Source organism: Mesoplodon bidens (genome assembly GCF_964165515.1).
Source record: "Mesoplodon bidens genome assembly, chromosome: 3".
NCBI classification, from domain to species: domain Eukaryota; kingdom Metazoa; phylum Chordata; class Mammalia; order Artiodactyla; family Ziphiidae; genus Mesoplodon; species Mesoplodon bidens.
The window spans coordinates 32,128,739-32,196,621 of NC_138178.1; the positions used below are offsets into that span (position 1 = coordinate 32,128,739).

General features: G+C 45.6%; 2 protein-coding genes and 1 pseudogene across 5 annotated transcripts; 1 reads left to right on the forward strand and 2 right to left on the reverse strand.

Moving 5' to 3' along the window:
* The first annotated feature begins 7,277 nt into the window (after positions 1-7,277).
* MORF4L1 (mortality factor 4 like 1) lies at positions 7,278-30,306 on the forward strand. 2 transcript variants are annotated; one of them, XM_081227324.1, is made up of 13 exons: positions 7,278-7,515; positions 12,138-12,184; positions 13,895-13,962; positions 17,174-17,290; positions 18,822-18,908; positions 19,726-19,806; positions 22,980-23,005; positions 23,487-23,575; positions 24,845-24,946; positions 26,122-26,210; positions 27,975-28,147; positions 28,424-28,508; positions 29,899-30,306. In XM_081227324.1, exons 1-13 carry the CDS (start codon positions 7,476-7,478, stop codon positions 29,981-29,983), a joined length of 1,089 nt encoding a protein of 362 aa, XP_081083450.1. In that variant the 5' UTR covers positions 7,278-7,475; the 3' UTR covers positions 29,984-30,306. The 2 variants fall into 2 exon arrangements, with proteins under 2 accessions (XP_081083450.1, XP_081083451.1); XM_081227325.1 differs by lacking the exon at positions 17,174-17,290.
* A 430-nt stretch (positions 30,307-30,736) lies between these two features.
* Positions 30,737-40,410, reverse strand: LOC308614003 (small ribosomal subunit protein uS10-like; annotated as a pseudogene). Its single transcript has 2 exons — positions 40,336-40,410; positions 30,737-37,623 (listed from the first exon to the last, which is right to left on the reverse strand). The product of its transcript is annotated as a small ribosomal subunit protein uS10-like (transcript).
* CTSH (cathepsin H) lies at positions 40,050-60,130 on the reverse strand. Of its 2 annotated transcripts, none has more exons than XM_081227006.1 (12): positions 59,990-60,130; positions 56,405-56,436; positions 55,644-55,749; positions 53,782-53,852; positions 53,098-53,202; positions 50,448-50,534; positions 49,632-49,687; positions 47,751-47,832; positions 46,352-46,420; positions 43,702-43,808; positions 41,816-41,941; positions 40,050-41,021 (listed from the first exon to the last, which is right to left on the reverse strand). In XM_081227006.1, the coding sequence occupies exons 1-12, from the start codon at positions 60,078-60,080 to the stop codon at positions 40,946-40,948; spliced, it is 1,008 nt and encodes a 335-aa protein (XP_081083132.1). In that variant the 5' UTR covers positions 60,081-60,130; the 3' UTR covers positions 40,050-40,945. The 2 variants fall into 2 exon arrangements, with proteins under 2 accessions (XP_081083132.1, XP_081083133.1); XM_081227007.1 differs by having other exon boundaries at positions 59,953-60,022.
* Between the last annotated feature and the right edge of the window lie 7,753 nt (positions 60,131-67,883).

The window sequence follows — 67,883 nt, forward strand, 5'->3', positions numbered from 1 at the left end:
AACTCTGTAATTCTTAGTGATGGCAAGTATGGCTTTCATATGAAAAACAAGCCAATGCAGAGCCCACACCCCCCAACCCCCTCCTCAGTCAGGCCCTCATGCTCTGGACCAATCACCCAAGGCCAGAGACAGCTCACTGCAGCCCCTTCACACTGGAGCCTGCTGCAGTGATTCACACCAGCCAACCCTAAACCCACCTACCCTGCCTTGCTCACTCCTTCTTGCAGAAACCACAGTAAACCCTATGCCCATGTGGCCCTCTCACTCCCTCTGCCTTCCGGCCAGAAGGTGCTTCTTTGGGTGGCCCTGTGTGCCATGCCTCCCGCCTCTAGGGAACTGGGGGTAAAACGTTCTTGCTTCATGACAGTCATTTCTGTGTGTGTGTCTTACCAGACCCGGTTAAAACAAATCCCAGGCACATATTAAAACAAGACATAAGAAATATGAATATATGCATATTAAATAAAAAGTAGAAACTTTATAAAGCAGAAATTACCACAAGATGCTAAGATAAACACACTGACATGGACATTCACAGAGGAATACCTGCTATTTATGGCAACCGCCTCCAAACCCTTGAGGCCACCACAACAAAGGTTTGCTTTTTGCTCAGCCCACGACTCTGCTGTAGGTCAGCGAGCTCGTGTCACACCTTCTCACTTCAGGATTCAGGCTGACAGAGCAGCTGCTCCTAAAAGTACCCATCAATGCAGCAGAGGCACAGAAAGCCCTGGAGCATCTCCCACTAAGGATCAAACGGTCTGGCTCAGAAGTGACACCTCATTTGTGTTCACAGCCCTGTGGCTGGAACTAGTCAAAGGGCCCATCCAACTACAAGGGCCAGGACGGGCAATGCACCCATATCCCCACTAGGGGGAGGCAGAGAGCCGAACACAGTCTATGAACTGCATAAATACAAAGGATGCAAAATTGACATACACGAAAAACAGCCTTCATGTATAAACAAAAATAAGTTAGAAGACATAATGGAAGAGAATATTCCATTTAAAATGGAAACTAAAGGAAAAAATATCGAGAAATAAACTTAAAAGAGATATGTAAAACACATATGTGGAAAAATTATAATATCCCTGAAAAGCACAAAAGTAGAACTGCACACACTATGTTCTTAGTTTGAAAGACTCAATATCATCATTTCTTCCTATGCTAATTTATAAATTTAATATGATCCCATAAGAAATAGAGGCGCTTTTTTTTTCCTTCTTGGAATCAGGCAAGATTAATGTTCATTTGGAAAACTAAGCAAGAATAACCAGTGAGAGGGGAGGGGCACTTGCGGGCACCAAACCCACTCCACTGCCTCAATAACTGGTACATGTAGGGATTTTTTTTTTTAATGTAGGTTCTAGGACTACCAGTCCTAAAGCTTTTGATTCTTTCTTTCTTCCTTCCCTTCTTCCTTTCTTTCTTTCCCTCTCTCTCTCTTTCTTTTCTTCTCTCACTGTGCTGCATGTGGTATCTTAGTTCCCTGACCAGGGATCGAACCCATGCCACCTGCAATGGAAGCATGGATTCTTAACCACTGGACCACCAGGGAAGTCCCAATAATCGGTACATGAACAATCAGAGAAAAACATGGAACGTAAGGAGAAGTCCTGGACAGATTTAAATACAAAATGTCCAAAGGTAAAGGTCAATCTGGGAAAATGTTTGCAACTCTTATCACATACAAGGCGTCATCTCTGAGCCAGGTCTGTTCCGGAGAAAATCTGAGGAAGGGGCGTGCTGGGGGGGGGGGATGAGGCGGCAGGACTGGGCGGGAGCAGCAGCCGACCCACCATGAAGGTGCAACAGGGCCTCGGCTGAACTGGCAGGTGGCATGGCAGTGGGGGTGGCCCTTCAGAGGTGTTCACACTGTGGTGAGGGGCCGGGCTGTTATACTCAGATATAAGAAGGCACGGGACAGGGGCGCCCCCAGGAGGGGGAGAGTCTTGGGTGAGGTGACATTCTCCGGCTGGGGTGATGCCTGCAGAGGCCTCAGCTGTGAGCCACCAGCAGCCGAGGCTCCCCATCTCAGCACCCAGAGCAGACACGACACCCTCTGTCTTCTCCTGTGTAGTGCATGTGTGTATGTGTATGTGTTCTGCCCAGAAACAATAAGGGAAAAAAAAAGATCACTCAAAAGACACACAGGCAAAGGACATGAATAGATAGTTCACAAAAAATGAATTATAAATGTCCATGAAACAAATGAAGAGACGCTTGATTTTATTCACAAAAGAAATGCAATTTACAAATATATTAGAAAAAAATCGGAGAAACCATTTCACACATATCAGAGGGGCAAAATGCAAAAGTTGGCAACAACCTGGTTATCTAGTTAGTGGGTAAACAGCCTTATTCAGCTGCTGGCTGGTAGAAGTATGGAATGATATAACCCCCAAGCAAGGCATTTTCCCAGAATTCACCAAAATTACAAGCCCTTATCCTATGACTCAGCCATCCCACTTCTGGGAATTTATTCTATAGAAATACCTATACACATAAATATGAGGTATGTACAATATGGTCATGCAGCATTGTTTATAACAGCAAATTAATGGAAACAAGCTAAGTGTCCATCTGTAGAAGAATAAGTAATCTACAGTCCACTCCCCTAACATAATGTTCTGCTGTCGTATGAAGGAATGATGGAGGCGCCACAGGAGGGTCTCCAGCATACACTAGGAGTGAAATAAGCAAGATGTGAAATATTCATAACGCCACCTTTTGAGTAAGGACAGAAAAATACATATATGAATGTTTGCTTGCATCTGCTTACACAAAAGCTGGAAAGGTAAATAAGAAACTAATACAAGTGGTGAGGGGTCAGGGAGGAGTCAGGTAGAGGGCACAGAAGGGGGTGCAATGTTTTCAGTGTCTTCCTCTTTTAAGTTTTGAATTGTTTGAACACATTAGTTATCTAAAACAAACAATAAATAAAATTTAAAGAGGATTTAAAGTAAATCACCCAGTATTTTAAGTGTTTTAGAGTGAGAACTTTTCCATAATGTTTCGTCCGCCATATTGCCGTAAGAAGATCACATTTACATTTGCAAGCAACAATATCAAATTTGCAGGCTATTAAATGAGGACAGAAATAGAAAGAACTAAACGAAATAAATAATCCTCTAAGCTAGCTGGTAATTTTTTTAAAATAGATATTCATACATTTCATTCACTCATTCATTCATTGTTTTGAACAGGTAATTCAAATCAGCTCAGAAACATGTAATAAAAGACAGAATGATGAATGAGGTCTTCTTTGAGTTAACAGTTTGAAAAATGTGCTATTTGGGATATACATATTTTTAAAAATGGGAGCTGAAAACCTCAAAAAGTTACTTTTAATGTAACAAATTACCAACATAACCTAAATTAACTACAAAAATACAAATATCTCATGAATATGAACAACAGGTTTTAAAAAGAAGTCAACTAGTCAGTAACTAAGGGGAAAAAACTAAGGAAAAAAAAAACTTGTTCTGATTTATCTCATGCTGGTACAGTGAGTGACAAAAAGACTACATAAACAGTTAATGAACTCTCTCTCACTAAACTTGTTTCCAAAAAATGTCTACAATGCCCTTGAAATTAGGCACTATTGATCTGCAACAACAGTGTGCCCTGAATTTCAAGTCAACATCTGCTCACAAAGGCCAGATTATCCTTTTTTTAATAGTAGCTATCATAACTATGATAGTTGCTGGTCAGAGAATATAACCAAAACCTGGTCCTACCTTTCTCAATAACTCAAGCGTCTTTCAAGTTTTGTCCTTTAAAAGCACCATGTTTTACTATACCACATCTGCCTCCTACACACAGATGGAGAAAGAGAAATATTGGTTAAAACTAAGTATGTAAAATTACTGTTACTCCACAAACTGTGAATGCAATTTAAAGCTTTGATATATTCAAGTCCCTAAGCCAGGACTCGTTTCTTGGAAAGAAGTATAAATCTGAATTTGGCACATCAGGATAACATCCTAAAGATACTACTTGGCTCATTTTTGCAGCTTTGTCTTTGGGTATTACAAACAGCAGCCTGAACGCTCCATCAGCCAAGGCTCCAGTGAGCTCACACCAGCCCACAGGAATTCTACCTCACCTCCTGCTCTTTCCTGCTGAAAAAGTACATTGGAAAATACCATATGTTTTATGTACTTCCTACAGAACATAAACAGAAAAGACTTGGTCACCATTATTTCAGTGACATTAGGCAACTTCTGTTTCTTAGTCCAAAACACAAACTAAAATTAAAATGTTCTGGCTTTTCCAGTCAAGCCTACCTTGCCTTTGCAAAAAGCCTACTTTTTTTTTTTTTTTTTTTTTTTTTTGCAGTACGCAGGCCTCTCACTGTTGTGGCCTCTCCCGTTGCGGAGCACAGGCTCTGGACGCGCAGGCTCAGCGGCCATGGCTCACAGGCCCAGCCACTGTGTAGCATGTGGTATCTTCCCGGACCGGGGCATGAACCCATGTCCGCTGCATCGGCAGGTGGACTCTCAACCCCTGCACCACCAGGGAAGCTCTGGTATGGTGTTTTTAAAATGCCCTTATCTTTTAGAGATAAGTACTCACTTGTTTAGAAATGAAATAGACATGATATTTGGAACTTGTGTGTATGTATTTTGGTGGGGGAGGAATAATTGGGTACCAAAGACACAAGATTGGTCATATGTTAGTAACTATGGAGGCTGAGAGTTGAGCATACACCATGATTCACTGTACAATTCACTTAGCTTTTGTATATAGTTTTAAATTTCCATAAACTTAAATACTGTTTGATTATGCAAAATCCCAAAGTATCTTAACCTCCTTAGCCCAGTGATCAAATTTAGCATCACTAATGAGACAACCAGACATCATGTGCCTCCTGATGTGATGCAGTGAGAAGTGCAGAGCATCACCTATAAAATATTCTTGTCAAAAACACTCAACTTAGATCTAACCAAATCTTTAGATGTAACTAAAGTTTATAGGAAATATAGGGAAAGAGAAGTGAGTTAAGTAACACCACAAGTAAACAATTAGACAAATGCAGAATGTCAAAGATTCAAAAGAATCAGGTTTTTCAAAAAGCAAATGTAGCAAATGAATACTAACACCACTAACAATAAAGGCTATGTGTGTGGGTGGCCTGTTCTGTGCCAAGGGCTCCCCTCCCACTCCTGTGGCAGTCCAGTGAAGCCAATGAACTGTTTTTCCAGAATGTTTTTAAATGTGTAAAATAAAAAACAACAACATAGGATTATAAAGGAAAACAATTATATTGAAATACAGTTATCAAAAAACCTTAAAATATACTATGGTAATGTACATGCTTCATTTTTAAATTTATTTATTTATTTATTTATTTATGGCTGCATTGGGTCTTCGTTGCTGCGCACGGGCTTTCTCTAGTTGTGGCGAGTGGGAGCTACTCTTCGTTGCAGTGCGTGGGCTTCTCATTGCGTTCGCTTCTCTTATTGTGGTGCACAGGCTCTAGGCGTGCGGGCTTCAGTAGTTGTGGCACGTGGGCTCAGTAGTTGTGGCTCGCAGGCTCTAGAGTGCAGGCTCAGTAGTTGTGGCGCACGGGCTTAGTTGCTCCGCGGCATGTGGGATCTTCCGAACGCATGCCCCCTGCATTGGCAGGCAGATTCTTAACCACTGCGCCACCAGGGAAGTCCCCATGCTTCATTTTTAATACATTAAATAAGATCTAGCAACAGGTCTAATAACTACAGTAATTTCAAAGTAATGACTGTAAATAATATCTCTAAGATATATGCAAGAACTAAAGTGATATGAAAACATCTTATTTTTAGTGTGACAAAACCACAGGTGCTGCTGATATTTTCAAGGTTTGCTATCTTCATTTATAATGAAAGGAAATGCTAAATTTCACTTTGAATTTGATGAAACTAAAGATGTAATTTTTCTTCTCATCCAAGTTCATGGACGCTTTGATTGTATCCATGGACTCCTACCTTAAGAACTGCCTGTCTAGATTTTAAAAGACTTAAGAAATTTAACAACCAAATGAAATACATTGTCATTTAATGGATCCTATTTTGAAAAAACAATCAACAAGCAAACAAACATAAAAATATTTTAGGAACAAGTGAGGAAATGAGAAATGGGAATTATATGATTTTAGGGAATTATTGTTAATTGTGTTGGGTGTGATAATGGCATTGTGGTATGTAGGAGAATGACTTTCTATTTCGGAAGTACATACCGAAGAAATCAGGCATAATAGGTCCTGATGTCTTCACATACACACACACACAATACATAGCATGCTCAGGGGAGGGTTTAGAAAAGGCATGGAGACAAGCACAAAGCCTGGAGGACTGTGGGGGACTGTTTGTGGAAAGACTTCAAATGCCAAGCTAAGGACTTTGGGATTGATCATCCTTAACGTTTGCTGAGCGTCGATTCACTGTTCAGCGCCGCACTAAGCCTTTCCATGCAAGTCTCACAGTAAACCGATGGGAAGGTGGTCTTATTCTCCCCATTTTGCAGGTGAGCAAACTACAGACTTTTTGAACAGGGGAACGACGCGAGGAAATTCGTTTAAACCGTGTGTGCACTCAGTAACAGTACAAAGGCATCAGGTGACCAAAAAGTGCACACATAGGGCAGGTGCAGAACCCCAGCGTGGGTATTACTTGGTATTATTCACGGTAGCCTCTTTGGGCGGCGGGCAGAAGTCCATCACCCCAAAAAGCCAGAGCTCGCCCCCCCTCCCCCCACCCCCGCCAGCCTGCCTAGTGTCTCCCCTCTCCGTCCTCTTTTCCGCAGGACCCAGGCTGGAGAAGGGGAGGAGCAGGACCCGACAGACGGTCGTCAGTCCCACCAGATAAACTGTCAGTGAGCTTGCTAAACAACGAAACTTCTAGACGCGGACTCCACTGCCTACCCGCCTTCTGGCCAGATTGCTGGCCGTGAAACCTTTCTAGGCGGAAACTACTCGAGATGCTACTGAAAGTAGGCTTCAGGAAGCAGCCTTTTCTCTCAGGCCATTTCAAAGCCCACATCATTGTGGCCCTGTACTGCCCGTGGGCCTCCGCAACTGGGCCTCTCCCATTCTTAAGGTGGGCACTGCCTTCCCTTGTCCACGCTCCAACAAACAAGCAAAATCAAATCCCGGCTTTAAAAACCCCAGGCGGTCCCGGGGTGGGGGATGGGAAGAGGCCGCCACCCCTCCCCCACACCGCGGCGCTTCAATCGCCCGGGAACTACCAATCCCGGCGTGCCCCGGGGCGGCGCGGCGCAGGGGCGCGTGCGCGGAGGGCAGCCGTTGGCTGGAGCGGCGGCTGCGCGGGTCGCGATGCTGTGAGGTCTGCGGCCGCTGGCAAATCGGGCCCAGGATGTAGAGTTGGCGGTGGCTGACGGCGCGTCTGACGCGCAGTTGGGTGGGGTAGAGAGTAGGGGGCGGTAGTCGGGGGTGGTGGGAGAAGGAGGAGGCGGCGGCGGCGGCGAATCACTTATAAATGGCGCCGAAGCAGGACCCGAAGCCTAAATTCCAGGAGGGTGAGTCTGAGCTCCTGGGGAAAAGGCATCTATCGGCGCAGGAGAGGGAGGCGGGCTCGGGGTGGTTGAGGTTTGGGGGCCGGGGGTGGCAAGGGCTGCGCCCGGAGGAGGCGGCGGACAGGGCTTTGTGCGGGGAAAGCGCATTGCGGCGGGTTATTTCGGTGCATCACGAGGAGAAAATACCTTGTGAAGCGAAAGCGTTAGGCAGGCGTTAGAGTGGCAGAGGGAGCCATTACCGCGTGGCAAAGCCTTAGTGCAGTGTTTGTTCTGAGGAAGAGGGCGCGGAGAAAGTAGCCTATTGTAGGGAGGCGACGGGCGCGCCATGGCGGCCGTCAGGGGAAGTGATGTGGCGTGGGGGAGGGGAGGCAGCGGCGGCGGTTTCGGGCGCCGGCGCGGAGCACCCCGGCCGCGTGGGCGGCCAGTGCCTGGCGGTCTGGGGCGGCCTCGAGTCCGGAGGTGGTCGCGCTCGGTGGAGTCGCCGGGCTGCGGCTGGTGGGGGTGGGCTTCGCGTCTCGGGGCGGGAGAACTGCGTTGTAAAATGGCTGCTGCAAGATGGCCGCGCCATCATGGCCGCCGGCGCCTGGGTCCCCGGCTCCCGGCCGCCGACGCCGCTTTAGGGCAGATACAGCGCCCCCTTCTTCGCCTGGTGCCGCGCGGGAACCGGTTCCCCGACGCTTACCCCAGGGAGGTGGGTGGGAACTGGAGAGAAAAAGCGCGAGCGTCTGGGTCGGCTTTGTGTTGCCGGCAGGCGTCTCTTTGCTTACCGAAAAGCCGAGTGCCAAGATCCTATGGGGATGTGACTGCGCTCTTCCTGTGCGGTTGCTCTTAAAACAATAAATAAAAGCTACCTGAACGCGGTATTATGTTTCCACTTATGAGTCCCATTGCCTTGCTGTTATCTTTTAAGTACAGCAGTTGTTTGACTAATTGCAGCTGTATTTGATTAACTGATTTGAAAGTTGAGTTTTTATTGTCTTTGATCGACATGTCTTGGCCGACGGTAGAACCTGATTTCCAGTGGAAGACAGCTCTTGAATTTCCACAATTAACGTATCTAATAATTTATATTAAAGTGGAGATTTAGGAGTAAACTAAAATGGAAGTAAAATTCTGTGAGGCAAGCAAGAACACTTTAAAATTCCCTTTCATTATTATGGATGTGTTAGTTACCGTAGATGTCGAGACGTCTGCAAAAAATTGTTGTAGCGATTTTCAAACTTTAATGTGCGTGAGTCATTTACACGAAACCCAAGTATATTGTAACTCTGGAATATTTAAGACGTTTCCAAGCGTGTTTTTGCTATGACTGACTCTTGATACCTGCTTTCTCTCATGCTGAGAAGCTGTGTTACTACCTTCTATAGATTGCCTTTTTTTTAAAAAACCAGATATTTTGGAGCAGGGATTCTTAATCTAGGGTCAGTGTTTATAATTCAGAAGATCCGTGAACTTGGACGGGAAAAAGTTGTGGTTTCTATTGTCTAACTAAAATTTAGTATTTTTCAGTTGTGAATGTTAGAACCCCTCCCCCACAAAATAAGCGAAGCAAACAAAGAAACAAAACCCCACAGTAGTATTAGCTGTATGTTTTCATGTCCCAGCATGACAGTGGTGGGAGATACATTGAGATGTAATGTATGCTCGTCATTATTTCAGAGTTGTGGTAGTTATTGGATCAGTGGCTAAATGTTTATATCCATTAAGGAGCTCATAAAAAACTATAGAACGTGATATTTTAAATGTTTTGGTAACTATTTCAATACAGTTGGTTTCTTTTGTAATACTGTTTTACGTGTTTGTAGAAAAATTCTGCGAATAGGCCCAAAGGCTTAACCGGACTGTGAAGGGTCCATGGCACAAAAAATTAATCCCCACTGTAGGTTATCAAAGGAAGATCAGCCAGGTGTGGGACAGTTAAGGTTGGCTTGCTGGAGGAAGTGCTTTAGTTCTAAACTAGAGGGATGGTAAGAGTGATAACAGCGAGGGAGAATCCATGTGCTGCTATAGTGGTGAATTAGAGTATGAACTAGTGTATCTGTAAGGTTTTGAAAGCTACCCAAGAGTCTCTGCACTTACCATTACCATTACTTTCCAGACATGTTTTCTACTCTTGTGTCAAAGTTGTAACCATCTTTAAGAAATTATAATTATTTATAAGACATTTTCAGAGAATATCTTGTAAGGAAAAACGAATATTCTGTTGGAACTCACAGAATTATATTAAAACACTGCAGAAGAATTGAGCTTCTGTAATGGTGGAAATACGAATGATCAGAAACAGTTTTTTTTCTAAATGGTTCTTTTAAACATGGAAGTTTTTATTTAATAATGGTGCAACATGTTATAAGCAGTTTCTGAGTACAGACTTTTGCACTCCACTTGGTCTTTCACTTGAAATGTTAAAGCATAAGGTAAAGAAAGCTATTGGGCAACTAGCCCATTGTCAGGGGGAGGACTCTTAGCTTGTTAGGAGACTGACTGATGCTGGAATTTCAGTAATGTTCCCAGGAAGCAAACGAGTGGGAGCATGGGGAATTGGAATCGCATCACCCTTGGAATTTTAGAGCATTGGGCAAAATTACCTTTGTAGTTTGATACTAGAAAGGATTAAGAGTGAAGAAAGATTTTTTAAAAATATCTGAGACTGTGGTTTGCTCCTTCCCCAATTAACACTTCCATGAAAAAAAATAGGCATTTGTTATCCTGGGTCATGCTCTTCAACTTACTGTATATTTTTTCAACAGGATATTAGGGCCAGATAGCTAGAATGGAGGTCAAAGGGTCTTAGCCTCAGTGCAATTTTCTTTGGAGGCAGCGACCAAAAGGAGTGAGAGGTGAGTGAGGCCATTTTCAGGGTGCCTTTAAAGAGTACCTGGAGAGTTAAATTTAGGTAAACAGGTCTGATCTTTGGTGCTGCTGTTTAGGCCCTATACCTTATCTATAGCCCCATGGTCTCATTCTTGTCCACAGTATTCAGCAGTGGCTCCAGCCTAGCTTTCTCTTGCACTCCAGACACGTGTACTCAACTGCTTACTAGATGGGTCCAGTTTGGTTGTCCTGTAGCCACTGTAACTTATTCCAAAATTGATCAGAAACCCCTCCCTCCATTTCCTTTTATCATTAATGCTCCCACCATGCTGGAAGTCAGTTTAAAGTGTTTCTACTTTGGCTTAGCTGTCCTCCTCACTGCTTTTGATTCACACCTATTTTCTGTTCTTATCCCTGACAGTTGGGAGAAGTCTTTGGTCTCCTTGTTTCTAGTCTCCACTTTTTCTGCATAGGCCTAGTAGCCTCAGGCAGTGGTTCCTCAGAGTGGACCACTGCACAAGAATTTGTCATCTATGCTTTGGTACCTACCAGTTGCTTTCCTCAGCATGGGCCCTTCCCTGTGACCTTCCCAAGTAGCTCATCAGTCACTCTTCTTAACTGCTTATGAAGATAGTTGAAATAGGAAATCCAGTAAATTGTGCAAAACTGTTTGGTTACATGTCAGTGTCACCTGTACTGCCCTGTAGTCTCTTCAGAAATGAGTAGTAGGCTATTTTAATTTAATTTTAGAGCTGAAAAAGCTGACTCTCTTGGCACTTTTGTTACCTCTGGGCCTGTTGAAATCAAGTGGACCGAAAATAATGTGAGAAGTCTATTTCTTCTACAATCAAATGATATTTTAAGGTACTGCCAGGAATTGCCTGCCTGATTTGTCTGATGAGCAGGGGTGTCTTCCAGATCTTATTCCAGTTCCTAACATTTTATTTAGTCTTGCAAGTCTTAATGGTAGATGCAACACAGAGTGTAAGTTCCAAAGGTTAGAATTGTCTAGGTTTTTTTCTTTTTTCTTTTCTTTTTCCCATTGAAGCAGCCCAACACCCAGAACATCATTGAACACACTGAAGGCATGGACATAGTGGGACCTCTTTTTTAAAAAAAACAGCTGTATCTGATTCACATTGAAATTTTTATGTACAGAGTGTTTTTCTTAGTTTAATCAGTTTAAGATGGTTGGAAGCAGAGAAGGAACAGGTAGAGCATAAGGTTCTAAACTTAAAATGTCTTTAAATCCCACATGTATCAGTACATTGAAAAATAAACCAATTCTGCCAGTAGATAGCTACAGTAGATTTAATTTGTTCAGCAGGTGATAGATGATTTGATGATTTTAATAGCTTGATATCCTGATTACTTTTTGTTGTTTACATCAGATTCTAAGGTGTTTTTGTTGTATTGAAGTTTGATCTGAAGCGTTGATGGATACATTGCCTTACCCACTTGTCTACTTTTTTTTTTTTGCGCGGTACGCGGGCCTCTCACTGCTTTGGCCTCTCCCGTTACGGAGCACAGGCTCCGGACGCGCAAGCCCAGTGGCCATGGCTCATGGGCCCAGCCGCTCCGCGGCATGTGGGATCCTCCCGGACCGGGGCACGAACCCATGTCCCCCGCATTGGCAGGCGGACTCTCAACCACTGCGCCACCAGGGAAACCCTTGCCTACTTTTTTGAGGAATACCATGGTACAAGTGTGATGGCTCTCCATCACAACCAGATGTGCATGTTCTTATATATGAAGATAAATCACAACTAACCCAGTGCTTTTTTTTTTTTTTTTTGTCTTTTTTACTTTTACAGGTGAGAGAGTGCTGTGCTTCCATGGGCCTCTTCTTTATGAAGCAAAGGTATTAAACTTGTATTCTCTTGAAAAGTTGGCTGAAATTACTGGTTGGATAATACCAGTTTTCAATGGTTGGTAGCTTTAGTGAGAGCTACCTTTTTCATAGATTTTCATAGATTCATAGTTCCTCATCTTCTCTTTATGGGTGTCTTACTGCTTTCTTAGTGGGTCTTATAAAACATTGCTGTCTTGCCATTCATCTTACTGAGCTGCTAAAGGTCCAGTAGTTGGAAAGAGCACTTGAGGGGAAAGATAGAAAATTGACTATTAATGGGAGCAAAGTAGCACTTTGTAGTTAATGACTTGTGAGAAAATACTGCCAAAGTTAACTTTATTTGCAAATATAATGTGCTGAGTAAGCACTGAGTAGTTACGTTAAAGGTAAAAACTAACATTTAAAATGAGTACGTTTAACTTATTTGTTGGATTGTTTGGCAAAGTTTGAATTGTTGGGGGGTTCCCTTTCCCTTTTCTCTGTATCAGTGTTGTGCTAAGGTAATAAAAACCGATTTTCCATTTAGCCAAAGGTAAGTGGAATGATGCATTACGAAATCAAAGGTGTTCTTAGTATTTTGTTTCTGGTAACTTTTTTAGCACAAATATTTAAGGTGTGTCAGCTTCTTTTACAGTGGTAGTTTTTAAAAAAGAACAGTATGCTGAACAGTATAATATTTAACGGCAATTTCTACGTATGTTCTTGGTGAATAGTTTATGTCTCTGAAAATAAGACTGTAAAGTGTGAGTGTGACACCATTTTCACTATTTTTTACTTATTTTGAATACATAGTGGATGTATGTTTTTAAAGTTCTAAAATGGCTGAAACTGGATTCATGGAGATGGTCAAGAACTTTTTGTGTGTGTATGTATATCTTAATGGTATAATACCGCTGCAGCTTATAGTATATTCTAAGTCCTGTTTATCATTTATATCCTTGAATGTTTTTTTTGTTGTATCAACTTCTGGCAAACTCTACTGGACTGGCAGATTTTTCTGCTCTGGCAGCAGAAACACTCCAGGGAACAATTTTAAATGGTGATTGAAATAGCTTAAACTATTGTGGTTCTCTTGATTTGCATCTGATAAAAACTTAAATCCGGACAGTCCTCACTTTTTCATAGTTAATGACTTCTCCTAATGATTCAATCCAATTTGTTTGGCTGCTTTTAAGAACACAAGATGTTTTTCATCTGTCACTTTGCTAGTTGCTGATAATCTGCAGCAGAACAGCTATTGCCTTGTGTAAACTAATGAAATTTTTTAATGATTCAAATTATTCAAAATTATTTTTAATTTTTTAAAAAGAATTTAATAATTCTTTAGCTGAATTTATTTTTGAAATAAATGTAGCTTTTGGCTAATTGGACTTAGAGAAAGCACAAATAATGTTTTCATTAGCGTTCTTGGATAGCTTGTCTAGCCCAGTGATTTAAGGTTTTAGGGGGACCTTTTGTGCTTATGGTTCTTCAGATTTGTTGGACTGACTCCAACAGATTTTAAGACTGTTCGGCAGTTTTATAACTCTGAATACCTAAGTAGTCTGAAGGCTTAAATAATGTTCTTTTAAAGAGTTGCATCTTATTATGTTCATTTTGGCCACCAGAGAGTTTAAGTGTAGTTTGTCTTCGAAAGATTGGATACTTGAAAATTATCCAGGTAGTCTTTTTTTAATTTCCTTCAGTATTTCTAAGTGAACTTTTTCTCTTTTATTTCAGTGTGTAAAGGTTGCCATAAAGGATAAACAAGTGAAATACTTTATACATTACAGTGGTTGGAATAAAAAGTGAGTATTAGATCTTTAAAAGCAATGTTTTATTTATAATTAACAAGGTAGCTTTGTGTCGTAGATTGATACAAGCATATGCTTCTTAATTCTTGCAGTTTTAATGTAAATACATGTTGAGGCAAAGGTGAACCATTTGTAGTGTGATGAAAATAGAATAGAAATTAGGGTATACAGCCTTTTTTGCGCTGCACTGCGCAGCATGTGGGATCTTAGCTTAGTTCCCTGACCAGGGATCAAACCCATGCCGCCTGCACTGGAAGCTTGGAGTCTTAACCACTGGACTGCCAGGGAAGTCCCCTACAGCCATTTTATTTTACATTCTTCGGAGTATTTCTTGTGTTCCGGTATAGTGTCTAATAATAATTAGCCCAACTATTTTCTGGTTTTGGTACATTTTAGGACAGCTTGAGTTTTTTGCCTTAACACAAACTTAGTGACTACATATGGTATTTCAAGCAGTTATACTCAAAGCTAGTTGGCTTTTTCTACCTAGAAAAGGGGGTGGGGGAAGATTGCCTGATTTGGAAGTATTAGCCAGCTCATGTTTTGAACTTTGGAAGCATAATTAAATGCTTACAAAGTGAATTCATGTGGTTCACTTTTTAGCATGACTTAACAGAGGTACAGAAATTTAGTTACAGAACCTAATTTTTCACCCCAAAGAGTTAAACTTTTTTTTCTTTTTTAGAAGTGATGTTGCTGGGAGTGGACAGTGGTTATAGATTGAACCCATTCTAGAATGTTTAGCCATTGGAGTTCTTTGTCAGTGATGGGTCTTTCCTCTTGGGGCCCATAAATATCACATTTGATAATTTAATTCATTTATGGTGCTTATAAGTGAATAGCCTATAACTTTTATTGTGAGAGGATTTTAATTTTACTAATGGTGTTTTGTCCTTCAAAAATAGTACTGCCAGAAAGTGTCGTTCTTGAGGAGTTGTTTTCTAGCAGACTTTAAAGCTTTGTGTCACCTTAGCCATACTCTGGTAGCCATACTCTGGTAGCTCTCCAAGTGAGCACTGCCATCTGATTTGATGAATACTCTTGCTTTGGAAGGAGCTTTTCTCCTTGACATTTACTGACCCTGTGACTTTGGTCTTCTTTCATACAGTCCCATAGCCAGGTGACCAACCCAGTTAGTTTTATTTATTAGTTAGAAAATTTTATCACAGAATGGTTTTAGCTAAGACGAAATACCAGACCCTTACTTTTTCTTCCATTAGTATAATTGTAGAAAGGTGAAGATGTAAAATGTGTAAAAGCGCATTCAACAAATGATTTTTTTACAGTTAATGATAATTAAAATATTTATAATGATGATATATTGGTAATACAGTAACTCAGAGTGACCCTGTGGGCTTTTAATCCTTTGGTCTTTTTTAAAATTTATTTTATTTTTATCTTTGGCTGCGCTGGGTCTTTGTTGCTGCGCATGGGCCTTCCCTAGTTGTAGCGAGCGGGGGCCACTTTTCATTGCGGTGCACGGGCCTCCCACTGCAGTGGCCCCTCCTGCCGCAGAGCATGGGCTCCAGGCGCGCAGGCTTCAGTAGTTGCGGCGCACGGGCCCAATTGCTCAGCGGCATGTGGGACCTTCCCGGACTAGGGCTCGAACCCGTGTTCCCTGCATTGGCAGGCGGATTCTTAACCACTGCGCCACCAGGGAAGTCCCTCCTTTGGTCTTAATAGAAGTAAACGTCTGATTTTAAATGGGATTTCAGGATTAATGCTAACTTGAGTCTAATATCCAGGAAAGTTTATCTTCTGGATCCCAGTGTAGTTTATGGCTTTTTCTTCCCTATTAAAAAAATGAAGTGTTTAAGACTGTATTTCAGCCTTTTACTAGACCTAATATATGTTATATATCAATATTCTGTTAACATCAGGTAAAGTTGAGAGTATATCAAGATATAAAGAGAATCTCAGTTCTCTATAGGGAATAGAATATCTTATTTATGCATATCATTTATGGGAAGTCTATCCAGGAAATTAAAGAAAAGCAAATAGCAAATTTATGCAATAGGTCTAACCCCATCCCCGTGTACACTTTAACTGTTTTAGGATTTCGTCTTAATAGCAGTGAAGACAGCTTTTGTGCTTAATTCTTTCATGTATAATATTTTCTATAAAATTACATGTAGGTATGTACAGTGTGAAGACTGGGTTTTAAGTAGCTTATAAGAAATTGTGGAAATACATAAAATGCTTTCATTTTCTGATAGTATTGCTTGAAAATAAACCTTTGTTTCCTTTGTTATGTTATCTAGTAACACAAATAAATGATAGGGTACATGGTTTTTTGTTTCATTTTATATATTACTCCTTGTAAAAAGAATTAAGGAAAAAATAGCACTAAATATTGGAGATCTTTATATTTTTGTAGACGTATTGAGGAATATTAACAAGGATGTGTTTTTTGTAGTTGTTTTGGTATATAGATGAATATACGGAATTTTGAAATTTTTGATCTTTAATAAGTATTTAGAGAAGCCTTTAAATCCATACAGAAAGGAGGAGGAGTTGTTCAAATACCCAGCAAGTATGTTATGTTTTTATTTAGTGCTGTGTAAGTAGTGCCAGGGATCATTGTGACTTTGGGAATTAATGACAAGCTACCTTTAGAAAATTCTGAAATTCTTTTATGCTTGAGCTATATGTAAAAATTTCTGGATATTTGGCCTTCAGTTACTACCCTAGTAGTGGTGTTCTTCAGAGCAAAACATGTTGTCATTTCATTTTCCTGTGGTTCAGCAAGGGTTTTCAGCTCCTGACATGTGAAGGAAACTCAAGAATTGGTTTTTAGATCAAGGTTCTTATTTAGATGCATTTTATATCAGGGGAATGAATTTGCAAGGTTCTAAAATGGAACTTTGTGGTAAATAAAAATTTGCTAGCTCCCTTTAATTCAGAGAGAATTGGAACAGATATAAGAATAAGATCCTCATTTTGAGTACAGTTCATAGGATACTGTACTTTCAGAAAAGCATACAACAAAAGCTCAATCTCCAAACTGGAATTTTCTTAAACTTCAGTAAATGTATACTTTTTCAAAAGCAGAATAGATAGTAAGATATTTCTAAATTTTCAAAAACCTTATTGGAATTTGTTGACACAGACATTTAAGTATTATATTTGTAAATAAATCTTAAAGCTTAAGCTAAATTCTGCACCTAGTTACTGAGATTACTTTGTACTATGCTGTCTGTATCAGAAGTGCTGTGAGGCCCAGGCGCTCTGAAAAAACTTTGAAGACACGTGAGGATATTGTAGCACTTTTTCCTGTTCCTGAAGGAGCTCCCTCAGTACACCACCCCCTCCTGACCTCTAGGTAAATGCATGTTTTGAAGTTTTCTCTAGGAGATCATGTTGAGGGTTGCTTTTTATTTTTTATTCTTCTTTTGGCTGTCTTACATAAGAGGTCAAAGGTGGGAAATTATTAAACAAAAGACTTTGAGGATACATCTCTTTGTGTCACTAAAGGAGCTCCATCAGCAGGAGGAAAAAATTTGCACAAAAAGTTCAGCATTCCCTAAGAAATACCTTATCTTTGTTTTCCCCTTTGGAAAAAAAGCCACATCAGAAATCCTGTTCTGAACAACAAGGTCCTACTATAGCACAGGGAACTATATTCAGTGTCCTATGGTAAACTATAATGGAAAAGAATATGAAAGGAATGAAAATATACGTATTACTGGATCAGTTTGCTATATAGTAGAAATTAACACAACATTGTAAATCAACTATACATCAATAAAATAAAATTTTTAAAAAAGATCTTGTTTTGAAGGAGCTTTTCTAAGTGCCAGAAGGCCTTAGCAACTAGTAAGAGAGTGGTTGGTTCTATCTTTTGATGTTTACAACACCAAGAATGGTTTTGCCTCGAAAGTTGGTGTATTCGTTTGTGAGTGAGTGATAACCATTGTAACACTTCAATTTACAGTCTTAGCTGAGCTGATCTAGATGGTATTCCGTATTGTAGACCTCCTCATATGTTTCTGACAGACCTTGAGTGTTTATTTTTTATGTCAAACTCTCAAATGTTTTATATGTATTATTTAATTCTCATAACAATCCTATGAGATAGGTACTATTATCCTCATTTTACAGGTGAAACTAAGGCACAGAGAGTTCTGTAATTCTGTATCACAGGTAACCAGCCAGTTAGTTTTAGTTCTTTAAGAAGTCAGCTTATTATGGATTCCTGTGCCTCATTTTTTTTTTGGAATTAAAGTTCTTTTAGGTACCTTTATCCTGTAAGGATAGTTGCTTAGGGGCTCTTATGCTAAATGCCATGCTTTTATGCCATTTTAAAAAACAATTTGAATAATCTGTTTTTGGACTCGCAGTTTAGATTTGGAATGTTGCTTCTGAGAATATGTTTATTGCCTTAAGAAAACTTTTATTTATTTATTTATTCTTTGGCTGCACTGGGTCTTAGTTGCGACACATGGGATTTTTCATTGTGGCATGAGGGCTTCTCTAGTTGTGGTGCGTGGGCTCTGTAGTTGCAGCATGCGGGCTCTCTAGTTGTGGCGCATGGCTCAGTGGTTCTGGTGTGCAGACTTAGTTGCCCCGTGGCATGTGGGATCTTAGTTCCCTGACCAGGGATAGAACCTGCATCCCCTCCATTGGAAGGTGGGTTCTTAACTACTGGACCACCAGGGAAGTCCCTTTACTGCCTTTTTACAGAACAGATTTTCACTTTAGTTGAGAATGAATTTGTAATGCCAGTTTGTCAAATTAGTTCAGAGAAGTCCAAAGTCTTGCCTCCTGTATTTCTAACAAAACATAATTGGAGGACAGAGTCTGAGTAATAACGAAATAGTTTTGAATGATATTTTAACTTTTCTCTTTTTCAGTTGGGATGAATGGGTTCCAGAAAGCAGAGTACTCAAATACGTGGACACCAATTTGCAGAAACAACGAGAACTTCAAAAAGCCAATCAGTAAGTTTGTTTTGCAACATGAATATCAGGAGAAATGCCTGTAAGTTCATTTTTGGAAATGAAATCCACAATGGAAGTCATGTTGGCTGCCTGCCTTTAAAATGATCCTTGGGACCTATCAGCTGCTGTGTTATGACTTTGACTTCAAGTGATCAGAAAAGCCTTTCCTGGGGAAAGGAAGTAGCATACATATCATTTCTGGAGTCTGTCCTTAGAGGTGAGGTAGGTAGAAGACAGAGCAGGATGTTGTTGGAAATTTCTGAAGTTGCAAACTCATTGTTACGGTCTTATCTCTTGGGCTGTTTGGAAGGTACACTTCGTGGGGGGGGAATAAGAAAGGAAGGGGGGGTTCCCCATTGTTACTTACCTCTGAAAAAGCACATTGAGAAAAGGAACCCTGAAAGAATGTGTGGTCTATAGGGTAATTGTTTTGTTTTAATTTCAAAACTGAAATATTACGAAAATGGAAATGATACAATGGGATCAGATTAAAAAAATTGGGATTGGTGAATTTCAAAACAAATGGAATTTTCAGTTATATGAGAATCTGTTGTCACTTTTTACTACATTTATTTTAATTTTCGTAAGTATGGAAGAGCCGAATCCTAGGCCTTTTTACTGTTCTTCCTTTCTTGAATTGATTTTTGTAAATACATTATTTCTCTGTTGAACTTGTTAAGTAAAAACTTTGTACCACAATATGTATAGGCTCGGGACTTCAATTTGAATATAAATTTCAAAATGGAATCAAGTGATCAATTTATTTTTCCACATAAATACTCATTTTAAGATGATTTTATTGAAATTATTTTTGAAGGGAGCAGTATGCAGAGGGGAAGATGAGAGGGGCTGCCCCTGGAAAGAAGACTTCTGGTCTGCAACAGAAAAATGTTGAAGTGTAAGAAGCTCTATCTTTGTTTTAATTTTACATACTGTTTGTGAAACTCAAACTTGACACATTGTCTTCTGTTAGGATTTATTGAAAATGAAAACTGGAACATTGTTGTGATTGGAAAAATGCCAATGAGAACCCCCTTGGTGTTGGGTTGCTGAACATACCTGTTAATTACATACTGATTCCTTAATTACATACTGAGTCCTTAGCAGTTTTTTCCCCCCACCTTTCCTTTATTTAGTAAAGGAATATTTCCTTTATGTAGTAAAATATACATAATGTGAAAATTTACCACTTAACTCTTTTAAGTGTATAATTGGGTCGCATTAAGTACATTCACAACCCTCCTTCTCCTTTTAAAATTTATTTATTTATTTATTTACTTACTTATTTATTTACTTATTTACTTACCGCACCAGGCGGCATGTAGGATCTTAGTTCGGTAACCAGGGATGAAACCCGCGCCCCCTGCAGTGGAAGTGTGAAGTTTTAACAGCTGGACCACCAGGGAAGTCCATTACAACGCTTCTTTTAAGTTGTATTAAATATGTATACGTGTAATGTGTTTTCTTTTACAAGTATAGAGTTGAATTATCAGGACACAAATTTTGAGATTTGGGAGATAGATTGGCCTTTTTCAGTAGTGCTAAATATGTGTATTAGTTTTAATTCCCCTTTTGAAACCCATGATAACTGTGTGAGATGTTAAGGTTTCAAATCATCCCCCCTCCTCTCAACCCCCAAGAAAAAGAAACCATTCCTTGTTAACACTTAAGATTTAGAACATCTTGGTAATAAGCCTATGTGTGCAAGTCATATGCATACACACATTAGTGTAATAAGTTTATGTACCTGAAAGCCAGTGTGGGAATGGTAGTGTAATAAAAGAACATAAAGAATCATAATTTTTATTAAAAGATCATTTTTTCTTGCCACTTGAATATTTTAAGAACAGATAGGTTTAATGAGTGGTCCATCATGTGCTTCTTCTCAAAGGATCAAAAGTAACGTGCTCTAAAATATGATTGATTTAAGAGAAGTATGTTTTCCTTGAGATTATATTCTGTTGCTTTTAGACCTAACTAGTCTGACTTTACTACCTAAAAATTAGGTGATAGTAATGAAGGTAACGATGCATTTTGAAATGTTTGGGATTTTAACCTTTTTGGGTGAGTCTTTTTCTCAAGGAGTCTGCCTTTTAATGGGAACATGACACTTTGATAAGATTGTAATCTGAGTACTTAGGAAGGCATCATGTAATTTTAAGTATTGCTTTGCCCTGGTAGAATAGAAGATCTATTTTAAAATAAAAATACTGAGTAAACCTGGAGATTTATTTATTTTTTAATTCTTTCATTTTGATTTGAGGTTTTGATACAATTTTTAATATTTAATGTTTAGTTTTATACCTTACACCATCTTTAGTGTTTGGTAATTGTTCTGTAGCTTTCTCTGAATATACATAAACATGTATGCATCTGGTTGGAAAATATGAGAACCAGATTTACCTTTTTTTGTTGACATCTAGGTCCTTAAGGTTGGGTGCTTATTCTTTATATACTAATAGTGAATATACGTGAATTTTATTAGTGCTTTGGCTTCCAAGTATAATTTGGTTGTTCATTATTTAGTGGCATGACTTGTCTCAAGAATGACTTTGGGCTTCAGTTATTCTTTCAAATACATTGAATCTAACAGTTAATATTTTGATTATAACATTTAGTCCTGAGGCTTAGAAATAGGAAGTCAGACAACACCAGCAGTTTATTTATTGTATGAAATCCATTGCGTACTTTGAGAAAGTAGCTTGCGTGTTTAATTAATACAAGCAAGAAGGTTGAAGCAAGAGTCTTTTTTTTTTTTTTTTTTTTTGCGGTACGCGGGCCTCTCCCTGTTGTGGCCTCTCCCGTTGCGGATCACAGGCTCCAGACGTGCAGGCTCAGCGGCCATGGCTCACGGGCCCAGCCGCTCCGCGGCATGTGGGATCCTCCCGGACCGGGGCACGAACCCGTGTCCCCTGCATCGGCAGGCGGACTCTCAACCACTGCGCCACCAGGGAAGCCGGAAGCAAGAGTCTTTATGACTGGTATTCATTGAAGTATAGTTTATAGATCTTTAGAGTTGAGATCAGTTGTCAGTATTTTTTCTTTAATTCTTTGGTATAGACTGGGTAAGAAAGGAGTGTAAGGGCTCTTGGCTTCTCTTGGTCCGCACATGTTCCTGACATGTAAAAGTTCATGGTTTTATCTGACTCAGAAATACTGTCCAACAAATATTAGTGTTACAGAAGTTATAACCTTAGAGAAGGAGGGAAAAACCTGTAATATCAGATGGCCAGATTTTTGTGTTTATAACCAGCATAAGTTAATGTTGAGTCATCAAATGAACCCCAAGCTCTAAATTAAATAAATACGGGTAGTTAACATTTGTAAGTATTAAAGCTGTAGAAAAGTAAAAATATTCAGGTGTTCTGTTATGGTCCCTCCAGCATAATCTATAATCATGGGCTTTGTAAACTGTTTTCCTTGTATTGCAGAAACAATTATGTATAAAATCAAAGTTACTAATTTACTCTTTGTTAGTGTGTATATAAATAAACATGAGTTAAGTTGCTGTTAGAGATGATAACCAAGACATTAGCTTTGTTCTACAAATGGGAGAACAGAGTGTTTGGTGTTGCAGTGGAGGGAATATAGTTGAGACGAAATAAAGTGAAAGAATTTGGACCAGTGAGAGTGGAGTAATGGATTGGTCTGAAACATACAAATCTAAAATCAAATTATGCTGGTACTGAAGTAATTGGGAGAAAATATTTTAACCTTTGGAGCTTTTTTTTTGTGTTTGTGGAACTAATAATATTATCCCGAAGTATATTTTTATCACTTAACATGCTGTAAACTTACAAACGAATAATATAACCCTGGAAGGAAGTCTCCTGATGTGGTTTTGGTTTGGTTTTCTAGTATGTGGAGGGAGATGTGGATTTAGCCAACTATCAGTAAAAGTCCTTGTGTCTGAGTAGTGAATGAGAATATGCAGGAAATAAGATTCCTGCCTGATCTTAGCAAACAAGGCAGTATTTCTCTATGAACTTAACCTGGTAAAAGGAATTTAAACAGAGGCAGTTTTACTAGCAATAATTACTTATCTTTCTTCTTTCTCTTCCCTCCTTTCAGGAAGACAAAAAAGAACAAACAGAAAAGTAAGAATATTAACTTTGTTTAAATTATTTTGCCTTTTATAATATTTGCATTTTGAATTCACTGTTAAATTTTTAAAGTTATGAAGTTTTAGAGTAAGCTTATGTTGATGGTCTCAAATATGAGTCACAGCAATGTTACAGAGTTAGGTACATAGTAGTAGAGAACTCATACTCTTTCTACCATGGAGAAGCCTGTAAGCATTTATTATTGTCATGTTACTTAATGACTGATCCTGAGACAATAACATTTTAAAAATAAATGTAAGATGGTAATATTAAATGTCGCTTTGTACTAGATGTTTGGTAGAGCTGTTTATAAAAGTTATATTTTTGGTAGGAATATGATTCTTCAATGTAGATTTAAGTAAAATCAATGTAATGGAAAAGTCAAAAGAGGGTATGTCATGAAACTAGTTTCCTTAACAGAGTTTCTCATTTATTAAGCTAAAAATACCCCTTCCTGACCCCCAAATTTTTACAGCACCTGGAAATGGAGATGGTGGCAGTACCAGTGAGACACCTCAGCCTCCTCGCAAGAAAAGGGCCCGCGTAGATCCTACTGTTGAAAATGTGAGTTTTTCCTTAAGTTTATGAATATATAGCATGTTAGAATTTTTAATCTTGTCATTTTACAACACAATAAAAGTCATAGAACTTTGATTGTCTCAAAAGCATTGCTAATATGGTTAACTACTGAAGTGAAAATACTCCCCTTTTTTGGATAAAGGATATATTTGTATACATCTTTATTTCACTTGTAGCACTAGATATGTTCCTGCTAGATTTTAGCCCCAACTCATCATCAGATGTTCGTTGTGAAGCTCTGTGTTCATGTACAACACTAAATATTTCTTTGGTATTAGACTGAATAGACTTAGCTAGGTCACATTAAATGGTTTAGTGTGTCCCAAGATGATTTAGTAAACCCACAAAAAATGCCAGGAAAGCCTATCAGTTCCACGTGTATGTGTGGGTACAATAGTTTAGGATTCTTACATAAGTGAATAAAATATCTTATTTCTAATTTATTATGTTTATAATTTCCAAAGTTATGAATTTGAAAATAGGAGTTTTAAAATTTTAACCAATGTCATTTACATTTCTGAAGCTGAGGTTTAAAACAGTGGTATGTTCTAAAAATTAGGTATTTTTAGGCAGTTATTGAAGACAAATTAGAAGACAGTACATTTAATTTTCTGTATTAAAGATGTAACTTTAAGATAGTCGTGTTTGGGCTTGTCTTTGGAGGTATGACTATTCAAAATCAGTAAATTTGAAAATACTAAGCTAAAATGCATCAAGTTGGAGTGGTCATTTCTAGAGGAAAAGGAAATTTGCTAAAGAATATTTGCTTTCACATGAAAAGACATTGAATGTCTTTGTTTTTATTTTTATTTATTTATTTATTTATTTATTTTTGCGGTACGCGGGCCTCTCACTGTTGTGGCCTCTCCCATCGCGGAGCATAGGCTCCGGACGCGCAGGCTCAGCGGCCATGGCTCATGGGCCCAGCCGCTCCGCAGCATGTGGGGTCTTCCCAGACCGGGGCACGAACCCGTGTCCCCTGCATCGGCAGGCGGACTCTCAACCACTGCGCCACCAGGGAAGCCCTGTCTTTGACATTGAATCAAGATAAGATTCTTTTCTCCCAGGAGTTAGCTATATGATCTTTCCATTTATCAGTTTTGAAATGACAATTCCAGCAGTCCATTTGAGTTAAATCATTAATTTATACCCAGAGGCTCTAAAGGTTCAGAAAAGCCTTTAGAAAGCACTTTTGGAGCTGTTACTCAGCAAGAAAGGACAGATGTTTAATACTCTTCCTTTTTTTCTGTTTAGGAGGAAACGTTCATGAACAGAGTTGAAGTTAAAGTAAAGATTCCTGAAGAACTAAAACCATGGCTTGTTGATGACTGGGACTTAATTACCCGGCAAAAACAGGTAACTTGAAAGCTACACAGATGGTAATATATGTGATATGTTCTTGCTAGTGTAAAAAATTTTTTTCTAAAGGTAAAGGTTGTAGACTTGAATATTGAAAGTATGACTGATGAGTATTTTAATGCAGGGACTGAATAATTTGATTGTCAGAAAGGACTTGGGATTAAAACAAAGTACATATATCAAAGTCCATGAGTTTATAATGATTTTTTTAAAGGTCAAGATAACTCATTGTTGGCAGTTGCTAGGTCAGGAACACATTATTCTGAAAATCCATAAAAACAAGCATGTATTTCCGGTCTTACTATCATTGAAAATGGGATATTGTCTCATACATATGTTGCTGCTAATGGAATGTAATAGGAAGCACACTATACTGCCTGTATGGTATTTGTGACCTCTAAAAAGAACCTGAATCTGACAAGACCCTAGGTCTAATTACTTGTGTACAGGAGTTAGGGACATTATGAGGTATGTATGTAACATCACAAGGGTAGTCATCGAAGTCCAGAATGAGGCACTCTACAGGACAAAAGAACCAATTTCTAAAATAGCACAAGCAGGGGTAGGGGAGAAGTAAGGACTGTGTGAGGATTATGAAACTTCATAGACATCAGTCATATACTGTACAGTATGTGGACTGCGTTTGATTCTTGACTTGCCTCTGGAGCTAAACTGCTAGGTTTAGCTTAGTTCTACCACTTACTGAGTTGGGGCAAGTTACCTGGCCTTTTTGTGTTTTAGTGTTTACATTTAGTGGAATAATGGGTCCCAACCTCATAGTATTGATGTGAGGATGAAGAGAATATTCAGGTAAGTGCTTCAGACAGGGTCTGGCACATAATACTATACAATACATGATGACCTGATAATATCACAGAGGTAAATTTATGTGCAAGTGTATTCCATATATAGTAATAGTGTAATGTGTCCAACAGATTGAGTCTTCAGAGCCGTGCTGTCCAGTATGGGAACCACTGGCCACTTTTGGCTATTGAAATTAAATAAAATTAAATTTTTAGTTAGTCACATTAGCCATGCTTTAAGTGCTGAACAGTGCCCTTTTCTATTTTATAATACTATTAGGTCATCTTTTATTACGTTAAAGCTTTTCCAGTATACTTTTCCTTTGAAAAAGAAGATGTTAGTATTCAAGTGTATTTTTGTTTTCATAGCTCTTTTATCTTCCTGCCAAGAAGAATGTGGATTCCATTCTAGAGGATTATGCAAATTACAAGAAATCTCGAGGAAACACAGATAATAAGTAAGAATATACATTTCTTTGAAGTATACCCAAAGACATTTCAAACATTATTATTATTTTTTTTTTTTGCAGTACGCGGGCCTCTCACTGTTGTGGCCTCTCCCGTTGCGGAGCACAGGCTCTGGACGCGCAGGCTCAGCGGCCATGGCTCATAGGCCCAGCCGCTCCGCGGCATGTGGGACCTTCCCAGATCAGGGCACGAACCCATGTCCCCTGCATCGGCAGGCGGATTCTCAACCACTGCGCCACCAGGGAAGCCCCAAACATTATTTCTAAATAAATTATCTGAAATGTGTACTTTAAAACAATACCATCAGGGGCTTCCCTGGTGGCTCAGTGGTTAAGAATACGCCTGCCAATGCAAGGGACACGGGTTTGATCCCTGGTCTGCGAAGATCCCACGTGCCACAGAGCAACTAAGCCCGTGCACCACAACTACTGAGCCTGCGCTCTAGAGCCCGCGAGCCACAGCTACTGAAGCCTGCGCGCCTAGAGCCCTGTGCTCCGCAACAAGAGAAGCCACAGCAGTGAGAAGCCCGTGCACCACAACGGAGGGTAGGCCCCGCTCGCCTCAACTAGAGAAAGCCTGCGCGCAGCAACGAAGACACGACGCAGCCAAAAATAAAAAATTGAATAAATTAAAAAAAAAAAACCATCAGAAACTAGTAAAATAGAATTTTATTGCTTTAGGGGGTTTGGCTGGCAGATAGATGTTTTCTTTTCTTTTTTCTTTTTTGAATTTTATTTTTTATACAGCAGGTTCTTATTATCTACTTTATACATATTGGTGTATATATGTCAATTCCAATCTCCCAATTCATCCCACCCTCGCTGCTGCCCCCGCCTTGGTATCCATACGTTTGTTCTCTACATCTGTGTCTCTATTTCTGCCCTGCAAACCGGTTCATCTGTACCATTTTTCTAGGTCCCACATATATGTGTTAATATATAATATTTGTATTTCTCTTTCTGACTTCACTCTTTATGACAGTCTCTAGATCCATCCATGTCTCTACAAATGACCCAATTTCGTTCTTTTTTTATGGCTAATATTCCACTGTATATATGTACCACGTCCTCTTTATCCATTCGTCTGTCGATGGGCATTTAGGTTGCTTTCATGACCTGGCTATTGTAAATAGTGCTGCAGTGAACATTGGGGTGCGTGTGTCTTTTTGAATTATGGTTTTCTCTGGGTATATGCCCAGTAGTGGGATTGCTGGATCATATGGTAGTTCTATTTTTAGTTTAGTTCTTTAAGGAACCTCCATACCATACTGTTCTCCATAGTGGCTATATCAGTTTACATTCCCACCAACAGTGCAAGAGGGTTCCCTTTTCTCCACACCCTCTCCAGCATTTGTTGTTTGTAGATTTTCTGATGATGCCCATTCTAACAGGTATGAGGTGATAACCTCACTGTAGTTTGGTAAACGTTTTCTTAAAGGGCCCAGATAAGTAGGTGTTGCAGGTAAAATCGAAGCTATATCTGAGTACCTATATAACCATTTAAAATACAACTATTCGAAGATGTGAAAACCATCCCTAGCCTGAGGGCTATAGTTTGCTCACCACTGGTCTATTTTTGGAATTGATTCCTTGCCTTCTTATTAAATCTCTGTTTTAAAAATCTGTTCCGTAGAGGCTCAGGGTCATTAGTTTAACCTTTTAATTTGTTACCCGTATGTTGGTTGACTTAATCTTGGTCTCTCAATTCTTTTCAGTGACCTGCTTTGAAGGTAAATATTTTTATTCATTTATCAGGGAGTATGCTGTTAATGAAGTTGTGGCAGGGATCAAGGAATACTTCAATGTAATGTTGGGCACTCAGCTGCTCTACAAATTTGAGAGACCACAGTATGCTGAAATCCTCGCAGATCACCCTGATGCGCCCATGTCCCAGGTGTATGGAGCGCCACATCTACTGAGATTATTTGGTAATACTGCCATTTAGAAAACAATTTCACTTGTTTTCCTTTGAGCCTTTAATATTTTTGTCTTTCCTAATTTATATCAAGGGGTAACATAAAATAACATTCAAAAATAATGATTTAGTTCCAATTTGAACTTTAATATAGTAAAATCCAAAGTCAGTTTCTAAAATCATATACTTTAAAGGAATCAGTGATTGTTGCGTTTGCTAATGTAATTAAAATACATGCTTATAGTGCTACCTTGGATGTAACTTTGACTAAATTCTTTTGTTTAAATAGTACGTATTGGAGCAATGTTGGCCTATACACCTCTGGATGAGAAGAGCCTTGCTTTATTACTGAATTATCTTCATGATTTTCTAAAGTAAGTCTAAAGATTAATGCTTGAAATAAAAACATGAATTAGTCTAGTGTACTGAAAATTACTCTGTGATAGATTGACATATAGATGTTATAAAACTAAAGTAAACAGAACAATGTGTGGTATTGGTACAAGAGTAGATACATTGTTAATGGAACAATGTAAGTGCAAATGTAAGCTCTTAAAGATGAAGGGAATATATGTTACACATACGTGTTAAAGGGCTGGTATCTTGAACACAAAGGAGTTTTAATATGAAAAAGATGAACAAAACAGTGAAAAGTAGACATTGGAAATTCACAGAAGTGTCAGTAAAAAGGCCATTAAAATATGCTTAACATAATTAAAATACCTCTTGTCGATTGGCTTATATTTTTGGAGAAATGGAGGAAAGGGCAATCCTGCTTTTTACAGCTTTTTGGAGGGCATTTTGGCAATGCATATAAAAATTTTAAATGTGCTTTTACCCTTTGACCAGACAGTTAGGCTTCTGGGAACTTATCCTGTAGAAATACTTGAAGGCACAAAGATTTCCAAGCATGTTTATTGCATTAAAAAAAAAATGAAGAATTTTAAACCGTTATTAGTAGATGAGGTAGGTCTAAATATATGAATCAAGAAAGATGTCCATGTTGTGTCAGTTAAAAAAAAATCAATTGCAGTAGAGTATGGTATGATTGCTCTGGTTTGTAGAGAAACACTTGCAGTCTTTGGAATAGATGTGGAAAAATAAGGATCATACTTAACAGTGAGTTGTCTTGTGGGCATAGTTTTGGGAGAGAAGGAGTTTTCCGTTGCTACATTATATAGTTGTGTTTGAATTTTCTTAAAATGGCATCGTGTATTTTATAATAATTTTAAAACCAACGCGAACCTGGGAATCTAAACAGCTTTATCGTCTGCTTTACCAATGATGAATTCACATCCTTTCTCTGCTCCCACCTTATGAAAGGGAAGTGCTCTGCTACTCGACATTTCAGGTCCCTTTGATTTTTATGGTGTTAATTCCAAGTGTAAACTTGAGAATTACTGGTCAATTTCTGAATCTCTATTTAAGATGATGGATTTCAGAGAGCTAAAGAAAACACCTAGATGTTATTCTTTTAGACACCTGTTTCTTAAAGGTAGTCCAAGTGCTCAGGTTGGTATTCTGGTGACTCCTGTTCTTTGCTTATTTGAAATACGGGGAGTAACTCTGGACTGTATATCCTTTTTTGTGTTGTTTGGTATATAACCCTATTTACCTGAGTTACAATTACATAGTTTTACTGTGAGGTTGTGATTATTTTAGTATATTTTAAAGTGCTTTGTGTGGCTTCTGTATATAATTGAGAAGAGATTAGTATCAAAATATGATTCTTTTTCACGCTTGTAATGAATATTTCATTTTTAGATACCTGGCAAAGAACTCGGCAACTTTGTTTAGTGCCAGCGATTATGAAGTGGCTCCTCCTGAGTACCATCGGAAAGCTGTGTGAGGCGCTTATACTCAAGCTTGTTTGGATCTCTGTAAACACATTTTTGTTTATTAGTCCTTCTCTTGTACAAATGATGTACTTTGGAAATGTTAGTGTATAACAGAAGTGATGTTTGTTTTCTGTTTGATTTTAAACAGAAAATAAAAGGGGTTACAGCTCCTTTTTTCTTTTCTTTTTTCATTTCAAAGTTGCTACCAGTGTATTCAATGATGGACAACAGAGAGACGTACTGTAGAGTGTTTTATTGCTTAGTTGACAAAGCTGCTTTTGAATGCTGGTGGTTCTATTCCTTTGACACTACGCACTTTTATAATATGTGTTAATGCTATATGACAAAATGCTCTGATTCCTAGTGCCAAAGGTTCAATTCAGTGTGTATAACTGAACACACTCATCCATTTGTGCTCCCCCCTTTTTTTTATGGTGCTTACAGTAAAGAGCCCATCCTTTGCAAGTCATCCATGTTGTTCCTTAGGCATTTTATCTTTGCTCAGATTGTCAAAGAATGGTGGCTTGTTTCATGGTTTTTGTATTTGTGTCTAATGCACGTTTTAACATGATAGACGCAATGCATTGTGTAGCTACAGTTTTCTGGAAAAGTCAATCTTTTAGAAATTGTTTTTCAGATCTTCAATAAATTTTTTCTTTAAATTTCAAGGAGCAGTGTGCTTGTGTGGATGCATCACAAAACCTTTGTATATTGTGTATTCCTTCTTGTATTTAGACTGATTTTTCAGGTGAGTGATTTTCTTGTTTGGCCTTTCATGGAATGAGAAGCTTGGCTTCATTATCTACCTACCAGCAGCTTTGGTAGTTTGCCCTCTTGAGTTCTGGCTAAAAAGTTAGAGGTTCACGTGACTATTTCTCTGCTTTTTCATAGACTATTATTATTAATTTTGAGCATTGAGGGAGTTTTTTACCTGTGTGACAGCTAGCTTTCTGCTAATTGTTTACTTTGAGGTGTTTACCAACATTATTCACAATGCCTATAATTTGAGCTCCTTCCCCCAGTTTAAATATAGGCCTCCTTGAGAGGTTTTGACATGTGTTATCCCTCACCTTTGTTCTGTGGAAGTTCTTGAAGTTAAAAGGCATCTCATCTCTGCTTCTAGGAGTACCCCCTGTGATTTCTTCTTTGTTCTCCCATACAGTCCATATATTCTTGTGAATGGTTATAAACCATGAAGTCGACTGGCCAAAAGCTGGGCCCAGATTTGGCTCTCTCGTCCCCGGCCGTGACACTCACTTCACTGTCTGAGCCTCGGTCTCTTCATCTGAGATAGGAAGGTTTGTTGATAGGTTGACACAACATCTCAGACAATTGTTACGTGCTTTTTACAGGTGAGTTGACAGAATCAATCAGCTCTGGAATCTTCTTTCCTCCCCTTTTGTGGTTTGGCAAGAAGCTGGCTCAGCAGGTGTGACTTAGCTCAAAGGAAGAACAGGCTGAGACTGGAGGTTGAATTCCAGAGGTTCCCCCACTTGCTAACAAGGCCACCTTGTTGACCTGGAAGCATTGCTGTCACACAGATGCCTCGAGGTTCCTAGCCCCACCCCAAATACGTAGAGCATTATGGGGGCAGGTCCTGTGTCTGGCCCCGCTGTGGCCACCCTCAGCGCCACTCCTGGTGGGTCAGGAGAGCTTACAGGGTTGGCACCTCTGCTAGTTCTAGGTTTTCTCCCAGTAACTCGAGTGGGTTAGTGATGTGTGTGGGAGTCCGGAACCCCTCTGTATGATGTGAGCGTTCTAACTGTTGCTTGCTCTTTAACCTCATATTTTCTTTTAACCATCTGAGACTGCATTATCCAGGGCAGTGGTGAGATTCTCGGCCCTGCCTCCCAGAGGTGCTGGGTCAGCAGGCTCAACATGGGGTTCACAAAACTGCCGGTTTTATTTTAAAATTTTCTCAACTTTTTATTTCAAATTCAGTCCCACAGAAAAGTTGCAAGAATAGTAGGATGAATACTTAGTTGTATACTCTTCACCTATAAGATTTACCTTTCGTTAATATTTTTGCCATGTTTGTGTACACACGTGCTCTCTCTCCACACACTTTTATTTCTCTGAATCATTTGAAAGTAAGAATGTAATTGCATTTTTAACAATCTCAGTGCAAGATCCTATTTGAGAAAAACTAGAGATTCACTGTATAGTAATTTATTGGGGGCAGGGGAAGAGAAGGAGAGGGGTTAACAATATTTTCTGTCTGGAAATTAGGGCACTGTTACCTTTGAGAAAGATAAACCAGGTCAGGATCAAACTGATCTAGGAGCCAAATATTAAGCTAACTGATTGAACTCAAGAAAGTTTTTTTTTTTTTTTTTTTCGCGGTACGCGGGCCTCTCACTGTTGTGGCCTCTCCTGTTGCGGAGCACAGGCTCCGGACGCGCAGGCTCAGCGGCCATGGCTCATGGGCCCAGCCGCTCCGCGGCATGTGGGATCTTCCCAGACCGGGGCACGAACCCACGTCCCCTGCATCGGCAGGCGGACTTTCAACCACTGCGCCACCAGGGAAGCCCAAGAAAGGGTTTTGAATGGCTTGTTTGCAGGTAAAAATATTGAGAGCTTCCCTCCCTCCCTTATTCCTCTGTGGCAAACCCTAAGAATAAGTGAGGGGACAGATATATACACAGATAATTATGTTGATTTCTTAAACAGCTTTAAAAAAAAAAAAACTCCTCCTTGAATATGACTTTAAGGAGAAGCTTCCTTCTCCCGTTTGCTGTCTTTATCCATAGGATAGTAATAGGTGTTGCCAACTGGTTGACCTTCTTAAGCAGTTTGGGGAAGGAAAGTTGTGCCTCACTCACCCCTCACTTCCACATGACACAAGGTAGCTTCTTTCACATTTGTCTTGATTTCTCTAAAATGGCAAGGAGGTTGTTATTCTAGCTGGCTTTGGCCCTCTCTCAGACCCACCTGTAGAGTTCGGGTGGGTCTGAAGTTCACCGTGTTCCCTGCTCCTGACCCCTGCTCCTCTGCATTTCTAATGCAGGCTGGAATGTCCAGACTAGGGGTGCGGTGGGGCAGGCCGGTGGAGGTGGGGTGGCAAGAAGCGCCCCTTGGCTGTGAGATCCAGCAATAAAGCAGAGGGGTGTGATTAACAGCCCCAGAACTCTCATTACAAAAGATGTATGTGCTTTGTTGAAAGAAAGTCAAAATAACCCAGAAGTCTGTTGATTCTTCTTCCTCACATACATTCCAAGTTAAATACTGTTAGCCTTGTGGTGCAGGTCCTTCCACACCTTTCCCTATGGACAGATGGACACATCTGAGTTTCACTGGGGCCAGGGCAGAGGAAACAGAAACTCAGCCCCGTGGGGACCCAGAGGAAGGAGGACAGCACCTTCAACCGTCCTGCTGTCTTGATAAGGCAATTGTCAGATTGCCGTGCAGTGGGGTAGCCAGGCTGGGCTGGTCCCAGCAGCCTTTGGGGAGAATCAGGTTGGGGAAAGCTGCAGAAAAGAAACCAAAGTAAAATAGTCTCTTTAAGTATTGCTTATTTATATTGCAACATTTATAGATACTGAGAATAATTAGAAAAGTAGGAATTGAAAATGAGGAAGAAATGACAGATGATGTGGGTGGTTTCAGAAGAACAGATCGATGTATTTTGTGATGCAGCCTTGGGAGAGACTGGAGGGCAGCTGAGCCTGCGAGGATGTCTCCTGCCCTTGGGAAGGGTTGGGGGGTGGGATTCACGGGTGGTGTGCCTGGGAGTGATCAAGGTTAGACAAACCTCTTGAGGGTTTGGTGCTCCTTTATCTGATGTTCTCTGGCATGAAGTTAACCATGGGCAGAGCTGTGGCTCTGATCTGAGCTCATCATCCTGTGAGTCTAGCAGTGGTACCAGCATTGACACCCTTACCCCACCCTACCCACCTTGGTGAACATGCACAGGAAAGTCAACATGCTCTCCACGATGTTCATGGCATAGGTGATAGCTCTGTGTTTTTATTCAAGGATGACATCATCCTACCTTTCCTGGTCCCAGAGCTGGAGACACAAAGATGCCCCCATGGGCGGGTTGGTCTGGGACCCTGGAGGTTCCTGGTATGATCTGTGTCACCAACTTGGGACACACTCGTTCACTTTTACTTTTCCAGGTGATGCTCAAGCCTTTATGATGTCCATAAGCAGCAATTCTTGTACCTCCCTCTAGATCACCCTTCCCCTGGATGTCAAAGAATTCCAGGGGTCAGTCCTCCTTCCTAAGCTGGACTGGGACACCAGAAAATTAGATGTGCACACTAATTGACTGTGGTGACCCCAGGTGTCGCTGGTGTAAGTGAAGGTCTCCCCATGGTCCATGGGCCTGCCCACTCTCTGGGGACACATGCATAGGGTTGTGGTGGCAGCCCACTCTGGTGCCCTAGAACAACTTCTCTTGGCTGTCACATGTTCAGCCTTCCTTCCTCAGAGCAGGACATCTGCCAGGGTCCCTAAGTCCTCAGTGGCTTCCCTCAGCTGTTCCATGAACCTTTTGATTCTGAATTTGGGTCAGCCTCCAGGGCCTCTGCCCTTCTCCAGGGGGAGTCACCTTAAGGGCCTTTGCTGCCATGTGCCTGCTTCAGGGCCACCCCAGACTACCCCAGTGGCTGCCCCAACTTCATCCTCTGGGTTCCTGTGCAAACGTCCGCCCTGAACTGTGGAATCCGGGGAGAGGCAATCTTTGCTGAACCACACACAGCAAGCCAGGCGGCTCGTTTATGTTTATCACCTTTCCCCAGAACAACTTGCTGCTTTTAGATTCACATAACCATGGAGGCCTAGTCAAAGGATTTTTCCCATAATAATAAACATCCATTCTCTGTTTCTAGCTTAAGACTCAAATTCTCTATCACTCTGCATTAGAGTACTTAGTTTAAAATGTTTAAAAATATATATACCAAGAACTATAAAAAGAAAGTAGATATTACCCTTCAGATACCCCCTTGTATCAGCCAGGGTGCAAGAGAAAGGACACCTCAGTGGGGTAGTTTGAGGAGAGTTTAAGAAAGGGCTTGTCTGCCAAGGAGGAGGGAAACCCCAGGCAGACATGGATAGTGCCCAGCTACCACCCATGGGCCTGCAGGGGCAAGGCCAGGTCTCCTAAGAGCACATTCAAATTACTATCAAAGGTTTTAAGAATCCCAAGGATTCTAAATTCTCTTTGAAGAGGCAGCAGAGCGGAGGGGATGAGAGCACAGGCTTGTGTGCGAATGCTGACCCGGCCACTTACTGATTTTGTGATGCAGGGCACGTTGCTTAGCCAGTCTTGTGCCTCAGTGTCCTCACTTGCAAGTGGGGGTTATAAAAGTGTCTACCTCATAGGGTGCTGTGAGGACTGAATGCTGTACATGACCCAGGTGCATTGCCTGGCAAATGGAGCTTGTGAAATAAAACCAATAAAAAAATGTCACTGTATATGCAACAAGCTGATGTAACCTGCTGACTCCCAAGACGGGTGGGCCTTTTACCTTGCCCCTTGTCGCAGGCAGCAGACCAGCATTGTCCTTGGACTCTCAAGCCCCACAGGACTGTAGGGAAAGACTTCCTTTCTTACCACCTCTGCTCCCTTGGTGCCAGGCACAGGTGCCTTGGACTTGGCAGGCCAGGGCGCCCTTGGTGGGCATCCCCTTTAGGGGACTTGGCCTGCAGCCCTGACTCATTGGTAACCAGCCAGCAGAATCCCTCCCTCTCTGTCCTCCAGGGTGGCTGTTTCCTAGTCAGTCCCTGCAGACACAGCCTTCAGCTAAACTCATGTGTTTACTTATTCTGTTGGCAGAATAATTTTGGTAATTATGAATATTTTCCACACTTTGGTAATTATGAATAATGCTGTTTGGAGGAACCGCCAAACTATTCCAAAGTGACTGTAGCATTTTACATTCTCATCACTAGTGGATGAGGGCTCCAGTTTCTCCACATCCTCCAACACTTACTATTGTCCCTCCTTTTGATTATAGCCATCCCAGTGGCTGTGAAGTGGTATCTCAGTGTGGTTTTGATTGGCATTTCCCTATTGACTCATGGCGTTGAATGTCTTTACACGTACTTGTGATTTGTACATCTTCTCTGGAGAAATGTCCAAATCTTTTAACCATTTTAAAAATGGGTTATTTGTGTTTTTATTGTTGAGACGTAGTTCTTTAGTCTTAATACTCAATCCCTATCAGATACTTGATTTGCAAATATTTTCTCCTATTCTGTGGGCTGTCTTTTCATTTTCTTCATGGTGTCCTTTGAAGCACAAAAGTCTTTAATAAAGTCCAGTTTATCTGTTTTTCCTTCTGTTGCCTGTGCTTTTAGTATCATATTTAAGAAACCATTGCCAAATCCAAGATCATGAAGATTTGCCCCTTCTAAGAGTTTTATAGTTTAGCTCCTACATTTAGGTCTATGAACCATTTTCAGTTCATTTTTATATGTGGTGTTAGGTAAGGGTCCAACTTCATTATTTTGCCTGAGGATATCCAGTTGTCCCAGCACCATTTGTTAAAAAGATTATTTTTTCCCCATTAAACTGTCTTGGCACCCTTGTTGAAAATTAGCCACAAATGTATAGGTCTCTTTCTGGACTCTCAGGTCTGTCCCATTGATCTGTGCCTATCCTTATGTCAGTACGACAATGTCTTTATTATTGTAGCTTTGTAGTAAGTTTCAAAGATGGGATAAGTGAGACCTCCAAATTTGCTTTTCCTTTTTAAGATTGTTTTGGCTATTCTGGGTCTCTAGCATTTCCATGTGAATTTTAGCTTGTCAATTTCTGCAAAGAAGCCAGGTGGGATTTTTTTTTTTTTTTCCAGGTGGGATTTTAATAGGGATTGTGTTGAATCTGTAGGTCAGTTTTGGGAGTATTGCCATCTGAACAGTATTAAGTCTTTCAATCCACGAACATAGGATGTTTTTCAATTTATTTAGATCATTTTTAATTTCTTTCAGTAATGTTTTATAGTTTTCATTGTACAAGTCTTACACATCTTTTGTTAAATTCTTTCCTAAGTTTTTTATTCTTGTTGATTCTGTTGTAAATTGTTCATTGCTAGCGTATAGAAATGCAGTTGGCTTTGTGTGTTCATCCTGTATCCTTCAAAATTGCTGAAGTTGTTTATTAACTTCAGTAGTTTCTGTGTGTTGTGTATGTGGATTCCATAGGATTTTTTTTCTTCTTTTTTTAAACAACATAATTTCTCAAAATAATTGATTTAAGCATCTGCAGTGGTGACTTCAACCCTTGACTCCTGGCTCTGTACTGGTGAAAGTAATCAGCTTAACCATCTCAGAAGGACTGTGCCAAGTCAGCTGCTTGTGGATCCTAATCTGAAAACAGTCCCATATCTTAGAAACTTCACCACAAGGAGTTTTTCTTGTAGTGATTCTTAAGAGTCTTGGTAGGCATCTGAACTGGTCCTTTCACTTTGAGATTCTTTGCCTTTGCACCACTGATCAAGACAGCACACACCTTCTCCAAAGATTTTACACTGTGGCTGGTCAGGGTAATTCTAATTCGGTGAATTGCCACCTCTGGTTCCGTGGGTGTCTTTCCGGTATCTTTAAAAGCCGTGGCTGCGTCATGGCTTCCTGAAAGACTGTTCCTCCGGGAGATGGAACAGCACAGCTGTGTATCAGGAGCAGAAGTGGGCAGTCCAGGGCTCCACTGGGGCTGCAGCTATGTCTGCATCTTCCTCAAAGAGCAGGATTTTCTAGATACAAGATCATGTCATCTGCAAACAGATGGTTTTACTTCTTCCTTTCCATTCTGGATGCTTTGATTTCTTTTTTTAGCCTAAATGCCCCAGGTAGGACTTCTGATACAGCCTTGCATAGGAGTGATGCTGTGGGTTTTTCATAGCTGCCCTTTATCAGGTTGAAGTTGTTCCCTTCTATTCCTAGTTTGTTGACTATTTTATCATGAAGGGGGGGTGGTGTTTTTTTCCAAATGCTTTTTCTGTGTCTGTTGAGATGCAGTTTTTGTCCTTTATTAATATACCATATTCTATTAATATGGTATATTACATTGATTTTCTTATGTGGAACCAAATTTTTATTCCTGGGATAAACCGACGGTGTGTAATCTTTATATGTTGCTGGATTTGGTTTGCATGCAGCATTTTATTGAGGATTTCTGCATCTGTATTGATAAGGAACATTGATCTGTGGTTTTCCTGTGATACATTTCTTCTTAATCTTTGGACCTTATATTTTGTTGTTGTTGTTTTATTTTTTACTTTGTTGTCTTTTCCCCCAGCATGGGAGCTCCTTAGGGCCAAAGATGAGTACCGTAAACCTCAGATCTCTAGACCTCAGCACAGGGCCTATGTGGAGGGGTAAGGAGATGGTGACTGAGACAAATGAGGCAGCTTCTGCCCTGTACCAGACTGTCTTCTGGATCCTTGGAGTTCAAGTGCGTTTGGAATGTTTTTATCCCAGTTAGATAGAACCTTTCCTGCTGCTCTCTAAATCCAAACAGCACCAAGGCATGGGTCATTTTTCCTGTTTCACAACAGTCTTGCCTGCGGGGATGCCGGGAGCATCTTTGTATTCTCCCAGGAGGCTGGTGTAAGACGGGAGTTGCAAATAGCTGACACTCAGTAGTTGTTTGGTAACTGAAGGAGAGGGTGGGAATTGGCCTTTGCAAGCCCCCTTTATAGGAGATCCATGATCACCTTGTGGTTTGAGGGCTGCAGACATCCTGGGAGCTTGTGGAGAGAGAGCCTGCATCCAAGTCCAAGCCCATAATCTGTAATGAGCTAGGAAACCCCCCAGATGAGGTTAATTTTGAAAATGGTTATTTGCTTTTCTGTGGTAATTTGAATTTCTCTGAAACCTCATCCAGAATCTTTCTCTAAAATGAATGACTTAATAAAAATGATTATTAATAACATTGGTTATATTGGTTCATTAATTTCAACAAATATTACATACTATTGCAAGATAGTAATAATAGAGAAAACTGGGTGTGGGATATATGGAAGCTCTTTGTATTATCTTCACAATAATTCTGTAAATCTAAAACTTAAAAAATTTTTAAAGTTTACTTAAAGGATATAATGCTGAGTGAAGATTCAGGTTAAGCTGTTTTTCCAAATAGCTATCCAATTTCCTAGCTCCTTTTATTGAATAGTAAAAATTGATTTGTCTGTCTGCTACTTATGTATAGAATTCTCATATTCTCATAATCTGGGTGTTAGTCTACTCTTAACTGATACACTCTTCTAAGTGTTGACATTTTATACATTTTGATATGTGAAAAAATCCATTTTCATTACTCAGTTATAAAATCCATCTTGGGCTTTTTCTCCCCCAGGTAAATAGAAAGTATCAAAAAATTATATTGGGATTTTAGATGGAAATGTACCAAACCTGTATTTTTATTTTGGGCTAGAATCATTTTATTTATGTTAATCTTTCAAATTCAAGAATATGGTATGCTTCTCAATTTATTCAAGTCTTCCTTTACAGTTTTTAGTAATTTAATCATTTTCTTCATGTAGGACTTTTGTGTATATGTGTGTGGTTATTCCTGGCTACTAGTTTTGTTGCTACAGTGTAAAATATTTTTCTTCTGAGTTTTGTCGAAGGATTTTGATTTTTTTGTGTCTGTATCTGGTAAGCAGCCACTCTCTGAACTCCTTTCATTAGTTCTGAGTTTTAATGTATATCCTCTTGAATGTTTTTAGCCACATTAGTATACTGTCTGCACATGTTAATGTGGTTTATTCCTTATCACAGCAGCCAGACCTTCCAGATTAATGTTAAGCACCTGTACTGATCTTGGGCCTATTTGTTCCATGTCTGCCTTTAATGGAACTCCTTTTATACCACTGCCCTGGGTTTGGGGATCTTTATTGTATTAAGGAATTATGCTTTCATTTCATGTTAGTGTTTTTTAAAAATGTAGAGTAGATTAACTAGAATAAAATAGATTGAATTTCATCCGATTACTGTTAAGTTTATTAAGTTTTTGTCTTGACTTATTGTTGTGGTGTCTTATGTTACTAGACTTTTGTAACAGATTAAACCACACTTGCATTCTCTAAATAGGGCTTGTCATGAAAATAACAAGTCTTAAGCCATTAGCTCTCCAGGAGGCCCAAATGACATGAAAGATTTTATTAGGTACATCTGTGAACTGTAGGACAAACAGCACCAACTCGTGCCATAGACCCTACTCCCTGGAGCCCAGAGGCATCGGGAAGCAGCAGAGACTCCACGGCCACCCTCTGGTTGGAGACCCCGTTTTCTCAAGAGAAGGGATGGTGGAGGTGGCGGGAGCATAAGGGGAGGAAGAGATGGGGGCAGTCCCGGGCGGAGGGGCAGGGCAGTAGGAGCAGGAAGCTGGGACGGGGGAGGCCCCGTGGAGAAGTACAGGCTTCCGGGCCGGTATTGTGGGTTTGAATCCTGGCTCTGCCAGGGCCTGGCACACTAGCTCCTCCTTCCCCATGCGGGGACGAACAGTCAAGATCTCAAATGAAACCTGTTCTTCCTCCCGGGTCCCACCTCTGGGAGACAGTGGCACCAGCACTCACACCGTCCTCCCAGCCAGAGAGCCGGCCACCCCTTGGTGCCTCCCTCTTAGGAGTCCAGGGCCCGGAGGCAGGCCCAGGCCCCAGCACACAGCCTGACTCGGCGAGGTGCTCACTGAAGGTTTATTCAATAAAGACCACAGAAAAGACTGTCAGTGGAGCTTCCTCCAAATGGGAAAAGCAGCCCTTCTGGGAAGAAAGAACATTCTTTGTCCATGTGGTGCTGAGTCAGCTAAAAAACATGCTTAAGGCACATGGTGACCTCTGTCAGAAGACGTGCGTGGGCTTGTTGCTCCATGGAATTCTTCCTCGTGGTTTTCTTTGGGTTTCCAGGCTCGGGGCCCTGGGGGGTCTCCCACCTCTCACTCCTCCAGGGCAGGGTTTTAGGCCCCAGGCTGCCCGGTCCTCCCTCCATCCACCAACCAGTCGCTGCTGCTGCTGCTGCCGCCCGGCTCACACCAGGGGGATGGGGTAGGAGGCGCAGGCTGCCAGGCCGCACATGTTCTTCCCGCGCTCCATGAGGAAGTACCTGCACAGAGGGAGGGGCTGAGGCCTGGCTGGCAGCTTCCTCTCCACAGGCCCTTCCAGAACCAAGGTCTGACTCTAGGGATTAGGCCCTCTGAATTTACTCACAAAACAGCAGTACTGGGTTTATCTGACCACCAGGAAATCTCTGACCTATGAGTAACTTCTTCCCTCGACCTGGCTGCCCCCTGAACCATATCTCACTTGTCCCAGAGTTTCCTGAGGGCCCGGTTCTTAGCAGTGCCTAGGCCCTCACGTAGTTATTTAATCACCACTGGGACCCCTTGGGTAACAGATGAAAACCCCCTTTTCAGATGAGGACACAGAGTCAGAGAAGAGACAGGGACAAAGTCCCGTCAAGGTTATGTACCCAGGCCACCTGATTCCAGCCCCATTCTAGAAGGAGGGGCTGTCAGCCATCGGGTAAACTTGGTGCTTGGATTTCTCACCCACAGGCCCTTCCAGGCGCTGGCTTAGTCCCAGCAGGGCCCTGTGTTGTGAACTGTTTCCTAGTGGTGGTCATAGAACCTCCTGAGCCAAATGGACTCCTGTTCTGGACACAGAGTCATCAAAATCTGGGGTCCAGGATGGGAGAGGGGCTGCTGGAGGGTTCTTGGAGGTGTGAGGGTTACATGCTCATGCTCCCCTCTCCCTGGCCTGGGCTAAAGGCTCTGTTTAGCAGCCCCTTCTTGGAAGCCACATTTGAGGTGGAGGAGACCCCCCCCCGCACACTTCGAGGGCCCCCAGACCTGAGCAATCACGCCCCCTCCCATCACACGGGACCTGGAAGCTGCTTACCCCTTCATTCCCCACTGGGGACCCCAAGAGTTCTTCACGATCCAATAGGGTATCCCATTTTCTTCTCCATACCCAACAGCCAGGACTGCATGGTTTACTTTATCTGGAGTTTTATGACAGGAAGTACTGGAAAATGAAAATGAAAGAGGCTTGAAAATATGGAAAATATGTGGAACTTCCGTGGCGGTCCAGGGGTTAGGACTCTGCGCTTCCACTGCAGGGGATGTGGGTTGGATCCCTGGTCGGGGAACTAAGATCCGGCCTGCCGTGCAGCACGGCCAAAGAAAAAAAAAGGTGATTCGATCACATCCAACAAGTGAATTAGAGCAAGGTTTCGCAAAGCGGAGACTGGGAGGCATTTAAGGTGGTGAATTAACTCTCGTTTAGTCACAGGGCAAGAGAAGTATTCTCTTCAGCCCCTTGGGTTCTTCTCACCCAAAGGAGCACGATTTAGCGTGGTGCCGGCCCAGCTCTGACACCTGGCGCTTTCCGATGCCTCTTTCATAACAAGGAGCGAGCAGCCCTCCTGCTGCACCTTCTGAGGGCAACAGTGTCCGGCTGGAGTTTCACGTGGCATTGCTTTGTTGCCACTGTATGTAATTTTAAGATTACCTTGTATTTGGGACAATTACATAGGTTTCTCTCATTTTAGCTAGTGAACTAGTTCTCATGAGGAAATTCTGAAAATTTCAAGAGGACAAACTGCAGTGGTCGTGTGATCACTGAGACGACGTGTAACTGAGTCATTGGTACGTGCCAGGCCCGGGGACGAGGTGCGAGACACCAGCAGCGTGCAAAACTCTGCTCCTGGATTTAGGACGCCTCCTTCGGCAGGGAGGATGGCAGAGAGGCTACTTCTATACAGTGGACCGAGGGCTGTGACGGCTGGGGGGCTGACAGGAGCCCGAGGGAGGGGATCCAACCAGGTGGGAACGGGGTGGGGCAGGGGCATAGGGTGGAACAGGGAGGACGCGGGTGGCTCTGACGGGACATGAGCTTGGAGAAAGAAGGACCAGATCACGAGGGTTCCCCCAGCCGAGCTAAGACACGGGACAGTGGGGAGATGCTGGAGGATGGAGAAGTTGGTGTGGCAAGAAGGGTGTTCCAGAAGGCTGACTCTGGCTCCGAGTGGAGGATGGACCAGCGGTGAGGGCACAAGGACAGAGCAGGAAAGAGGCAAGGGTGGGCAGAGACACGGGGAGGGAGCGGAGAGCACGCTTCTGAGCAGTGTTAATGGGGCAGCGTCTGGTGAGGGACGGAAACACGCAGGATCTGAGGTTTCCACGGGCCATCCGGGCCATCCAGCTTGATGCAGTGGCAAGGCCCTTAGATCTGTGCATCTAACGCCCGGCAGAGACCAGGCTGGCGGATGAAGACTTGGAATTTCTCAGCAAACAGCTGGCCGTGGAGTTCAAGGAGTGTGTGAGAAGAGGGCAGTGGGCTGAGGAGAAAGCCCTGGAGAACACCTGCACTTAGGAATGGCCAGATGACAAGAGGCCATGAAGGAGACGCTACCGGAAGTGTGGCCGAACTCACATTGCCAAACAGGCAAGAGGCCTGGGTGAGATGATACCAGTGTTAGAGAACTCGGGCTTCCTGAAAAACCCTGCGGTGGAGGCTTCAGCACGGGATTCTGGCGTCTGAAAGCAGCTATTTCCTATTTCACATCTTCAAATTTCTGAACACAGGTTTTCATCACGAGGCAGCTCTTCTGCTGAGGAAGGGTGAGCTCTGGACTCAAATGGGGGCCGGGACCCCAGCCCTGACCAGCCATGTGACTGCCTCTCCTCCTCCCACTTGGGGACCGTGGATCCTGACCCTCAGGGCTGCAGGCTGATGCACTGGCGGAAGGTGCGAAACGCCCACCCAGCCCCTCCCCGGCTCACCTGGAGTAGACACCCTTTTTGTACATGAGAAAGTCATCAGTCACCTCGAAGGCAAAGCTCACAGGGTTGTACAGGGCCACCGCCTCCACCATCGCCTCCTCGTCGTTCTGTGGACAGAGGGGCCGACAGGTGGACACACATGGCCTCTCCCACCTCCCCACCCCACTTGTGAAGATACGGCCCTTTGCCCCGAAGTAGGGGACAGAGGCTCAAAGCGATGGTTCTGAGGAGGGAAGAGAAGTCTGTTTAGACCAAAAAGCTGCCGCCAAGGGGGAGCCGCTCCTCCTTACAGCAGAGCCAAGCCCTGGGTACTGGGGGCTGGTGTGGGGGCCCTTGCCCTCTTGCGCCTGAATGGCCGGGATCCTTGCGGTTTTTTATTTGGCTTGTGGGCCCCTCCTCCCAAACCCTGGCTCCCCTGTGACCTCCCTTGGCTTTGCTGGGCTGGACCGTGCGCTCATCTCTCTCCCCCTCCCTGCTCTGCTCTGAGGGAATCCTGCACCCTTCCGGGTCAGGCCCAGGGTGCAGCGTGGACTCATTCGCTCACTCACTCACAGCCACATGCCAAGGCCCTCCCATGGACCAGGGGCTCCAGGGGCTCCAGAGATGGGTGTGACTCCCCCACTCCCACCCGCAGGACTCCCTGCACCCACAACGCCAGTCTAAGGAGCTTTTTTTGGTAGAACTCGGGGGTTAGAAGTCGATGAGCAGATAAGGCCCAGACGGTGGTAGGAATGTGTGTGCGTGCCCGAGGAGGATGCATCCCCGTCCAATGGGGAAGGTGGCGTGAGGAAGTCAGAGGCTTCCTGGAGGCTGTGGCTTTGGAACAGAGCTGCGGAGACTGGGCGAGAGCAGCAGTTGCAATCACCGGGGGAGCTTTACAAAAATCTCAGTGCCCAGGCTGCGCCCCAGACGATTACATCAGCATCTCCAGGGTGGGGCCCATGCAGCAGGATTTCTTAAAGCATCCCTGCTGGGACCTACTGGGTTAGCGTGAGCTAAGGAGGCCATTCCCCTGGCTGGAGACTTAGGGAGTTGAAATGAGGGTGAGCTGAGGCCAGGGCTCTGCTGAGGGAGGGTCAGGCTGGAGGGGCTGGGGCACCAGCCCTTCCTCCGTCCTAGCTCCCTGGAGGGGCAGGCAGTGACCCAGCTGCAAAGAGCAAAATGGCTGCCTGGTAAGCAAGCCGCTTCCTTCCCTGTGCTCAGAAAAGGCCTTGTGAGCGCAGACAGGTCAGGGCAGATGAGACCACGAAGGCACGGAGGCCTGCTCACCAAGAGGGGGAGCATGTCGTGGGGCCAGCTGTTCCTGTGGCCATGCCTCGGCCCTGCCAAGGAGGGCCGGACGCCAGTGCTGGCCTGCTCTTAGGGCCCTGCAGGTGCCATGGGCACCAGGCAAAAGGGATACCTTTGAGGTCTCGGTTCACTGCCTAATGGGATACGAATGGGCCAGAGTGGGTCAGCCCTTGGTGAGTGTATCTAAGAGAAACTGGCTCTTGTTTGAAGATAAATCTACCATAGTCAGAAACATCCCAAATACAGGGTGTAGATTTTGGAATGACATGGTCTCCGTTCAAATCCAGCTTCCACTTCTAGCTTTGTGGCCTTGGGCATGTTACTTAACCACTCTGAACCTTTCTTCACCTATAAAATGAAGGTGTTAATGACATTTATCTCCTAGGGTTGTCTTGATAATACATGTTAAGTGGTTGGTATAGCTCCTGTCAGCACTCCATAAATTTCATTACTGTTGCTGACTGCATGGCACATGCTTTAATTAAATGGTAGCTACTGTCATTACACAGACATCACGTTTGTGACTTACGCACACATTTGTGGGCACACACCCTCAGCCTCCTGCTCTCATCAGCACACGTCACACCTACAAACACCCGTGGAAATATTCTTTCACTCTTTATGCATGTTCGCCCATGCTTGCAAACATACAAACAGTGGAGTCACGAGGGCTGTTCACACTTATTCCGGCTCCCTCTCGGACAAACAGAGTATGGTTTGTACTGTACTGAAGTATGGACTTCCCCATCCACTTGAGGTTAGGTGTGGCTGTGTAACTTGTTTTGGCTTTAAGAGCCAGTGCATAATTTACCACTCTCTTTCCTTCCACCTGGGTCCTGGAGTGAAGCCAATGACACAGAGAACAGCCCTGCTTAAACCAAGAGACATGTCACATGAATGAGACATAAAATCTGATTGTTTTAAGCCATCCAGATTTTGGAGCTGTTCCTGCAGCATAACCTGGTTTATCCTGACTGACGCACATTCATACTCTGTGCGTTCACCTTCAGTCTCGCACACACATACCTGATATCACACACATCCTCACATCCTCTTTGGTAGGATGGGGATTACTGCTTGCATTTTACAGACAAGAAAACTGAAACACAAGACGGAAGAGTTGTACAGACCCAGGTCAGAACCAGAGCACCCGACCGCCAGTCTCTTGCTCTTTCCCTTCTGTCTTCCACCCTGCCCCCGTCATGGTGCTTGAGATTCAAGGATAATCAAAACTTTTGAATCAAAGTGATGTGCTGCTCGGAAAGGCTGCCCTGCAGTGCCCATTGGCCATCTGACGGCAGTGGAGACTGGCCTCCAGATCAGAACACATTCCCTCTCCTAGAGAAGGATCGGTACTCACCATTGTGATGTTGGCTACATCCTTGACAAAAGCAATGGCCTTACTGGGCTGGAACTTGCAGTCCCCATCCTGTTCAGGGTGGCAAAGGTCATGGAGTACAGGTTAGGGATGCTCGGCCCCGGGCTGAGACTTCAGGCCTCCTCTATGCAATTTGATAACATTTATAAAGCAAAAGCTACAGGTCCCAGGGCCTGGGTGATGAGGTCACTTATGAGAGAATTAGAGGCCTCCTTGCCCTCAAGGACCTCACAGTCTAGTGGGAGGGAATGGTCCTGTGCTGGCTTTGGCAGAGGTGGGCTCGCATGGCACCTGCTGGGAGCACCAGGAAGGGGCCTGGCCCAGTCCAAGGAAGCTTGCCGAGAAATGGAGCCAAGTAAGAGCCTGCACAGCAGGGGAAGGGCGGGCCAGTCTCAGCCCAAGGAACTTCACCTACAAGAGGCAGGTGCACAGGACACACGGAGGGAAGATCAAGCCCTTCTGAGGCGGGAGAGACGGTCAGGATGACAAGAAGGCAGGACCTGACGTTTAGGAACCAGCAAGTGGGTGGGTGGGAGCAGAAGGCTTATGAAGGGGAGAGTGAGGTAAAAGCCAAGACTGGGAAGACAGATCTGCGTGAGGTGGGGGAGGGCAGGACTCGAAAGGCAGGCGGAAGAGTCGAGTTTCTCTTGCAGGCCCTGAGGAGCCTTTGAAGAGTTCTGAACAAGGCAGGGTGTGGTCAGAGCTGAGTCTCAGAGGCCACTCTGGCGGCCCCTGGGTGGGGGGGCCCAAGGAGAGGGCACCCACAGAGATCTAGGGTGAAGGGAAGCTGAGGTCCGAGCGCAGGCAGGGACATAGGACGGACCAAAGGGGCAGCTGCGAGAAGGTCTAGGATGGTCAGAAGGCCGACTGAGGTCTGGGTCAGGGGGCCGCCCCCAGAACGGACCACTGGCCGCCAAGACATTTTAGGGAAGGGTGGTCCTCCCGTCGCTGAGAGGGGAGATACAGGAGGAATCCCGGGTTTGTGGGACAGTCGAGGTGCCCAGCCGTGCACAGGCGGGGTTGAGGTGATGGCAGGGGAGGCCCTGGACAAAGTGGGTGTGGGCCCAGGAGTGCTGTCCGCACGAACGGGGAGGGAAGAAGCCAACAGATGGCGTCCGGTGCACTCACGGCAGGGCGGGGCAGCCTGACAGTGCTGCCACACACAGGGCGGTAAGAGGCCCCCGGCTGGCTGACAGCTGGGGCTTGGGCAAGCAGAGGAGGGGAGAAAGTGAGCTGCAAGAGACAATTCTGAGAATCCAGGTGGAAGTGGGGAGTCCTCCAGGGGGGTGCGGGGGAAGAGATGTGTTCCGAGGCTGGGACAAGAACGGAGATGGGGAGCACTGCAGATCGAGAAGACGGAGCCCAGGCTGCCCAGAGTTACCTGGCCCTTGTAGGGGTAGGTGTCTTCACCCATGATGCCCTTGTTGTACCGGATGTACTCGAAGGCCTGGCTGGGGAGACCCCTGCAAGAAGCATACACAGCTGTGCCCACCGGAGACTGGCCCCGATGGAGGTGGGGCCTGCAGGGGCTGGAGCTTGCCAGACGTTTGCCCTGGCAGGGCTGGGAGGCCGTGGTTGGGGCATGTCCCAGGGGCAGAGAAGTCTCCGAGGGGCTAGCAATACCACCCTGTTTGCCCGGCCTCAGGATACAGCTCAAAAGACTCAGAAGAGGCCATCAAGGAGGGTCCAAGGTCCAGCCACACGTGCTTCCGTGGAACAGAGACCTCTGGAAGCCAGGCCCCTCGCTCGGTCAGGAACAGGACCCGACAGGATCTTCCCAGCTGACTGTCATTGCCACCACCGTGCCCACTGGGCCCCGCCTGGGCAGGCGCTCTGCAAACATGACCCTCCAACCCCTCAGAACCCTGGGAGGTAGCTGCTGTTATTTCTTGAAGCTCAGAAAGGCTGAACAACTTGCCCAGGGCCCCAAAGCTACAGCCAGGATCTGATTCCAAAGGTGGATCTTCTTCTACCTCGTGTTGCCTCCTGGAGTAAAGAAGACTCAACAGCTATCCAGCCACAGCTCCCCATCAACCTCCTGTCCCTTCTGGTTTTTGTCCAGAGCATCTGTCACCACCCCACCTGCGGCACAGCTACAACATCAGCTGCTGTATCCCTCGTGCCTACATACAGGGCAGGTGCTGTCGTACTTGCTGAATGAACGAAAAAATGAAGTAAACCAAAGCAAACAGATCCCTCGGAAAAATGGTGGGGCCCCAGGATGCCCTTTCAGACTTGTGATGGGTGGTGTTTGTAAGTTGCAAAGAGGAAAGAGACCAAAAAGCCATGAAGCTAACCATGATATGATGGTGGATCAGCAACTAGGCCGTGGCTTCACCCCTGACTCCCAGACGCAGCCCGAGCGTGGAGGCCCTCGTGTTGGCTCTGTCAGAGCAGGTGGAGCACCAGGCCTTCCCAGGACTCGCCCGGGAGAGGGATGGGCCGCAGGTAGGCGAGGCTGGCAGCGTGCCCTAGGGGACCACGAGGGCCTGGCTTTACACACGTATGTTCTGGGAAAGCCACTCATCCCAAGGAAAGGTCTCAGAGCACGTGAGGAGGAGACGAGGGCTGGAGACACGGAGAAACGTGGGTAAATCCCTAAGAACCTGTGGGCCAGAGGAATTCCCTGGCAGTCCAGTGGTTAAGACTCGGTGCTTTCACTGCTGTGGACTCGGGTTTGATCCCTGGTCGGGGCACTAAGATCCCGCAGGCCACGTGGTATGGCCAAAAGAATAAATCAAAAAAAAAAAAAAAAAAGAGCCAGGAAAGCAGGCCCAGCAGAGACGCTGCCTTTATGCCTGAACCCTGCACCACATCTACAGGAAAGCTCCTCCACGCGGCCTGCCGAGCTGGGGTGGCTAGAGCTTTAGAGAACTTGTGGAAAGGCCAACCAGACACCTGTGTGTGGATCTTGGTTTTGGAGGATGATGTGCTTCTCATTCTATTAATTCTTTCGGCCACTCGCCCAGAGGCCTTGGTGGCCGGTGAGGCCAAACATGCTGTGGGGTGAAATCCGGGTGACACCAGGGAACGAGGACGGATCTTGGAACCAGCCAGGCCTGGGCTTGCATTACAGCTCTGGCCGTTCCAGCTGAGGGACCTTGGGCGTGTGAGGTGACCTTCCCCCTCCACAAGCGGGGCCGATTTTGCTCCCACCGAGGGCAGAGGCTGTGGCAGTGCCCGGCCCGTACGAGGCCCGACAGAAGTGACCCCGGGAAATGAGCAGGGGCTTTGGGCCCCCCTCCCCCGGTCAGGGCCATACCCTTGGCAGCCGTGATTGTTGAAGTTCTGGGCGCAGTCCACCAGCTGCTGCTCGGCCTGGAGAGAGGAACGCACGCCCTGTGAGCTGAGCGCCTCCAGCGCGGGGCCTCCCGAGCCCATGCCTGCGGCCCTGCCCGCCCGGGCCCAAGGGCACCAGATGGTAAGCTTCCGGAGGGCAAGGGCTGTCTCCCCAGAAGCCGTTCCCTGTTGGGGAGAAGCTCAGCAACGGCCTGGCAGCCAAGCAGGCAGGTGAGAGGGCGCGGGGGGCCCTGGACGTGTGCACGTACGTGCGGCTCCTGGGGTCCCGTGGTGGCAGATGGGAAGGGGAGGGGACAGGCCTTCCCTCAAGCCGGTTCCTGGTGGCCCTCACCAGCCTTGCGGGCCCCTCTTCCCCACACAGGAGGCAGCGGCTGGGCAGTCACCCCTCGCTCCAGGGGCTCAGGGGTCCCCGCTCACTCTTCCCTGCCTGAAGGTGACCAGCTGGAGAGGGGGCACAGCTCCTACAGGGCTGCCTCCCAGGCAGCCTCTGCTCTCGGAAGGCCTCAGGTGGCCACACCGAGGAACACCCCGACCCACCCAGGGATGAGCCCTTGGGCCATCTTCTCAACAAGCCTCATTCCTTCTGAAGTGTCAGCTGAGGTCTGCACGCTGCACGTCCGTGAGGCTGGGACACCTGAAGTCCAACTGAAATGGCACTGTCAGCTAAAGCCACAAAGAAGCCTGACGGCCCAGGCCTGGCCCTCCAAAACAGGCCTTGGAGCGAAGCTGTAACCCCTCTCCCGCATCCCTCCCCCAGCACCGTGGCTGATCCGCTCACCAAAGAGGGCAGCCTCCCAGTTGCTATGGCGACAGCAGACTCCAGGGCCCCAGTGGTGGAGAAGGTCCAGCAACTGCCGCAGCTGCCCTAGAGGCCAAGGGGAGGGGAGGGAGGTCAGGGACCAGGACCCCTTGGGCTCCCGTGACTTCAGCTGACAAAGCCCTGGCCCACACTGTCCACTCTGACCCTTACGAGGCCCGCGAGGCCGGCATCCTTCTCCCTGTGTTGCAGATGAGGAGGCCGAGGCTCGCACAGGGGAAGCAGCAGCAGCCACCGCTGACGAGCGCCCGTGCACTCCCAACCCTGGCCCCTCGCTACCAGTCCCCACCGGCCTACCTGACCAGAGCCCTCCCTCCCGACCCCATTCTGTGCTCTTCTGTTCTTAGGCATCTTTTTTTGGCATGCGGGATCTTAGCTCCCCGACCAGGGATGGAACCCGTGCTCCGGCAGTGGAAGCGCAGAGTCTCAACCACTCGACCGCCAGGGAGGTCCCTCTACTTCTGAATCTTATGCGGGCTCCTCTTCTTCCCACTGTCTTCCAACAGAAGGGCTCGCCAGAGTCCTGCTTCTAGAACCTTCTCTCTCACCTTTCCACCTCCAATCTCACCCACAGTCCCAAGTGTTAAACTGACAACTCCCCAAACGCTCAGCCCTGACCCCCAGCCAGGCCCAGACACCCTGTCTCCCAGATGATCCCACCCGTATACGCCCCAAACCCCTCAGACTCTGCGTGTCCTGCCCCATCCGTCCATCTCCCCGTCCTCTGCCACGGTCACTGCCGCTGCCCGGCCACCTTCCTCCCGGCGCCTCCCGAGGGCTCAGCGTCGGGTCTGGAGCCTGCCAGCCTGGTTCAAATCATAGCTCTGCCCCACACCCACCGTCCGGCCTGGGCGAGCTGCTGCCCGCTCTGACCCTCGGTCTCATCAGTTGTAACATGGGAACAGCCGTGCTTGCCTCACAGGGCTGTTTGTCAGAGGGGCAGATGAGATCCTGCCGGTCGTGCAGTTACCCCACCGGCTCCGTAATATCAGCTGCTGTTTGTGTTTTTCTCTCAGCCGCAGCTTGGTCTCTTTTCTGCCCCTTGCTGGTTCAGTCTTCCGTATTTTCCTTCTGAAACGTCTCCTAAGATTCCCTTCCTCACTGTCCTTGTTGAGTCCTCACTGCTTGTCTCCCTGGAAAGAGCCTTCACCCTACCCCGGGCCCCAGTTCTTCCTCTCAAAGCCTTCCCTCGGCAGGGAGGGAGGGCCTGGTCAGAGCGTCTCTGGCTGGTCAGAGGCTGGGCTTGGCCACCACTGCAGGAGGCAGGGCAGGGCCGAGTGGCCAGCACTGGCCTTGAGCAGAGACCTGGATGGAAGGGCCCTCTGTCGTCTGCTTGCCTTGTACCTTCAGCGCTTCCTCCTCTGTAAAGTGAGAAACCCTCAAGGCTGCTGAGCTAATGTCAGATCCGGTCACCGTATCTGTAACCGCGTGGTGTCTACAGTGAGAGACCACACACACCCATGAGGGTAATCGCCTTGTTCTGGCCCCTCCGCCCCGGGGCTCCGTCCTGCCCGAGGGTCAGTTAACACAAGGACCCAGAACGTTCTTGGCAGACTTCCGCTTCTCACCTGCCCAAAGGGTGAGCAGGTTTCGGGCTTCCACATTTAACGCTTGTTGCTTTGAACGGTCATGGAATTCTCAGATGGTCTAAAAGCTGCCTTTGGGGCTTGGGGCAGAGGGCCGACTTCATTCTACCCCTCCGACTGCTGGGAGGGGAGACTTGTTTTGGCTTCTGGGTGCTGGTTTAAACGTCTAGATCACTAGGCAGGTTCTGGGAACCCAGTGAGCCTGGGAGGATTTGGAGCTGTGCCATGTGGCTTTAAGGAAAGGGAGAAAATGTTTCTCATGAAGAGTTTCAGTGGAAAGTAAAGTGCTTCCAGGAGGGAAACCTTCATCTATTATTTCCTGGGCTCGAGAGGTCGGCATCTTCCTGAAGAAGGCCACTGCACTGTCACTTCCAGGGGACAGCAGGGGGTGGGTCCAGACTCTCCAGGACTGAGCAATGTGCTGGGACCCTCCAGCCAGCGGCCCGGTCCTCACCTCTGTGAGTGCAGGGAAGACGCCACTACTCCCCTTGCCAGACATGCTGTGCCCTGCAGGGGGTGCTCCTGAGAGCACGTCTGAAATGCTGGGTTCCATTCTGTTCACTAACCTCCTGCAGCTCCCTTATGGGAAAGCAGCCAGCCAGGGAGGGGCTGGGCCCTGGTGCCTTGTGCAGCGTATGGAGGACAGGGAAGAAAAGATGTGTGGGCAGTAGGAACGGGGTCCCGGTGTGCAGTTACTGAAGGGCACACAGAACGTGATGTTTTGGGTGACTGTAGAAGAGACCTAGGGCCAATGGGGAACTTTAGACAGTGGGGTGGAACACGGGGGATGGGTAAACTTCAGCCCAGTGAAGAAATAGGCTTTCAACCCCCAGAGCCATCCATAAAAACAATGACCTCCCAGCCTTTCAGAGGAAGGCATGATGAGTGATGATGAGAAAAAAAATAGAGTTGGGGATATACTCTCTGTGTTTGGGGATTCTTTTGAGTTTTTCTTCCTGGCATACTGCCTGAAAATGTGGCTATTTGGTGTGGGGCGGGGGAAAGGTGGGGATTGTCAGGCATACCTGATTTTTCACTGGTGAGACAAAATTTCCTTTCTTCCGCCAGTCCATGGAGGGTGGGTAGGGACCAGTACCCCGAAGGTAGTTACCTTTGGTGGCTGAGCAATTCTGAAACAACGAATTACATTTTTTTCAGGGGGAAGAAGAGAAACCGTTATGATGGAAAAGTATGTAATTAAAGTGGAATCACCAAGAGAGAATAAGAAAGACTGTAGCTGTCAGACCATCCCACCTCCACCCATGGGTTCCAAATGCTAAATGACAGGTCCTTCTGGGAGCCCAGATTGGGGGTAGTTAGGACAGGGTAGGCGGATTTAGCAAATAAAAATACAGTTCACCCAGTTAAATTTGAATTTCAGATAAATGATGAATAAGTCTGTAGCGTCTGTCCTGTGCAATATTTAGGATATACCTACACTAAAATATTATTTGTTGCTTATCCGAACTTCAGTTTTAAGGGGCAACTGTATTTTCTCCAGCAACTCTAAGTTTGGGGTCTGCATGAGGCCATGAGCATGGACTGACGAACTGCTGAGAGCTGACATGTCTGGATCCCCCAAGAAGCTGGGGGCCCCCCAGCTGCAGCTGGGGAGGGGCCGAACCGCTCTGGAAGCAGAGCAGGCTATGAGCTGATTCCAAAGGTTTGAGCGAAAAGACTCAGATTTGGTCACAATGAGTAACACCCACCTGAGGCTCTGACCAAAGATACTTGTGTTTTAATTCAGCAAAGCTCATGTCTGAAAACAGGTTCAGTCCCACTGAAAAAGAGAAGGAAAAACCATAAACAAAAAACACAACAAAAAAGAGGAGCTCAGTAAGTCACTAATAAAGAGAAAAAATAATGAAACCCCACGTTCATGTGTCCAATTTACAGCCCCCTGCAACTTGGCTCCTTTAAATTTTTAAATGTCATGTACAGTTGACCCTTTCAAAATTTTTTTTTTTAATTTATTTTTTATTGAAGTATAGTTGATTTTACAGTTGACCCTTGAACCGCATGGTTTGAACTGGGCAGATCCACTTACACACAGACTTTTTTCAATAGTAAATACTGCAGTGCAACATGATCCCAGGTTGGTTGGATCCTTGGATGCAGAACTGTGGAGACAGAGGAACTGGGTGTACAGAGAAACCGTGTATGTGGAGGGCAGACTATAAATTATACTCAGATTCTCAGCTGTGCAGAGGGTCGGTGCCTCTAACCCCGCATTGTTCAAGGGTCAACTGTAATTCAATATACTAAGGTCAAACTCACTTTGCTTCAGAATTCCCTGGGGAGCTTGCCTTCTCTTTCTTTTTCTTTCTTTTTGTAATATTTATTTATCTATTTTGTCTGTGCCACGTCTTAGCTGTGGCCCACGGGATCTTTGCTGCGGCATGTGAGATCTTTTAGTTGCAGCATGAGGACTCTTAGTTGTGGCATGCATGCGGGATCTAGTTCCCTGACTAGGGATTGAACCCGGGTCCCCTGCACTGGGAGCGCAGAGTCTTACCCACTGGGCCACCAGGGAAGTCCCGTGGGGGAGCTTTTCAACAGTACAAATGTCTGGGCTGCACCCTGGAGATGCAGACGTAATGGGTCTGGGGTGGGGCCTGGGCACCCATATTTTTAGATACCCCATCAGTGAGTCTGGTGAACAGCAGGGTACAGAACCAGCACACCTGCGCCAAGTGCCTGCCCACCTGCCACCTCCTTCAGTCTTCCTAACCCGCGAGGGGAGCGTTATCCTCTTTACTTTACAGTCAAGTAAAACTTCAGAGCGGGGTCACACAGTCAATACTGGGCAGAAGTGAGATTCAAGCTCAGGTTTCCTTCCACCTCACGCTTTTGCCCACAATACCAACTTAGCTGACACTGCCGTCATTTCTGAGCCCTCGGTATACACGCACTCTGTGTGTGTTTCTAGTGAAACTAACCCGGAGGGAAGGCAGATGTCCTAAGAGGCTGCTCATGAGTCCAGGGCATGTCTCTCAAGAGGCTGCCCTGACAGCAATCCAGGGGCTTAGCATCTGGGCTGGACCCACAGATGGCAGGAACAGGGCAGGGCTTCTGTACACCTCCCGTAAACTTCACAACCATCCAGGGGTACCAGCATCGTCCTAAAGCTACAACCCCTTGAATCTCAGAGAATAATGGTGGAGCCAGAATCTGAGGTCAGCCAAGCCCAGCTTCAGAGCCTGGTTTGCTGCTCCGTCCACCCCAAGCCCCTAGTGGGCCCTTTAATCAGTGGCACCACTCATTGATTTCCTTCCAGATCTGAGATGCTCCCTCCTGCCATGGGCGAGAAGCCCGGAGGAAAGGTGTCCCCACGGTACTTTTTTTTTTTTTTTTTTTTTTTTTTCTTTTTGCGGTATGCGGGCCTCTCACTGTTGTGGCCTCTCCCGTTGCGGAGCACAGGCTCCGGATGCGCAGGCCCAGCGGCCATGGCTCACGGGCCCAGCCGCTCCGCGGCATATGGGATCCTCCCAGACCGGGGCACGAACCCGTATCCCCTGCATCGGCAGGCGGACTCTCAACCACTGCGCCACCAGGGAGGCCCCCACGGTACTTTTGAATGTGTGGTTCCCGGCGTTGTGGGCATTGATCTTCCTCCAGTTGCTGACAAACGCCTGCAGCCTGTGGTGGTACTCCTCCAAGCTGTATTTCTTTTGGTGCTGAAACAAAACACATCAGCAATAAGTCACAGAAACAGGATGCAGCTCACCCAGAGGGAGACAGTTTTGTTTTCTAAGAGGAAGATTGGAGGTTTTCTTTCTGCCATGATTCTCAGGCCGAATCTGTATCACAGGCAGGACACCGCCCTGGGTCTCTGTGGTGAAAGTCGGGAAGTTACAAAGCAACCCCCCGCTGCCTCTGGGGACCTGTGGCCAGAATGAAGCCCATGCAGCTGCCAGAGAGTCAGCCAAGAGACCAAGAGGCCCTGGTGAAGGACCTGCCAAGTGCAGGTCACCTCTGGACACCACAGCTGGTACTAGGTCAAGTTAATGGCAGAAATCACCATTTTTCAAAAATACGCACACTAGTGTTTTCCAACTGATTTTGCAGCAAGCACACAATGTGACGTGAATACAAAATACAGAAACAAATCTCAAGGCTTAAAAGGCTCCTAGCCAACTTCATCACTGGGGACCACTGGAAGGAATTCACTTAACTGAATCTTGCCCAGTGCTTGACCGATTCCCAGTTGGGAAAGACCCAGGGAGATGGGGTTGGAAAATTCCTCTTCGTTATCTCAAATCCAGCACAGTTTCATTTGATAACAGGAAACTTAGTGAAGTGAAAAACTTCAGAAAGAAGTTGGACACTGACCTGCAACATCCATGACTTAAAGTGAAACTTCTCTGCAAAAAGAAAAAAAAAAAAAAATTAGGCCTGGGTGTCTTGCAGTAACGTCTATAGCCAAGTAGGGCACATCAGAACTGATTTGCATTTTAGGGAACTGGGCTAAATTTAACACATCAAAAATGGTGTTATCTAATGCTGAACGTGAAGAGGAACTCAAACTCTTACCACTTTTGTACTCCAAATTAATTTTGAAAAACTACATGTCATTAACCTATGGTATTTTTCTTTTTTCGGTACGCGGGCTTCTCACTGCCGTGGCCTCTCCTGTTGTGGAGCACAGGCTCTGGACACGCAGGCTCAGCGGCCATGGCTCACGGGCCCAGCCGCTCCGTGGCATGAGGGATCTTCCCGGACTGGGGCACGAACCCGCGTCCCCTGCATCGGCAGACGGACTCTCAACCACTGCCCCACCAGGGAAGCCCCTAACCTATGCTATTAAAAGTCAGGATAGTGGTGATCCTTAGTGGGGGTACAGAGGGGGCTTCTGGGGTGCTGGTGATGTTGTATGTCTTCATCTGGGTGCTGGTTTCACGAGTATGTTTAGATTATGAAAATTCATTAAAATGCATAGTTAATGATTTGTGCATTTTTCTGTGCCATACTGCAGGAAGAAGTTAATTTAAAAACCTATATATCCCAAGTGTGGGCAAAATTTTGTTAAAGGGACAGATGGTAAATATCTCAGACTTCGCTATCTCTACAGTCGGTTACAACTACTCAACTCTGCCCTTGTGTGTGAAAACGAAGGGGTGTGACTGTTTCAATAAAACTTTATTTACAAAAAACGGGCTGGCCAGTCGTTTGTACACCCCTACTATATCCACCCTTGTACATTTTTAAGTTATCTAAAAACTGCACTTCAAATTTTCATAGCTGCAAAGGATGTATTCCAGCTTATTGTAAAGAATGACATATAAAAATAAGACTGTTACATCATTCTTTTAAAGCTGGCCAGAAGGATCCATGATACCATCATGATTTGATATCCACCATCAATAACATGAACAAGTCCTTCTATAAGAGCTGGATGTTTTAGATAGTTTCTTTTTCTCCTTGAACTCCCATCTCTATCCACATCTCACAGAATTTTACCCTAAGGGAGCATCTGTTTATACTTGGTCGCTCTAGCATCCTTTTATGCAACAACAGGAACAGAAAGTATACATTTAAATTACTTTTACTTCCTGTGACCCATATACCTCTATTATAAAAATTTATTCTGGATTAAGTCATCATCATCACCATCATTATTAACCCTGATTAAAACATGTCAAATATACCTTATGAAAAGTATTTGTTAAACATAAAAAGTAAACTTGTATTGGAAAGTCATCTCTTAATGAGGTAAATTAAACTTTACTAACAACCCCCCTCCCCATGGATTTATATATTCATGGGTGAATATTACCTATTTTCTTGAATGGGTTAGCATTAATTCTGGTCTTTGTCTCAGCCCTTTAAAAGGGCTGAGAAATTCTGCTCAAATAAACAGGATTGTTCATTGCTTATTGCTTCTGGGAACAGAAGGCAATTTTTAGAGCAATGTCGCTCAATTCCTTGCACTCCTTCCTACGCCCCAAATCACATGGTGCTCCATTACGCAACATTATTTCTAGGACCCTGGCAGCTGATACGTCGGTGAGGTCCTCTCTTCTCTTGGAAGTAAAGGGTTTGGAAATAGATTCCCTGTCTGTGCCAGTATCACTTGGAGCTTTTTGTGTTTCCCCACTGATCCACACCCCACAGTTTGAAGATCACTGTTGTATGGAATTTAGGATCTCCCCTTGTGGGTCACAGATCTGTTCCAGAAAGCAAGTGATAGCCATTTTCCTTGGAGAAGAAATGCACATTTCCCCAATATATGCCCTGCGTGGGGTTTCAGAGGATTGCAAATCCTAGTTAAGGCCCTGCTACAGCTGATGGCTTCAGAGGAAGACAGATCTCAACTTAGGACCAGGGTTTAAGGCAGATGGAGTTTAGGACAACTGACCAGTGCTTGCCTCCAGAGGTTTCAAAAGCAACAAGCAGGTGTGAAAACCCAGTATTAGTTCTCATTCACTGGAGGTCAGCAGAAGAAAAAGCCAGAGATGATCTTGGGCGAGAAAGATCTCTGGTGACCCTTCACCCCAATCTCAGATAGATCCATTTCAATCCATTGTGACTTTTGGAAGAAAGCACACATCCTTTATGTACCGCCCTGTCTCGGGGACCACGTGGGAGTATCTAGAACAGGCATTAGCCTGTTTTTGTACGGCCCACGAGCTAAAAGTGTTCACACTTTTAAAAGGTTTTTAAAAAATGACATTTTGTAGCACCTTAAAGTCATTTGAATTCAAATTTCAGTGTCTATAAGTAAGTTTCCGGGAATACAACCCACTCATTCATTTGCACACTGCCTATGGCTGCTTTCAACACAAGTAGCTGCTACAGAGCCTGTGTGGTTCACAAAGCCTGAAATATTTACTATCTGGCCCCTTACATAAGGAAAAGTTTGCCAAGCCCTGCTTTGGTGTTAAGACGGCTTCCAGCACCAGCCCTCTTCCTCCACGCAGGCCACAGCCAGGGTAAAGCAAAGCCCTGGCTTGGGGGCAGCTGGGTTTTCCTTAGGTTGGGACTGAGCTGGAGCTGGGCATCCTCCCAGGTCTGCAAGACTGGGGGACTTCCTTGGACAAATGGGTCGGGAGGAATAAGGCAAGATTCTGGTCGAAGAGATTCAGCCCCAGTGATCTTTGTCCCATCCCCAGGCTGCTCTTTGGCTACAATTCTTTGTCCTCAGGGTGAGGGGGCTGGTGGTCTGCTGAGGTCAGAGCCTGTGGGCAGTGGGCAGAGGCTGAGGGTGGGGAGTGGCAGGGCAGGAGGGAGGCTGCAGGGGCGAGTCTTCAGCCTGGGGAGGTGGCTGGACCCCCAGCAATAGAAGGGGTGTAAGAGCAGCATGAAGCTGGGCCACTCACAGCCCACCTGGCCATAAAGGGGAGCCCTGGGGCTGGACCTTACCACCCTGAGCCCTTGGAACAAACACCCTCCGTCTTCAGGGGCTAAAACTGCTATTGGTCTAAGTGCAGGTCACTCCTCCAAACAGCCCGTCCAGCCCATTGTACAGACAGACTCTCAAGGCGCCTCTGGGGATCCCCTATGTGCCAAGTCCCTCGAAGCTACGAGGAAAGGCTGGAAAGTCCCTGCTTGCCTCCGGCAGGGGCAGATCAACGTCTTCTAAGTCTCCAGGTGCGGGGTGGAGGGCAGAAGGGGCCGCGGACTGCTGTGGCGTTCGAGTCTCGGCAGCGCCCCGAGCAAGGGGGACCCTGGGCACCTAGCCACCCGCTCCTCGGCTCACGCGAGACGCCCGCCCTCCAAACCTCCCCCTCTTCCCGCCCCCTCCCCGTCACACAGGTCACCCTGGCTGGAACCCGGTTCCCGACCCGCAGAGCCCTTGAGCCTCGGGCCTGGGAAATGCGCTGCCCGGCTGCTCCCGAGCCCAGAGTCCCCACCCGCCCAAGGTCCCCCGAGTCTCCGACCTGCCGGGCCCCTTTCGGGGGGCGCTCGTCCCCGTACCTAGGGAGCTCACTGCCAGGTCGGCGGCGCCGCAGGCGGTGGGGCCCAGGAGCCAGGCTCCGGCGCAGAGCAGCGGCAGGACGGCCCACATCGTGGCAATGGCAGCGACCCGGCCGGCGCACTGGCTGCGAAGGCCGCGGGGCAGGCAGCCAAAAGCCGCCTCGCGGGGGGCGGGAGGGCGCGAGGGGCGGGGCCGGGCGGGGGTGGGAGGGCGGGGGGAGGAGGCGGGAGGCAGGGGGAGGAGGCAGGAGGAGGCGGGAGGCGGGGGCGGGAGGCGGGAGGCGGCGGGACCCTGCAGGACTACCCGGAGCGCCAGGCTCATGGGAGTGGAGCGCCTTCGACCTCCCGTCCTGGCCACATCACTCCCCTTTCTCCTTCTCCGCAAGGAAGGGCAGAGGAGAGTTGGACCGCTCCGTCCGGCTGGGTCCTAGATCTGCCGGTCTGTCGGGACTGGCAGGCACTGTGGGCGAGGGTGGTGCCTGTCCCCACCCCAGAGCCCCCATCTCCCACCCTCATTAATCACATTCCCCTGGTTGTCCCTTGAGCCTTGGAATGAACTTAAACTAGAGGAAGTAGATAGCTGTTTCTATGAGCTTGTTCCACCCCTACCCCCGCCCCCCCCCCCCCCCCGCAGATAGTCTAAAGTCTCTGCTGAGAAAGTCCTATTAGCAGCTGTAGGGCCATTTTTTCTTTTTCGCAAATCTGAAAAAAGGAAGAATATGATTTATGAGTCTGGGTGTGAGATAAATAAAGCAATGAACATCTCCAATGAAGGAAACATGCACAGGGGTTGCTTCAAGGGAGAGGAGAGGATGATCAGACCTGCCTGCAGCAACCTGTCAAGCACCCAGTGGGTCCAGGTTCTTCACTTAGGTCGTCACCCTGCCAAGTGGCAGGTTGTGGACCTGTCATTTTACAAATGGGGAAACTGAGGCTCCAAGAGTTGATGGTAACGTTCCCAGTAAGTGTGCAGAAGGAGTCTGAACCCAGGTTTGACCTACTGCACTTGCTCACCCTGCTCTTTTGCAGCCCGAGGCATTTCGGTGTGGTCAGAGCCTGTTAGCGCTGGCCTCTCAGATGTGAGCTGTCTTATGTCTCCCTCCCTCAGACAGGAGGAAACCTAGTTCTCACCCAGACTCTGCCTGTGAGGCTCCTGGGGAAGCAGATTCCTGGAGTTCTGTCTTGGGATTTGACTAGCAGGTCTGGGTATGGCTCTGGAATCGGCACTTACAGGGCTTCAGGGTGACCACTCAGGGTGGGCACTAAATCTGCATGAAAGTTAGCAGTGCCAGCAGACACTGTCTTTTCAGATAAAGCAGATCTTTGTCAGTTTATAAATCAGCCCCTGTCTGGATGCCCCTTGGGTGTGCTTTGAGGCAAATGTCTGAGAAAAGACCCTGCATGGTTGCTATTTGGAAAGTTAAGCCCCTGGCTTGGGGATAAAGGTGTCCAGCCTCTGTGATGGCCTATCCTTCAGGTGTGCAGGAACCACCTCATCTTTCTGCCCATCTGAGCCACCTGGAGAGTGGCAGGACCGAAGGCCCTAGTATTAGACCTCAGACCCCAAATTCGTTCCCTGTGCTGGGTCTCCAGTGACCCTCCTTTGTGGTTCATCCCAGAAGGCCTGAGATGTGAAAGGCACTGGCCTGGTCAGTTATAGACTAATGTTTGGTTCTAGTCCTACTACAGATTCACCATGTGACCTAAGCCAGTGGTTTGCCCCCGCAGGACCTCAGTTTCCTCATCTGTAAAATGGGAGTAGGTGCCCTGCCTCCCAGAGTGGTTAAACATAGTTTTACAGTTTAGCTATAGGTAAAACACTGGACCCAAGCATGGCACCATAATAGTGACTCACCCCAAATACGGGCTCAATCTTGGGCTCTCTCTCCGTCCTTCGCTCCCTGCAGCCACTTTCTTGGTGAGTTCATCTACTCTGCTGACTCCCGCCGGGCGTCACCTCTGTGAGGGTTTCTCTGCAGTCTTGGTCCTCTGTATTCCCACAGAGGGGAGGTTGAGGACTGGTGCTGGACACAGAGTGCTGAGCCAGGGATGGTGGGCAGAATGCTAGTTTCCATCGCTCAGTTATTTGATCGAACACAATCTACAGACTGCTGGGCAGGGACTTTGCAGGTGGAATTAGGCTTCAAATCAGCTGACTTGGGGGGATTATCCTGTATTCGCTGAGAGGTCCTGATGTAATCACAGTGGCCATTCAGAGCAGAAGAGGAAAGCGGGAGGCTCAGAGAGATGAGGGAGAGGGAGATCAGAGCTCTCTGAACCATGAGAAGGACTCTACCCACCATGGCTGGCTTTGACAGGGGCCATGAGCCAAGGACTCTGAGTGGCCTCTAGAAGCTGAGAAGGACCCCAGCCCACAGCCAGTGAGGAAATGAAGACCTCAGCCCCACAACCACGTGGAGCTGAATTCTGCCAACGACCTCAATCAGCTTGGAAGCAGATTCGTCCTGCGGCATCCGCCGGAAAGGAAGGCAGCCTTGCTGGCCTCTTGCTTTCAGCTGTGTGAGACCTGGAGCACAGGAACCAGCCAAATCCACGCGGACTTTTTTTTTTTTTTTTTCCGCGCACACCACGTGGCAAACAGGATCTTAGCTCCCCGACCAGGGGACGAACCTGTGCCCCCTGCAGTGGAAGCATGGGGGTCTTAACTGCTGGACTGCCAGGGAAGTACCTCCACGTGGACTTCTGACCTCTCTACCTGTGGGGTAATAACTTTGCATTGTTTTAAGCCTCTTAAGTTTGTAGTAATCTGGTCCGCAGCAATAGGAAACCAGTACATCAGGTGAAAGGCTCAGGCTGACTGGTGTCTCTGGTGATAGAGGGCTGGGCCTGGTCTCGGGCTCCTGTGCCCCATTTTTGCACTTCTGGAGTCTGGGGAGGCCAAGAGGGGAGAGCAGGTCTTATCCTCCACACCCAGGAGTCATTATCTCCTCTAGGGATGTGTTAGACTCGGTGCCGAGCGCTTTACATGAATAAACTTTCTTAATTCTACTGATGTTTTCCCCCATGACATAGATGAGGTGACTGAGACACTTAAGTTAACTCATCTGTGGTCCCACAGCTAATAAGTAAGAGAGCTGGTGTTTGAACCGCTGGCTAACTGAGTCCAGAGTTCTCCACAAGAGTGGGCACCTGTTCCACGGAAGCAGGTGAATGAAACTGAGCCTGGAGGCCTGCCTGCCTTCCTGATTGTCCAGGCCTAGAGTTCCCTGAGGCATCAGCAGAGCTCAGGCATCCAGCCAACCACAGCTCCTGGAATCCTCAGTCAGCGCCTCCTTCTTACTGTTCTAGGAATTATTGCCCACCCCACCTCCACTGATCCTTTTTCTTTAGGCCAAATCTGCTGGTCATCCCCCTCTTCCCCAGCTATTACCTACGGCTTTAACTGGTTTCCCAGATCACTTGTCAGAGTCAACATCCTGGCAGGAAAACTGGGCCCCTCACCAGATTCATTATATTTCTGCCCTCTACCTCTAGCATCTTGTAATAATAATAATCATTGCCACAATAATGTAATATTTACAATAACTACCATTTACAGGGATTTTGTTCTTTAATGCTCATAACAGCCCCGTGAAGTTTCTTTGAGAATACACACAGCCACTTTCTTGATAAAGAAATTAGATTTGGAGAAGTTAAGTAGGTCTGCTGGTAGGTGATGGAGCTCTTTTCACACCCATATGCTGATTTTTACATAGTAGGTAAGCAGAGGTTTGGTTAAGTGGTTTGGGTGGATGACGGTCTGTAAGGATGCATAAGTGGATGAATGGATGGAAGTAGGGATGGATGGATATATGGGAAAATGGCTTTATGGTTGAAAGACTAAATGGATGCTTGGTTGGAAAGAAGGAAGGATGGATGGATGAATGAATGGGATGGATGGGTGGATGGATGGATTGGATGGGTGGATGGATGGATTGGATGGGAGGGTGGGTGGATGGATGGGTGGAAGGATGGATGGGATGGATGGATGGATGGGTAGATGGGGATGGGTGGAAGGATGAATCAGTGGATATAGAGATGAGTGACCAGAGAGTTTGTAGAGTGGGAAAGGTAACGTATGCAGGAGGTGTATAAGTCTGCATCAAAGAGCAACTTCGGTTGGATCGTAATATGAAATTGGACCTCTTGCTAGTTCCATTGTTGATGAGGAAACATCCTGTTTAGCTATCTTGGTTATGTCCCTTGCCCCGAGTCAGAGAAGTCAGCCTCACAATGTCCTCCAACTGCATGAGAAGGCGTTGTTTGTCCCCTAAGAAGTCAGGGAACATGGGAACCAACACTGGTTTGGTTTTAAGCCCTGAAGGTGCTGTATTCACATCCAAGAAAGTGTGAAGGCTTGCAGAAAAGTCCAGAAGCTGTGTTTCATTATGGCCAGGATTGGGGTGAAGGCAGTAAGGTTATGTTGAGCAAGGATAGGGTTTGATCCTGTCATTGTTTTGTTTCTTCATGTGGGGTATTTTGTTCATCATAGGTTTTTGCATTAATTTTTGTTATTTTAAAATATTGCATTAAAATATTATGCAATAAAAATACCATGACTGAGTTTTTTGGCCCTCCCTTAAATGTTGCACCTGAGGGGGTATGTCTCATTTCTTTCACCCTTGTCCTGGCCCTATGACGGAGCACCAGTTTCTGTACTTTTCTGTAAGCCCCTGTACTCCTGTGCACGGGAAACTTATCCCTGTTCAGCTGGCTTCACTCTTGCATCTGCGGGAGGCAGGAACTCAGGGGCTGGAGCCCAGAGCGTGTCTGCCTCCAGGGCCTCCTTCAATCACTTGTTGTTCACACATTCTCCCCGTCTACACTCCTTTTTTAAAATTTATTTATTATTTATTTTTGGTTGTGTTGGGTCTTCGTTTCTGTGTGAGGGCTTTCTCTAGTTGTGGCAAGCGGGGGCCACTCTTCATCGCGGTGCACGGGCCTCTCACTATCGCGGCCTCTCTTGTTGCGGAGCACAGGCTCCAGATGCGCAGGCTCAGTAGTTGTGGCTCACGGGCCCAGTTGCTCCACGGCATGTGGGATCTTCCCAGACCAGGGCTCGAACCCGTGTCCCCTGCATTGGCAGGCAGATTCTCAACCACTGCGCCACCAGGGAAGCCCGACACTCCTTTGTTTTCACTTAAGACCTTCTATGATATATCCCTACTCTGTTGCAGCGTCCACTGCCACTGCACTCCTCAGCATTCCACAGGTGAGCTCCCTGTCCTGGGCACAGCCCTACCTCCACGCCCTTCCTCCTGCCTTGTCCCTCTTGCCTCCACAGAAACTTCCTCTTCCTGAACTCCTGAATTAATCACCTGCACCACACACTGTTATGCTTTATCCTCTACTATTTTGGAGAGTGTCCTGCAGAGCTGGTTGACTTTCAGCCAGTTTGCACCGTTTTGGCCGTTAGTCTGAGTGGTCAGTACTCATGCCATACTGGTGGTTAAATATTTTGAAAATCAGGTTTCCTGTATCTTGCCCTCCTCTGTGAAATGGAGGTAAAAATACCCAGGAGCTCGAGCTCAGACACAGAGCCTGACACGCTGCAAGCTGGGCAGAAACGGTAGCAGTAGCAGTCGTTGTTGTTATTTATTGAGTCAGACGATAAAACACTGGTGGCTTTAAAGGTGATATGTGAGGGGCTTCGGATCCTGGCTGAGAGATGTTTGGAGGTGCTGTACTCCCCTCCTGATGAGGCTTCCGGGTGCCATGAGAGGGCTGGAGAGAAGCAAGAATGGGTGTATGGGTTTGTGGGTGGACACGAGGCTTGGCGGGAACCAAAGAGAAAGCACAGCAATTGGGGCCGTGGGGAGGCTCCAGACCTGGAAGGCGAGCAGCCGGTTTGCCAGGACCCTGTCCTGTGTGAGCAGGACATACCTGACTTCCCTTGCCGGCAATAAGAAGTGGGCCTTGACTGTCTCTGGGCCATGAGTCACTTGACCTGAGTGTGGGTAGTAATTGCACACTAAACATACATTATGGTGTATGCTGTGATCAGTGCTGATAAGGGACTGTCTGAATGAAAATAGAGTCAGGTTGGGCCAGAGGAAGTATGCCTGATTTCGCCATCAAGCCCTGTTGTGGTACCTCTGGGTGACTCCCCGGCCAGCCACTCAGGGACCCCAGCAGGACCCTCCCACCTGCCACCTGCCTGGTCCCATCTCTCCCTGGACGCCTCACCAGACTTGCTCAGCCATCGCTCGGACTGTCCCTCAGCTGAGACACCCAGGCCCCCCCACTCTTTGCTCAGCTAGAAACCTTGGGTTTCTAGCCCTTCAAGGCCCAGTTTGGGACAGTGCCTCTAAGAAGCTCTCTCTGAACAACCCCCTGCCCCCCTTTCTTTTTTTTTTTACTGTTTTTTTTTTAAATTTCAAATGAAGTGAAATCAATATAGTATACAACTAACCATTTTAAAACACATAATTCAGGGCTTCCCTGGTGGCACAGTGGTTGAGAGTCCGCCTGCCGATGCAGGGGACACGGGTTCATGCCCCGGTCTGGGAAGATCCCACATGCCGCGGAGCAGCTGGGCCCGTGAGCCATGGCCGCTGAGCCTGCGCGTCCGGAGCCTGTGCTCCGCGACGGGAGAGGCCACAACAGTGAGAGGTCCGAGTACCACAAAAATAAAAATAAAAAAAATAAAAAATCAGTACTACAATTATATCTACTGATATAACCCAGTTATATGGTTTTTTCTGGGGGGGGGCGGAATCCTCAATAGTTTTTACAAGTATAGAGGGGTCCCTGAGGTCAAAAAGCTGAGAACTGCTCACCCAAGGTAGTGGCAGAGGCAATGAAGAACTGTGACCTGGCTGGAAAGATAACTAGGAGGTTAACATTGCCTGGATCAGGTGACCCTTTGAAGTGGGAGTCAGGGGTGACCTCTGGATTTCTAGCTTGCATGACTGGTGGGTAGGGGTGCTGAGGAGGCCCAGGTGTGGTGGGGAAGTTGATGAGGCCAGTTTGGTCCAGTCGAGTAAGGTGGCAGTAAGGCACCCAGGTGGAGGCACCTTCTAGGTAGTTTTTTTTTGAGGAGACTGGAGAGAGGTGTGAGCTGGAGTTAGAAACCTGAGTGCTGTTTGCTTTGTGTTTCTTCTCTTCAGCTGGGTCATGAGCTCTAGGAGGTCAGGAGCGGGGCGGGATGCTGGTTACCAAGGTATGCACACCCAGGTGTCAGGTACATTCTTGCGGGGGGGCGAGGGTAGGTCTGGGGGTACTGCTGTACACCCGAGACAACCACCACCCACCTCTCCAGACACTCCTTCCCCGGCAGCCAGAGAGGTCTTGGCAGGGCCACTGCTTGGAAGGAAACCATGATCATTAGACACAGGGTGAGAGCAAAAAGCTGGAGAGGGGGCAGCCGGATGCCAACGGGCAACACATCTGCCATCGTGAAACCCACTTACCCCAAAGGATGCTAGAGGACCAGGTGCAATTTCTCTCTTGTGTACTGACCTTTTAAAAAGCTCCTTCGTGGGCTTCCCTGGTGGCACAGTGGTTGAGAGTCCGCCTGCCGATGCAGGGGACACGGGTTCGTGCCCTAGTCCGGGAGGATCCCACATGCCATAGAGCGGCTGGGCCCGTGAGCCATGGCCGCTGAGCCTGCGCATCCGGAGCCTGTGCTCCACAACGGGAGAGGCCACAGCAGTGAGAGGCCCGCATAATGCAAAAAAAAAAAAAAAAAAAAAAAGCTCCTTCGTGCAGTTGGGATCAAGAGACACCCTCCAAAACCAACTGTCCGAACACAAACAAGCAGAGAGGGTAAACAAACTCACCATCCCTCCCCACGGATGAGCTTACGGCCTGGACCAATACTATTTCCTTTCTGGAACTAGAGCCATCCTACAGTTCACTTGTAAGAGGGACAGGTAGCCTTGTCAAGCCACAC

Bases quoted from the DNA above. Each gene is read 5' to 3' on its own strand.
- MORF4L1 (XM_081227324.1), top strand. From the start codon at position 7,476: ATGGCGCCGAAGCAGGACCCGAAGCCTAAATTCCAGGAGG. The intron at 19,807-22,979 runs GTAAGAAGCTCT...CCCTCCTTTCAG, and splicing joins CAACAGAAAAATGTTGAAGT to GAAGACAAAAAAGAACAAAC. The intron at 24,947-26,121 runs GTAACTTGAAAG...TTGTTTTCATAG, and splicing joins TAATTACCCGGCAAAAACAG to CTCTTTTATCTTCCTGCCAA.
- CTSH (XM_081227006.1), bottom strand. From the start codon at position 60,080: ATGTGGGCCGTCCTGCCGCTGCTCTGCGCCGGAGCCTGGCTCCTGGGC. The intron at 50,535-53,097 runs GTATGCCTGACA...CTTGGCCTCTAG, and splicing joins TCTCACCAGTGAAAAATCAG to GGCAGCTGCGGCAGTTGCTG. The intron at 47,833-49,631 runs GTATGGCCCTGA...TGCTTCTTGCAG, and splicing joins AACAATCACGGCTGCCAAGG to GGGTCTCCCCAGCCAGGCCT.